Raw genomic sequence first — 68,972 nt, 5'->3', positions numbered from 1 at the left:
CTCCGAGCGGGCCGTGGCACCTGCGCGCTCCCTGGTGATGCTGGGACCGAGGTCGTGCCCCTCCTGCCGGCCTCGCTGGGCCCTAAACCATGCAAGGACCGGGCTCCTTCTCAGTCGTCTGGTTCTCCCCGGCGCCCAGCGTAGCACCTGATGCGTTGAAGATGCTCGGTAAATATTTGTTGGCCTGACCGCCTCTGACCAGGCGGTTTCTTGTCTTTCTTAACTCCGATTTACCAGCCTTCAGTGATAAGTCAGACTGAGGTGGAGGTTTTCCTTTGGAGCCTAAAATTGGCACATTTGTCATTGTACACTTAACCAAAAAAGAAAAAAAATCAGCTTTGATGTTTTTGGAGGCTACGTTTGAAGTTGAAAGGTTGACGTATGCATCGTGATATAAAGTAGTGGTCTTTTCAAATGATTTTGCTTCAACCTTCCCAATAAAACAAATGAACTGTGTTCATGGGATTTCGATGTGCTGGTTTTCCTTTGACACTAAAATGAAATGAATGTGCAAAGGCACAAAAACAGTATGTATCCTCAATTGGATAAAAGCTCACCTTTATCTCCCTTTGACCCTTTTATTTTCACAATACTAAAGAAATATTAAAAATGGTTGGGGCTGGCGAATTTTAGAAAAGCCATCAGTTCCCACTCACTTTGCACCTGGTCGCCCTCGGGTAACCTTGAGCTCCTCTTCCTTTCCCCTCTGCAAACACTTCCCAGAATTGGCTTCCTTGTGCTCTCTGAAGCCCACAGTCGACATCCACACAATGGAAAGCCCTCTGCTACATGATCTTTTCTTGGAATCCAGTCCCCTGGGGCTTGTGTGGGCTTGATCTAATCATCGATCAATGTCTCTGGGGGAGAGCGGCCACAGAAAGGTCTGCAGGAACCCTGGCTTGCCTCCCTGCCGGACCAGACAAGAGGGGCTTTGAGCAGAGGCACGTCCAGGGTTCTAACGCCAGGGAGGCGGCCCTGGGGGACGAGGCGGGGGTGCCATTCGGTGGTGTGCAAGGAGGCACAGAGAAAGCACCCCTCTTTGACTATATTCTCTTCACTGCATTTCTTTCACACTGTTTTATCTCAGGATCACAGTCAATAAGCACCATGGCCACCTAATACCTAAAAATTGTTGAAAAGGTACTACTTTTGGAGAATAAGCTCAAGGGAAACCACTGACCCCCTTGCTTCCCTCTCGATTTGCAAAGGGCCTGTGGGAATAAGCTCTGGGTACGCATCTGCGTGTGCGTGTATGAAAGCAGGTGTGGTTTGCAAAGTGTGTGTTTGTGAACATTGGTAAAGACATAGGTTCATGTGAATGTATGCGTGAGCGTGTGGTCGTGTGTGTGTGTGTGTGTGTGTGTGTGTGTGTTTGGAGATGCGCTGTCTTGAGAAGGACCCCCCTCCCTTGGCCTCCAGTTGTTTTCCCATCACGGAGCCCTATGGAGCGGCCCCACCTGGCTAACTCCTTGTGGTCTCCATCACGTCCCGCCCCATCATCCAGGTCAGCCTACACCTGGGTACAGGCCACATGCTGCGGACTTCTACGTCCAACCGTGTTTGCGGCCTCCAAGTTCTCACAGACACGTGCTAGAGCGGCCTCAGGGCTTGCGACGTGTTATCAATGACAGGAGCCAGGAAGAAAGAAGTAGCCAGCTCAAGACCTGGAAAGCCACTCTAAAGAGTAAGAAGGTTTAAAATACTAGGTAGGCTGTGGGCTTGAAGACAGACTCTGGAGCAAGAGATGGTGGCTGTAATTTTTTCATAAATGCCCTGTAGCCATAGGTGTGAGTGTGTGTGCATGCAGGTCTTTGAGGCACCGACCGGGGCAAGAGGCACTTGCTAAGCAGGTGGGATGGTGTGTTTCCAAATGATATTCCACGGCAATATCTTCCCTCCTATGTTTTTTGTTTTGTTTTGTTTTGCATATGATCTTGTCATTTGTCCATTTATCCTCCCTTTGAATCTGGGCTGATCTCTGATCTCTTTTGAACAAAGTAATGTGACAAAAGCGACATCATATAGCTTTTGAGGCAGGGCCTTAAGAAACCTGCCGTTGACATCTCCACCTCTCAGAGCCCAGCCTCTCTGCTGTGAGAAGCTCAAGTCAGGTGGCAAGGCCCACGTGGAGGAGAATGGAGGTGCTCCGCCAACAGGTGACAAGGGTTCCAGATAACATCGGCACCCCTTGGCCACCACAGAGTTAGCCACTTTGAAGCCTCAGCCCAGCTGAATCTCTGCAAGACTGTGGCCACAACCACAGTCCAGAGTCTACCACCCGGAGCAGAAGAATAGCTCAGCTGAGCCCTGTCAACCCACAAAATTACGAGCAGTGCTCAATGGTTGTTGATGCTTGAAGACGTTAATTTTGGGGGTGGTTTGTTATGCAGCAGCAGATAAACAGCTTATTAGGTGAGTTGCTGCTGTAGATTGAGCTGAATGAGGACACGCTATCGTCACAGCTGCCAGGGAGGGAGCGACAGTAGGTTATGCAAAAGGCAAATGATGGAAGATGCATTTCATTCACGTTTTTCTTTATGGGAAGGAGTCTTCAACTCTTTAACCTTCATATGATATAGAATAGCTAAAGGAAAACGTTAATAGTGGTCATTTTTGAGTAATGGCTGCTTACCTACAGTAAGCGTTTGTACAATGAACATTTATTATCTCTCTAACAAGATAACTTCTTATTAAAAACAGCTAATGGGCTTCTTATTTAGCTTTTCTGAAAATGGAATAGTACCTTAAGGCATGCTGCACCTCACACTGTGAGGAAGGCAGGGGGATTTTTTTTCTCTGACAGCATTAGCTTTTACTTAATTATTAGAAGGTTCTAATGAGGATCTCATTTGCCTGGTTCTCACTACTCAAAAATCCTTTTTATTTAGAGTAGATAGATTTAAATCATACTTTGTCAGCTTGAAATGTGAAATCCTCCTTTTGAGTCTGTCTTAGTTAAGTGAGATCATAGATTTAGATGGGTTCAGAGAGAACACTCATGGGCTGGCAGGGCATGAGGCACAGCACATTATTTTTGTTCTACGTTCAGTCATCTGCTGCCAACACCCGTGTCAATGAATGCCCATGTGGATGCTCCTCCTCTCCTCCTGGAACACGCCTACACTGCTTGGGCAGCCCCTGGCAGGTATGCTGGGCCTGTGTGTCTGTGCTCCAGCTAATCGGATGGCTCCTTGAGACTTCCTTCCATCCTCCTTCTCTTTTGCAGTTCCACAGAGCCGGGGAAGTCACAGGATGAAGGCGAAGGTACCACCGATGGCCTGAAGGGCCTCGCGGGGCTCGCCAACAAGACCATTCACCTCAGCAATCTGCGATGGCCTTGAGGGTAAAATAGCTCTTTGTTATGTCAAACCACTGAGATTTTCTTGTTATCCTCTGCGTAATCCATATTCACAATTGTAAAGTGCTTTACCTTCCCAGGTGAGTTTTCACAGACATCATCTCACTTAATACCCTCAATGGCTCTGTGATCTGGGAAGGGTGAATTTTGTGCCCCTTTTACAGAAGAGAAAACCGAAACACAGAGAGGCAGATTCCTTGCTCAGACAATGCTGTCTGGTCAGTAAATGGCAGAGCAGGGACTTGTCTTCATGTTTCATATTCTTTCGTCTTCCCCTGCTGCCTTTCTCTAACTCAGGTCTGATTTCCTTGATGAGTTTCATTTTGTCTCTAGAGTTAAAGAGCACAGAGCAGTTCTTTACCTCCCTCTCTTCCCACAAAGGAAGTCTCACTAAAGTGATTCCTCTCTGTAAAGTCCAGTAAATTGGACAGTCATTTCCACGTGCTCCTCAAGTAACGCAAACAATGAAATGGATGGTTCATGCCGGCATTTCACAAAACGTGGTCTGGTAACCCTAATCCTGAGAGACGGCTGCCTTCTGCTCAGGGCGTGATCCCAGAGTTGCATCAGGCTCCTCATGGGGAGCCTGCTTCTCCCTCTGCCCCTGTCTCTGCCTTTCTCTGTGTCTCTCATGAATAAGTAAATAAATAAATAGATAGATAGATAGATAGATAGATAAATAAATAAATAAATAAATCTTAAAAACAAAAGGATGTCTGATCAAGCCCTTCTATTCAATTCTTTCTGCTCTATCCATTTCGGAGATAAACTGTATTAGCATGAAAATGCTCTGAGAAGTCCTGCAGTTAAAGCATCTATTCTATAGTATGACACTTCTAAAAATTGTTCTGCAGAGCTATAGTTTTGGTGACTCTGGTTTAGATATTTAATTCACTGAATATAGGAAGTGGAATTAAAAAATATTTTGCAGTTCTCATTTGTTCCATGACTGCATTATATTATGTTTCTCCATTCTCTTTTTCTTAACTATTCTCTAACCAAACTATTTTTAACCAAATTCTTATGCTCTCTCTTGTCCTCTTTCTCCTTTTTTACCCTCCTTTTCTCCTCCCCTTTCCCCTGTTCTCTTCCTATTCCGCTTTTCTACTGCTTGAGATTTGTCACTGTTATCTTGGTTTTCTAAAATGTTTGGCTCCTCTCTTAGTCTGTTTGGGTGGCTATAACAAAAAAATCATAGGCTGGGTGATTTATAAACAGCAGAAATTTATTTATCACAGTTTTGGGAGCTGGAAGTTTGAGATCAGGGTGTCAGCATGATTGAGTGAGGGCCCTCTTCCTGGTCTCTGACTTCCTGTTGTAGTCTCGCATGAAGGAAAGGGCTAGGTCACTGTGTCAGGCCTCTTTTATAAGGGCACTAATCCCATTCATGAAGGCTCTGGATTTCAACAAATGAGTTGGGGAAGGGGGAGGGGTGCTGGGGAGGAGGTAGTAGACACATTCAGAGCAGAGCCTTCCCTATTCTAGTTGATCGGAGAATGCTGCAGGCAAGAACCGTCTGTCTTTCAGTAACCATTTGACAAAATGTGTCACATCCTTGGACACAGAATGGATAAATGTAAGTCAAGTGGATCATGGTAATGACCATGGGGGAGGTGGGAATGGTGGCCGTTAGCCCCACGCGATTCAACAATTTTAGCAGTGATTGGATGAGCACATTAACAGTAACTTGATTGGATTTGTGAATGATGTGAAGATGGAAGGGCTGGATAAATATACCGCATGCCAGGATCAGGATCCTTTAAAATCTCAGACAAGGCTGAATTTAACAAGACATCATTTAACAGGGATAAATTTAGAGTTAGGCTCTTAAATCTAGAAACTCGACTGTATAACTATAGTATCAGATGACATGACTGAGTAGAACCAAATATAAAAAAGTCCTGGGCTTTCTAATTTGGTTGTACATTCAATATATAATCTTGTGGCTTCCACTTAAAAATGGCAAAGTAAAACATTTTAACCCTCAAAACCCACCAAAACTTAAAAGAAAAAGAAAGAGAAAAAAAATCTTTTTATTCATTGAAACCAAAAAGGAATGGGAAAACCCAAGCCACAGAGCAAGAAGTACACATGGCAAATGCTGTGGCTTCCAGGCTGAGATGTGGCAGCTTGCTGAGAGTAGAAATATGGATCCCTGGATTATTTTTGGATTAGGATCTAGGATTAATGTGCTACAAGTCTGACAGATGTGGACAATAAAGCTTCTGGGAGCAAAGACGGGCGAAAGGAGCAGTTGCAAATGCTTCTAGAAAGACTTCATTCCACCCAATGAAAGATGGGGAAGGCAGATTTGAAGGAGAAACTTTGCTGACACGCTATTCCTAATGTCTATCTTGATGCAGTTTGCTGTGAGAGAGAATGCTGTGAGAATTTATTTTATTTTTTATTTATTTTTTTTTAAAGACTTTTTTTTAAATTTATGATAGTCACAGAGAGAGAGAGAGAGAGGCAGAGACATAGGCAGAGGGAGAAGCAGGCTCCATGCACCGGGAGCCTGATGTGGGATTCAATCCCGGGTTTCCAGGATCGCGCCCTGGGCCAAAGGCAGGCGCCAAACTGCTGTGCCACCCAGGGATCCCTGCTGTGAGAATTTAAAGGAGATTCAACAAATATAAAATTGGTATTCCTACAAATGATAGAAAAGATATTGAAAGATATTTTAGAAAAAAAATTCTCCTTAACTCAAGGCAGACATGAATCAGTAAATCAAAGAGCACACACAATATGTTCCAGGAAAAAAATCAATACAGAACATTCATACCAAAAAATTACAGCGATTTTACCACAATTCAGAGATAAAGAGTCATATGGAGAATGAGGCTTAAAAAACAAAAGAGAAATATACAAAAGGCATCAAATAAGGGCTGGCTAGAGCATTGTGATAATTCTGCTAAATCCTTTGCTTCATTTTTGAGCTTGGAAGGTTAAATTGCTATCTAATAAAATATAAGCCAATTGTAATAAAAATCCCGTTGGAAGGGGTAAAAATAATTTTAGTGCTCATTAGGCAAAAATAAATGTGGAAAAATAGGGAAGCATTCGAAAAGGACGTACGCAAAGGAAAATTTACCTTGCTGGATATTAAAATATAAAATTACAGTACTAAAAACAGTGAGGTTCTGGTGTCAGGAGAGGTGGACAGACATCCCGTATAGACAAGGAATACCTGGCATTCCATCCCTACTCTTAACTGCTTAAAGATAACCCCGTCATCCTTTAAGTTTAAGAAGCTCCAAGATCATCTGCCCTGGAAAGTATTCTTTTTCCCCTGCCCTTTCATTGCACCTTGTGTACACATTCATGTTTACTTTAGTCGTCGGTCTAGATTGTAAGGTTCCTGAGGGAAGGAACCATGGTTTTTAACTTGTAATACCGATGCATGTACCGTTGATACCTCAGCAATCCGGGCTGGAGCTGCACAGGTCTACCTTTATGCAAATTTCTCAACACATACAGTACTGTACTGTAAGTGCATTTTTCTTCCTTATGATTTTCTTCATAACATCTTCTTTTCTCTGGCTCACTTCATTGTAAGAATATTGCATACACTACCTGTAACATACGAAATATGTGATTGTTTATGTTATTGGTAAGGCTCCTGGTCCACAGTAGACTGTCAATAGTTCAGTTTTGGGGCAAAGTTAGACGTGGATCGTTGACTGCATGGGGGTCAGTCATCCATCCAATGCCCGTGTGGTTCAAGAGTCAACTGTATTAGTGTAATGCCTGGCAAATGGTAGATGTCCAATATGTATGGGATGAGTGAAAGAAGACCTAGTAGATGGAAGAAAGTGATCTTGGATTATGTGGACCTACTTAGAAGATGACGAGTGGAATTAATACCTGTAAAGCTGCAATTTGACATGGATTTTACAACCATGTGAAGGTTCCTGAAAGGGAAAAGTTAATCTAATAATGGGTTTCCTGTGAAGTTCGCTGGATTGTCGGTTGGAAACCGCTCCATTTTCCCCTTCCCGTGTTCTCTCTTGAACTGCAGGGGCTGGAGACCCCAAAACTACTTTTCCCGGGGTCAGGGCTGCAGGTTCCAGGTCAGAGTTCGGCAGGGAGAGGCGTGGGGTGGGAAGGCCAAGACCTGCAGGAGCCACTGCTGCTCCTGTGGTGGAAGGCCAGAGCCGTCATTGCCCCTATTAACACCACTTTGTTCTCTTATGAGAGCCAACGTTCCTATACTGTGTGTGGTCTTGTTCGGATGGTAACTTTGGGGTCCTGTTGGCCTCTAAGCTGCAGAAAGCTCAGGAGGTTTCCCTCTGGGACCTACGCACGTCGTGTGGGCAGGTGGCCTGAGCTCAGCAACCAGCAGTCGAGTTTATTCTTTGGACGTAGACCCCTGCAGGGTCACAGGGGGCCCAGGGCTCTGCCCGATTGCATTTCTTTGAGCGCAAGTGCCCCGTAAGGCCGCCTGGCCGTTCTTTTTGCCAAGCAGGCCCTGCAGAGCTGCTGACTGCTGTACGTTTTCCGCTGTGTTATTCAGCCTTCTTTCAGACCCCGCGAGCTTCTCCGCATCATCACAGTAACACACGCGTCTGTTTGTTATCCAGAGACGGGCTCTTGCAATCACAGAACCTTGACATCTGCATAACCCGGGAATGGCACAACATGGGCATTTGGATTTTGTTTCTCGAACATTGAACATTCTAGGAAAATACATCTTTAGGTCATTTTATCGGTGAGGGAAATAACATATTTATTCATTAACAACATTCTTTCTTCCCATCCCATACTTATGATATTGGTAAAATGTTAACCAAGTTAGTGATCTTAATTAGATTTAAACCCAATAATCTAAATTTAATAAAATGTGGCATCACTGCTATTAGAAATGGCAAGGGATTTCGCAAACACAAGAGAATGCATTTTATCTTCACAATTAGTGGTCTCACTATTAGTGAGATCCTGATCCTGATAATTAATGTCTGCTAATGCCACAGGTGAATTATGAAGGACCCATTTCACACACAGGAATAAATGAATAATCCCACTATAAAGCCATTAAAAATGCACAGGCTGCAAAGAGTATAGGTTAATAAAGTGCCCAATAAATAAATTAACATACTGGCCATAAATTATTGTGTTCTGTCAACATCAAATTTGTTAACCATAGTACAGCAGAGAAGATTTTTAGATTGAATTAGTGCTGTGGCTGAATTAATAGGAGGGAAGAGAGAGGGTGTGAGAAGGAACAGTGCTTCTGAATGAGGGAAGTTACCTCAGTGACTGAGAGCTGGTGCAGTTATGAAAAGTCAAGTGTATCAATCAGGATGGGTTAAGTTGTGCTGCTGTAACAAAACCCCCAAACTCCAGTGACCCGAAACAATGAAAGTTAATTTCTCACATATATCATACGTCCGTTGCCAGTTGGCGAGATGCTCCTTGTCACGGACCCAGGATGACACGGCCGTCACCTGGGGTATTGCCAGTTGTCATAGCAGAGGTAAACATGAAATCCCCGCAGAATGATTCCAGGAATGAAGTGCACAACTCAGACGTGACATGGGTCATTTCTGCTCCCAGGTTGTTGGCTAGAACTAGTCCTTGGCTCCACCCAACACAAGGGGCCGGGAAGTACAACCCTCCCATGTACTCAGAAGTTAGGTCAAAATATTTGATAAATGAATGACTATGGTTTAATTTGAAAGAAAATGGCAGATGGCTTAATCTGAAGTGACTTGGAAAGTTTCTGGTTGGAATTTAGATGCTTCAGAAGGTTAGCTCCTGGCAGCAAGGAGGGTAACTTAGAGTTTGTACACAGTAGATAAAGTACGAGAAGACTCTTCTTACAATTTTTTCCTTTCTATAGTCTTTTTAAAAAAGGATTTTATTCACTTATTTGAGAGAGAGAGAGCAAGCACGAGTGGGTAGGGGCGGGCAGAGGGAGAGGGAGGGACAGACTCTCCACTGATGCAGGGGGACCCCAGGACCCCAGGACCATGACCTGAGCTGAAGGCAGATGCTTCACTCACCGAGCCACCCAGGTGTCCCTTCCTTTCTATATTCTTTTTTTAAAAATATTTATTTATTTATTTATTTATTTATTTATTTATTTATTTATTCATGATAGACAGAGAGAGAGAGAGGCAGACACACAGGCAGAGGGAGAAGCAGGCTCCATGCCAGGAGCCCAACACGGGACTCGATCCCAGGACTCCAGGATCGCGCCGTGGGCCAAAGGCAGGCGCCAACCACTGAGCCACCCAGGGATCCCCTCCTTTCTATATTCTAATCAACATTCAGGCCCCAACCTTTTCACCAAAAACATAACCCCTTTCCACACAGAAACTTAAAAAAGAAGTCCAATAGTGTTAGGCGGTAGAATTGAGCATTTTTATATTTTGGGGAATGGGGTAATAAGGAAACTGTAATATGAAGCTGAAACCCATTAGCAAATAAGTCCTTCTGTGTCTTCTTTAGGTTTTTGGTCACGTGGGTATTAATTTCTATTTTTTTCCCTACATCGAATGCTTTACACCGTTTGAATAACAGTTTTATTTCAGGTGTCTGATTTTATTTTTACCCACTCATGCCTCTGTTCATTCCCTTTTAATTTTATCTATTTTTACTCACAGGAAGGAAAATGTTGACAAACCCTGAGGCATTCTTCTGGTGACTAGGCTGTAGATGGTCTCTAGCAAGAAGCTACTTGAAAAGAGCTCTTGGTACCTTTCCTTGAAACGACGGCAACAGAAAGATTTGCTTGGTGATATTACATTTCCTCCTTGGTTCTTTGAGTGCCAGAGAAGCCAGCTTGCTGGAGTTGTCGTTAAAGTTCATGAAAGGCGTGTTGCCGCGTGTTAGATGCCCAGTCCGAGGTAAGCATTAAGAAATATACTGGATTTTAACCTTAAAGGCTGTACACTTAAGAAAAAGATATGGGGTACATTACAGACCAGGGTAATAAACAGAATAATTCATGACTCCCTGAGGGGGTTGGGCTTTTTTTTCCAGGGGGCAAGTGAACAGGAACAAAATGCCTCTCAAGCCCTTGAGGGAAGAATGTATTGTGCAGCTAATTCTCATGGGCACAACTACTACTTTATTCAATGGGAAATTGTATTTTTTCATTCGACATCTGTTTTATCACTCTTCTCTCCTTAATCATCTCTTTTTTCAACATTGCAGACCATTTAATCATATTCCAAGCATGGAAAAACAATTGCTGGCGATCAATGATTTGTATCCTCCCTGTCTTGATCAGCAGTGGGGAATTAATAATAAACTAGTTTACGGAGCATGAGGACATTGTTCCAACTGGTTACTGGGCGACGGGATAGTGTAGATGCATCACAATGCAGCTCAAAGCGAGATTTTGGTATTTTGAGACCCTTTTTTTAGTGTAGACAGGGAAAAATTTTAGCAGATTTCTTGAAAATGCTTCAGTCTTATCCTTCAGAGCAACGGGTGCAAATTGGGGCAGAATGATGGTCATACGTATGGTAGTGACTTAATACCTGCCCCGTGCTAGGGGCTCTGCCAAAATGCTGCTCCTCTGTTACATTTATTTATTTATTTATTTATTTATTTATTTATTTATTTATTTATTTGTTTGTTTAGGAATACTTTATTATTCTCAATTTACAGATGAGAAAACTGAGACTTTCAGGCATGAGGTAACTTGCCTAAGGTCACGTAGCTAGTGAATTTTCTGGGTTTTGAGTTCTGGCATTTATGACTGACTCTAAAACTGCTTTCTTTCCTATATTTCTCTTGTATTGCTCTGGAATTCCCAAAAAACAATTTTGCGTGAGGATCTAGGTTTCTGAAATCAGACAGAATGATTAAGCCAACACTGTCAGGACTTCTGTTCGTAAGTCACATGCTTCAGACTTTCAGCTGCTGACACTGGAGGGTGTCTGGATCTGGGTCAGAAGGCAGGATTCTAGGGGCGCTTAGCTGGCTCTGTTGGTTGAGTGTTTGACTCTTGGTTTTGGGTTTGGGTCATGGTCTCAGAGTCCTGGGACTGTGCCTAGCTTGCAGTCTGCTTGTCCTTCTCCCTCTGCAAATCTTCATGGCTCTCACACTCTCACGCTCTCATTCTCTTGCTCTCTCAAATTAATAGATAAAAAAAATCTTAAAAAAAAAGGAAGGCGGGATTCTAACACTTTCTCTACCCCCCATGGATTGGCTGGATGACCTAAACAAATCAACTTTTCTGGAGAGGACCTTTGGTGTTTTTACCTGAAAAATGACAGGAATGATCTTCATCTATCTCCCTTACAAGCAAATGAGGGAACGTTCATGAAAATGTTTGAGAAGAACACACACACACGCACATATATGCATATATAATGGAGGCATTAAATTTACAAGTATTTATTTGTTGAGGTGCAGAAGTGGTGTCCAAGCAGAAATTTCAGAATGATCCTCTATCCTAATTCAAAGCCAACCAACCAAGAGCAAACCAGCAGACATCAGCAACTCCCTGCAGAGGAAGGAAGACGATGTTGAGCGGCTGGCTATGACGCCCTGGCTCAGTCTACCCACCATTTTCTACTACTCAGACCAATTACAATCACCCAAATTTCATCTTCCAGTTTCAGTCTTCCCCTGTGGCATCATATGCTATCTCAGGCCGTTTGGGCTCTGGGACTCTTACATACACTTTGGGCTGTTGCTACCTCTAAGTGGGAAAGATGATCAGCACAGTCCCTGCTATCTTTGCTGGTAGAAGATGGAACCTCCTGGAGTCTTCTAGACTTCCCAAATAACAGTGATGTTTAGCCCTTTGTGTGGTGAACGGACTTCTCTCAGAGAAGCTATGCCTCTCCTTTCGCATGGCACATCAGTTCCCCCCTCATCTGTTTCTTCCGGAGTCATCGTCTGCCGTTTCCCACCTCTGACTTTCTGCTCCAGAAACACTGCACCACCTTTGGTTCTGTCTGTGCCTTTGCTGCTTCCCTTGCCTGGAGACCCCCTTTCTTGGCTTGGCCCCTTTCTCCCCCTGGTGTGCTCCAGGTTACTCTTCTGGATTTAATTTCAGTATCACTTGTCCCAGGAAGTTGTTCTTGACTCCCTACTTCGTCTCCTGCTGCTCTCCAAGCAGAAGTTTCCCTCATCTATCTCCACAGTGCATTGAAATGATCTCTTCATATTCTCTGTCTTCCTAAGTCATATATTCCTTCAAAGAGGATAACGTCTTTCTCACCCTATGTCCTTGATGTATAAGAAGTGCTGAAAATGTTGGTCACATGAATTTCTTTATTTAATTTGATATATTGAAATTAGAAAAATCTTTTCTTAAGCAATAGTTTCGGGTGCCTCTATGTCCAGCCAGTCAAAAGATTTCTGTGAAAGCAGTTATTTTCAGTAATTTTTTTTTCCTCTCCAGGGTGCATGCCACCCCCACCTGCCGAAGACAGGATTGTTATAAACCTCTTTCTGATTGGGAAAAGATGAAAGAAGACGATTTTGAAATTATTTAACTGAAAAATCCTATAAGCATAGAAATCTACCTGGATTAAGTCTGAAATGAGGCATATGCCTTGAGACTGAGAACACGGGACCTGGTTATGACTTGAATTTGTATATTAAGGGACAGAGGATGAGGAGCACAGATACTCGAAGACCTCAAGTAGTCTTCCTCCTGCGGGTCCCCGGGCGACGTCGATAGCGCGGGGCCCTTGGTCTGTCTGTGTTAGGACAGCCGTGTCGGAGCCGAACCCCTGTGTCTATGGATCTGTCCTATTTCCGTCTGAATACATCAACATCTCTTCCTCTGATACTTGGGTTCGGAAGTTCTCCTTTCGGTTTCCTGGGTTTAAGACCATATCTACATAGAAAAAAACATATTAAAATGATTATTTGGGTATAAGTAAGTCCCTAAGCCTCTTTTCATCAGTTAGAACGAAAGTGCTGGGTTGCAAGATGGGCCGGAATGAGCCAGCTAATCGCCTGGACTCTTCGCCATGCTGTGTGCGGAAAGGACGGCCTAAAGTTTTTGCACTAAGACGTTCATCCCTCCTTCTTCTTGCTCTTTGATTTTTCTTCTTGTTCTGTGCTAAAGCTGCCTGCCTTCCCCCTTCTCCAAAACCGTATTTCACACTTGAATACACTTTCTTCTCTGCTTTTAAAATTTTTGGTAATCAGATGATGATTTTATAGTCCTGATTTATGTTTTAGAAGTTACTTTTCCTAAGTATCCCAAATGAGATCTATTTGGCCCCTGCTGCAGACCAGATGCTGGTCAGGTCTGGCTGAGCTATTGATTTAATCCTGTACATTTTCATAATTGGTAGGAATCAGTTTTCCCTTTTATTCTAACATTACAGATTTGTAACAATATGTGAAACAGGCTTCATTCTTTCATGTATGGTATGGCCTTAATAAACATTTAGTAGTTTCCTGCAAGAGCATCACATACATTAAGATGCAGGCCTTTCATTTTGTTTTCTGTTTTTAGTAAACGAATTGGGTTAATAAGAGAGATTTTTTTTTTTTTTAAGAGAGATTGTTAAAAAAAAAAAAAAAGTGGGGGAGGAGGGCATGGGGAACCAAGAATGTATATTTTCCTTATTGAGTCTTTTCATTCTTGGTATGCATCCGACTTTTTTCCCATCTTTGAAATTCTCTTTAAGATGGCATTCTCTTGGGAAGCTCATCATGAGCTTTATTAGGAATTTCCTAGGTTGAGGCAACCCCAACTTGTGTCTAATTTTAAAACGGATAGTTTCAACCTTCAAGTTTACTTGGACTGGCTAGACTTGGCAATGAGTTTGGAGATGGGCTTTTCTTATGGCAAATTTTCTCCTGGGTGGGTGTTAGAGCCATGAACTTGTAGAGAGAAGACCTAGATTGAATCATTGCTCTACTACTCATTTGGGACATGAACTTGGACAAATACCCGAATGGTGTTGAACTTCAATTTTCTATCTGTAAAATGAAAATCATCATTTTTACCTCTGGCTTATTCTGCAGATTAAAATGAGGCTGAGGCAATTCATATATATGGCAGTCCCACACCCGGTGCTAATTTCATGGGCATTAAAAATATTAATTTCCCCCTATCTCATTTGTTTCCCTCACTGATGCTGTGCCTCTCCTGCATGGGAACAGGTTGGCCCATCGCTTACTGTACATACTGAATGAGAAAGGCATGATGCCACAGAAACATGATCATGTCTAGGAGGTAAAAAATCACACTTTGAAACGTGGGGTGCGTCTCTTCTTCACATTGCGAGACCTTAGAACCCCGGCCTGTGCATTGACCTGAAAGCTTACCCTGAAAAATCAGCTTGTTGTATGAGATTAATACAGATTTTTAGGATTGTAAAGCAGTCTCAAGGTGGTTTAGACAGAAGCCCTCATTTTTAGCTAAGGAAATTCAGGGCCATAGAAGTGAATGAGTTGCCCAAGGTTGGTTATATGAGCATTAGATAGTTTACATAGGAAAGAATTTTTGAAAATAACAGTGGGTGGTAGATAGAGCCTCTGTAAGACCAGGAGCAATTTCCATATTGCACTGGTGGAGGAATCCTCTGGAGACCCAGCTGTTGCTACCTGGGGCCCAGGTGTTAGAGCTGACTGCTCGGGACCCCAGCACTGAGCCTGTCCTATTGCCTTGTCTGGAAGCTGGATGACTTCCTACCAGGCTCCATCCCCTGTCTGTATGAGTTTCACATGGAGAATTCTTTTTTCTTATCTGTATCTTGTCATTTGAAATATATCTCATTGGATCCAGAGTAACTAAAAGCCCCAAGCCTAGGCCATGGGCCTGGGCCTAGCACCAAGGGAGGCCAGGAGAATCAGTTTCTGGCTTCTATCTTGGCAAGTGATCCTCCTACGGTGGGAAATTCCCCAACTGGAAACCATACTGGTCAGTTCAAATGGGCATGAAATGTTCATCACATTAGAAGGTCCAGAACTGGGGCCAGGTGGCCATCTGGTGCTTCCTTTACTATTCTAAAGTGGTTCTTCATCAATATAGGGCCAACCCTGGTTTCAAATGTGACACTCACATTTCGGTAAAAAATATTAAATGTGTCAGGGCTCTGCAGTCCTCCTCTGGGGGCATCACTGAATATCTGTGGAATCTCAGTAGAGAACATATTAATCTCCTCCAATTGTATGTGTCTTTCTAGGATATTAAAATGCAAATAGATTTAGATAAATGATCAATGTTGCATATGAAAATATGCTTGGGCTTTTCTGCAAGCTTGTCTATACAATAGCTTTCTCATTGCCCAATCTTTTGATTTGTGTGGGTCAGAGGTAGGATTTACTTGCACAGGTTGCCCATCTTAAGGTGCCCTGCAGTTTTGGGAAATCAAGGAGAAAGGGAGGAGCCAATGACCTCTGAGCCATCAAATCTGATGTTGATCCAAGGTGGGTTACTAAATGCATAGTTTGCTAGCACATAGAGGACGGAAACTGATCCCTAGGACCTGCGTGAATTTGCGAAGTGGGAACTTTGTGTGTTTAGACTTACCGGGAACGGCCTTGAGGTGCAGGTGAGATACAGGATACGTGCGTTATTTGTATTCTACTTCAGTTTCCATGGTGACTTAAGCTTGAGAGTGAATAAGGATAAAGAGAGAGAAAAGGGAATGTAGAGGAAGAGAGAGGCAAGTAGACACTCTGGAGTATTACTGGCCTCTCCTATTCATTTGGAATATGAGTATAAAAAACATTAGAGCTGTGTTCTGGGTACAGATGGGAATTTCTTCATTCTGTAATCTTTGCATATTTCTTTTGTGCCGGGCATAAGAAACTACACATTTATTGATACCGTTCTGTGTACTGGGAACTATGCTGGTTCTTCATACCATTTTCTATTTAACCATCGCAATCTTCCCAGGTGAAAATCGTTATACCTTTTCATAAGCCAGGTTGTACTTTTTTTCTAGATCACTAAATTATAGCAAATGGATTCTCAGGAAGGTTAATGATTTGCCCAAGTTAAATTGCAGAGCTGTCCTTGCTTTTTATTTCCTCCACCCGCCCCCCGCCCCCCGCATGTCACACTATCTCTCATGAGTCCCACAGAAAGAAGCTTGTTTAAATGGGGACCGGGAGAAGGGGCCACATTGAAGATGGCATTTAATCTGGATCTTGAAAAAAGAGTAAGAGGTCACCAAGGAAAACAAGAGGGGAAAACTACTTGGAGCACAGAGAACATGAGGCATGAAGCCAGGGCCTTATGTGTTAGGCTAAAGAGCTAAAGCTCTGCCCTGGGTAATGAGATTAATAAGCAGGCAAAGGATATGATCACATGTTTTAAGCTGCTATTTTGCCTAATAGCCAAATGAAATAATTAGAATCCTATCTGGATCATGAATTAGAAATTCTGGAACTCTGATGCAAAGTGATAGCCTGATATGCCATTGGCTGGGATGAGCTCTGCTACCTTGGCCAGTGGAGGAAGGCCACGTTGTCCTGCTGCTGTTCGTCAGCCTCCCTCTGGTGCTTTTCAACACCTTCCCTGTGTGCAAGATAGAAGCCAAGGAACAGAACAGACTTAGTTCACTTGTGAACTAGTGATTATTAGTTAATACATTTTGTGAACATGGGCATAATAAAAAAAAAATCTCCAAATACTTCATTTTCCCCGAGTTTGACATATTAACATCCCTAAAAATAACATGGGATCGTTAAGGGGGAAAATATGAACTCAGCCCGCTCCTGGCTCTTGGCCAGTACAACACTCGCATGAAGTGCGGGGAGACTGGCTTGCACCAGCGGGACTCTCTTGTCCAAGTCGGCCTGGCACTGACATTAGGCTCCTCTCATCACTCTTGGGAGCGAAGTCCGCATCCACGTCCACCTCACGGTCTGGGTTAGAAGAAGGTGGATTTACTTTTAAAAGGTGTCAGCTTTTCACTGGCTTCTCAGGGCTTTGTGGCAATATTGCAAGATTCCCGGGCTAGCCGTAGACTCACAATACCTTGATTCCTCCTCTGTGGTTTGTAACTTCTTTTTCTCCCTTCAAAAAGTAGAAGAGACGGATACTTGGAAATAAAAATAAAAAGACTCATCAGAATACTTGGAATTGCCTTGACCATTCTGACCCCTGCTATGGTGCGTTTTTTTTCACGTGGCTATCTTGGACGTCATCTCTGAGAAGGCACAATGACCAAGTCCCCAGCTCCTAGACCAGCCTCCCCCACAGGGGCCCCTCTCCCCTGGCTGGGCCCCTCTGCGTGCAGGCAGCAGCTGGTGCACGGCTGCATTTTCCCCTCCTGGGTCATGCTGTAGTAGAAAAAGGCAGGAACCTTCTTGTTCCACTGCGATGGCTCTTGGTTTCTCATCAGGAGACTTGAAACTCAGACTTCTGAGAACGACAGGCTTCTGTAGAGACTTGCAGCAAAGTGTCTTCCTCAAGAGATAGTACGACCATACTAGTCTGGGTGAAGTATTTCAGTTGGGCCACTTGCCAGAAAATTCCATGCCCAGTGGCAAGTGGTGAGAAGTCTTGGCTGGGAGTTAGGGAACTTTGGTCTAGGTCTAGCTTTGCCGTTCATTAACTCTGTGAAGCGGGTTGTTCTCACTTCTGGCCCTTATTTTTTTCCTTTATATTGACAATACTTAATGTATGTCTGAATCTTTATGTGGAAATGATTTGGAAACACTACAATAGTACCCCCTTATCCATGGTTTTGCTTTCCAGGGCTTCAGGTACTTATGGTCAACCACGGTCCAGAAGCAGATGATCCTTCTTCTGATATAATATCAGAAGCTAAAATAAATAAATAAATAAATAAATAAATAAATAAATACCATCAGAAGCTCCGTAGTCCTACACCACTGGCCTCACTTTAATTCATCATATCGGCATTCTGTCGTCTCACACCAGCATTAGAAGAAGGAGGATGAATGTAGCACAATAAGATATTTCAAGAAAAGGAGCGAGAGACACACACACTTTTTAGTACAGTATATTGTTATAATTGTTCTATTTTATCATTAGTTTTTGCTATTCATCTCTTACTGTGCCTAATTTATAAATTTTAAATGTAAATTATAAATTTTATAAATTTATAATTTAATATAATTCATTAATTTTATAAATCTAAAATTTATAAAATTTATAAATTTAAATTTTATCATTTAAGTACGTATGTATAGGAAAAAAACAACACACATAGGGCTCAGTACTGATGTGCAACTTCAGGCATCCGCTGAAGTCTTGGAACATATCCTCTGTGGATTATGGGGGGGCTACTGTATTTTATCTAATCCCTGTGAAGATACGTCTTGTTATGTTCATTTAATAGATGAAGAAACAAACTCTTCAGTCTTACCCAAGTTTATGAGAACCGTTGAGAGGCCAGATTAAAAAAAACAGAAATTTTCAGTTTTTCCGTTATTCCATTCATTTACTCAAAATTATGTATTGAGTGCCTACTGTGTACATGAGGCTCTGAGGACAATACCATGGTGCGTCAGGAGTAACTCCACTTCTCAGGAGCTTATCATTAGGAATCACATCAGATTGCCCTATAAAATGAGGAGGCACATTAAATTAGGGTTTCACAAATTAGCCGGCTCAAAAAAGTCCTGTGGGGTGTGTGCAAACACATACAGATTCCAGGGTTCTGCCCTCGTCCTACTGAGTCAGACTCTCCAGGGGAAGGCGTCCCATAGTCTGTATATGTGACATGAGTCGCCCAATGACAGTAATGAACAGACCAGCTTGAGAAGCCCTGGACTAAATAAGACCCAAGTTCTCTTCGTTCAGTGCAATGTTCCTCGTCCCCGTTTTCACGGAATCATCAAGGGGATCTTTGCAAATGGGATTGCCGGGACCCCATCTGTAGAGACTAGGATGTGTGTAACCGGTCATGCTAGTGTGCATCCAGAGTTGAGGGCCGTTGTTTGTAGCCCTTCATCCAGGGTCTCAGGCCTATTTGGGGAGAGCTGTTCCCTCTAGATGAAGGGGCGCACTCAACCCCACATTACCAGGCTGTGAACGTTGGAAGATACTTGGAAGTGTTGTGGCATCTAAGGTATACCTGATTCTTATTCTTTATTAGGATAACTTTCTAACGCAGTGGGAACCAGCCTCTGAATGCTTCTTTTCGGTGTCTTTTGGCCTGTAATAATCACTGCTTGGTTTTATTTGATCAAGCTATTTAATCATTTAGCATCTGTCTAACCTAGCGTCACAGTAGTTGATCCTGAGAACCCTCAGCCTACTTCTGAATAGGTCTCACTGCAGCGGGGATATGGCTATTCGGGAAAATGGTGTTGTGCCTTTCCTCCTTTCAAATCCAGAAGGAGTCTGCGAGAGAGTGGGGAATTTAATATTTCACTTTAGTGTGTTTTGAAGGTAATTTGTAAACCCAATTCCATCAATAAAATGGCCTGCTCCAGTGACTGCTGCTTCCACCTGTTGATATCTGATCTGCAAGCGACTCCCTGAGGTCACGGGGACCAACCTGCACCTGGCTCAGTGGCCAGGTGCTCCTGGAAGTGGCCTTTCTTGCGGGTAACACATTTGCTCTGGAATGTTAATCGCTTTTCACAGGGCTCAACATTTGGATCGCCTGGCCCCAGTCAGGTACCTGGAAGTCACACTACAGCCCCCTCAGGTTGGAACAGGAAGCAGGTCGGGAGCTTTGAGATGCTCTTGGGCTGTGGTTGACATGCGGCCGTCTGACTGAGCACTGTTCCTCCAAGTCCCCCAAGGTTCTGAGGTCCCTCCTTCCCAGTTCTCTGGGAAATGAAGAAAACTGCCCATCTCCCTCTTTTCTTCCTGTTCATGTGTTCATGGGTAGGTCAAGCTGGATCCGAAGTGACTTGTCCCCTTTTTTCTCTCCATTGACATTAAGGGCCATTAGGTTGTAAACCAATAATGACCGTGGTAACCATTGGTCCCAAAAGATTTAAAAAACCTTTAGCCTGGCGGGGAACTGAGGTAGCCACACCGACAAGCCCCCCGGTAGACTTAGGTCACGCGAATGCTTATGGGTTGGTAAGCGAGGAGGTTAGGGGGCTGCAAACCTCGAAGCTCGTCAAGGTTAAGCAGCACCGGGCTCCAGCTAGTGCGCCGGGCCCAACCCCACGCAGGTGGAATGACATCGCCCGGCTGGAGTTTCATTTGTGGGCCTGTGAGTGAAGGGTGCGAGGCAGATGCGGTGATTAGGATTTCATTTCTGGTTGAAGCCACCGCAGCGATCACGGACCAGCAGGGGAAGCTCAGGCTTGCTGGCGGGGTTAAGTAGGGTGTGGCTCCGAATTTAATACAAAGATTTGAAACAAAAGAAACCACCACCACCGCCGCCGGGGCAGAAACTCACTCAAGGCCCGTAAGGAAGCCTCGTTCACGTTGGTTCGGCTGGTACGTGCCTTCCCACCTTGCTTAAGGTCACCGGTTCCCTCCCGTCCATTCTTTTGTTCATACATTTATTGAGTTTTAGATGCTGGGAGTCAGCAGCGAACAGAGCAGCAAAACCCCTGCTGTTGAGGGGGCAGGTAACCAACTGCTAAGAAAGCAGCGGGTGTGTGGGGCTGCGACAAGCAAGGAGGACCGGGGTAGGGAAGGAGGAAGTGATGGAGGGCGCCACCGGACAGAGGTCGGGGAGGTCCCCCTGGACGGGTGACATGTAAGCAGGGCCTTGAAGGACGGAAGGAAATGCATCCTTGGATACGTGGGGAAGAGCTTCCCAGGCAGAGGACACGGCGAGATTCAGGGGCGTCAGGGAGGGAGCACCCGCCGAGGAAGAGCGCGAGAGCCCGAGTGGGGGGCCCGGAGGGGGCCCGGAGGGAAAGCAGTGGAGGGTGCGCCTGGGTGGGGGGGGGTGCCTGGGGGAGGCTTGGACAGGCAGTGGGGGGCGTAATCTTTGTGATGTCTTAAAATGTTCCTTCCGGCTGTTGTGTGGGGTCAGCGTGGAAGGTTAGGGATGCAGCAGAGAGGACGCTGCGGCAGTAACGTTCGCGACACGTGGCGCTGGCTGGGATGCCGTGGTCGGGTCGAGGTGCCCGAGCGCCTGGATTCCGGGCACACTTTGGGGGTGCAGCCGACGGGGCTCGCTGACGGGTGCGTGAGAAGGAAGGAGCCAGGCACGTCTCCAGGCGGGTAGCGTGAGCATCTGGCCAGATGTAAATGCCATTTACGGAGATGCGAACGACGAAGAGCAGCTGTGCGTGTGCGTGTGCGTGTGTGTGTGTGTGTGTGTGTGTTGTCTGGTCTTAGACACGGGAAGTGTGGATCCTCAGCGGCCTTCCAGGTGAAGATGTTGAACAGGAAGTCGGGAAAAGGAGCCTGGAATTCAAGGGAGAGCTTGAGGCTCGAGGTGTCGATTTGGGGACGGGCGGTGTAAAGAGGGACGTTCTCAAGTTAGGGGACCAGAAGGGGTCCCATGGGGGCAGGCGTGGAGGAGCCTGAGGCTGCTGCAGGGGCGGCCTGCACTTCGCTGGCATCTGCAGGTTGTGGGGCGACGGGAGGGGGGCCCTCAGGAGAGGCGCCCAGCGTGGTCAGAGGGCCGGGGCAGGTGTGCAGAGGCCGGGAACAGGTCAGGGGCAGGACATGGCCACGTGTCACCCGAGTAAGGGAAACCGGGTAGAGCCCCGCCGCCCTCGGGGCGTGCAAGTCAGCGCGGAGGCCACTTGCGAGCGTGGGGACAGGGTTCCAGCGAGCCGGCCTGCCGGGCCACAGGCCCTTCCCGGGAGCTGTGGGTGGAGCAGAGGACAGTGCTGAGCCGGGGGGCTGCGGCCGTCACCACGCCTGCCCTCCCGGTGCCCGCGGCCCGCCCCGCCTGTCCTGGGATCCACGGTCCCCGCCGCACCCAGCTGCTGCCCGGCCAGCCCCAGCCCCCCGGGCGCCTGCCGTCAAGGGGGCGCGGGTCCTGCTGAGGGGCCACATGCACTTAATTGAGGCTTCTGGGGCTTTGGCCACGATTAGGTTGTAATTCTTGTTTACGGGACAGTGTTTGCCCCCTTTTGCTCTGTGCCGCTGAGGCCTGAAGCTTCCCCCTTACCAAAAACGTGGCGTGTGCAGGACTCCCTAGCCGCTCCCTTTGTCACTTCCGCTTGGTATTTTGACACTTGAGACTTTCCGACAGTGCAAGACTGCGCCCTCGCAGTTGCCCACGCGCCATCACCGTTTCCCGCGGCGCCTCCCCGGGGCTGTCGGTCGGGAACACGTGCTTTTGCCCCGTCTTCTTATCCTCTTCCGTACGCCAGGTGAGCACAAGCGGAAAGTCTTATCCAACTGACCTGAGGATATTTGCACATTATTATTATTATTAGCAACTCATTCTATTTATTGAGCACCCACGAGCACGAGTTATCCTGCCACATACATCCCCCCGCCACTGCCTTTTGTAAGAGCCTTCCTCCAAATTCCTGTGCTGTTAAGGCAGAGGAGTGGGTGAGTTGACTTTGCAAGGAGGCCAAGTCTGGAAACATCTCTGTTCTCTCTTCCTTCCCTTCTTCCCCCTTCCCTTCCCACTCAGACCGTGAGTCTTTGGAGCAGGGCGCATGGGTCAGGCTTCACTGTGCACCACTCACCCCAGAGTCCTCCTCTCCCCTACCTCCCATCAGGTCTCCCTCTCGTCTGTACCTCGGGGTACTGGGTGGTAGGTGGGGACCCAGTGAGAAAATACATCTACCTGATGTACTTGCAACCGGGTGGATTGGTTGCGGCAAATGCAGGCCTGGGTGGAGCCCCCATCGGGAAGTTGAGGAGACTCCAGAGGGGGAAGCTAAGTCTAAGAGGAAAGGCCCGTTAGTGGGAAGGGAACAGACTGGAACGCAGCAGCCACCCTGGAGACAGTTTCCCAAACCCTGGTGGAGCGTTTGCAATGCCCCATGGATGGTTCCAGGGGGTGTTGAGTGGTTGAGCAAAAGGCATCAGATGAATCCCCCCCCCCCCCCCGCCCCCAGGAGAATCTCCAAGCTCGTTGTGGCTAACTCCATGCGCTCTCCTAGAGTGATCTTTTAAAGGAGAGTGTCCCGAGAGGGAGAAGGGCTCATAGGGGTGGAGTCCGGGCAGCGGGCCGATGGCCTGGGGGAAGGACACCTTGAGGCCCCCGCAGGACCCCGCCGCCCGCAATGAGACCGGATAGACAGCTGCAGTAGCAGGTGCACGGGGAGAGCCGTGAGGGTGAGGCTTCCGTTGAGTTTCCGGCTCTGACGTCGCAGAAGGCCACAGAGGGGTGCTGGGGCGGGAGCCCGCATGCCCAGTACCGGGGTGCGCATACATCTCAGCTCTGCGGCTGCCTCCATGGACGCCCACCCTACGTGGGAGGGAAACAGATTCCCTGGGCTTGGGACGGGCACTGATGCAGGGCGTGGGCTCTGGGAATCAGCGCAGTGGGGCTTGGGTTCCCGTCCCTGCCCCAGAGGGGGCGGCCACCAAGGAGACAGCGTTAGAGCGCTCCCGAAGCCTACAGCGCATTAGAGCCTTCCCTGAAACCTACAGTGCGTTAGAACCCCCCCTAAAGCCTACAGCATGTTAGAGCCCTCCCAAGGCCTACAGCACTTTAGAGCCCTCCCAAGGCCTACAGCACATTAGAGCCCTCCTGAAGCCTGGACCTCCATCTCTGTGCGCAGGTGCCATGGCTGAAGCTGAGCTGCTGGGGCAGCAGCCCCACCTGGTTCTTGACCGATGCCTGGGCTGCCGCCTCCTGCAGGGCCACCTGGTCTGCGCTGCCCAGGCTTGCCTGCCCGCCCCCCCATCCCGCCCCCCCAGCGCCTGGTCCCCGCGGTGCAGGCCTTTCTGGAGCCCATCGCCTCCCAGGGTCCAGAGGGCAACATAGCTTGCGGCGACCCCTGCCCTGCCCCCGACCCTGTGGGCCGCTGGGAGGTGCCCCAGGCGCCCCAGAGCTCCCAGGGCCGCATTTCCCTGCGTCGGGCCTACCTGGGCAGAGGAGAAAGGGAGCCAGCGGGAACCTGCTTACTGTCCTGCGACCTGGCGCCCCAGCCGTCAGGGTTGGGCCGGGCTGCTTCCCCAGGTTCAAGTATCAGGAGGGAGGCGTCGCAGGCCAGGTGGGAGGGAGACAAGCAGAGAAACCCTGGCTGTGGTTTTTAAAAAAAAAAAAAAAAAGAAAGAAAGAAAGCAAAGTTCCTGCCTTTCTTTCCTGCGTGAGAAAAACTATTTAAACTGGCACAAAATATATTTAAGAAGCATATTCTTAGAGTTCCTTAGAAAAATACCCTGTGTTTTCTGGCAGCAGCAAAATGTATCCTTAATAGAATTCATATGGGGCCTTCAGTGATCGCACTGTTTGGAGAGGAGCCAGATAGTAAGTAATTTAAACATCACAGGAAATTAAATTTTAGAATTCAATTTTGCATAAAGTTTTCTGTAATGAAAATGTCACACATAAATTATGAAGTCTGATTATATTCTTTTTTGACTTTTTAATAAAATAATAGAGGTACTTGACAGTCAAGAACAAATGCATATTTTATGTGAATAGTATTGCGTTCAACCAACGTCCTCTGGAAATAATGGAACAGATGTTAACACTGCTCTATCAGCTATCAGGTGCTCTGTTAAACAGCTCCAAACACAAGTATTTATTAAAAAATGCTAACGGGGTTGTCTTTTAGGGTTATCTAATTGTAGGCTTAAAATGTAGATGGTTAATGTAATTAATTATACATGTAGAATTATATAGTCAGGCTGTAATTTATTATATGTATGCATATATAAATTATATAATATTCTGTTGTAAATTAATTTAATATGGGCACAGGGAATGACTTCTTGAAAATATTAAATAGTTCATAATGTGGTTATAAATCAAAACTAATCTGAATTTCCACTTAATTTTGAATTTTGAGAAGGAGGATGCTTTAACTCACTGTAGGGGACTTTGGGGGTGCTGATTGTGTTTTAGATTAAATCCACAGCCTGTAATTATTTTTAATAATATTCAACTAAAAAAAATGCCCCAAATAAAAAGCCTGAGCACTCTTAATTTGTTTAAGGCCAAGCAGCATTTTTCTTCAAAGGGTAAAAATATAATGAACGTTTATTTTGAAAATTGACCTCCTCCATCATAACCCCAAGGCCCCAAGCGGGTCCTTCTCCGGGGGCTTACGGTGAGCTCTTGCTGAATGCGGCAGGGATGACCCTGCTCTCGCGGAGGGGAGAGAAGTTCTGCCCTACGGACGTCCGCCTAAGTATTTCCTTCTTTGAATCCTGTTACGACTTTCCCTATAAGCTCTGTGTTGCGGGGAGGGGTCTGCACACATTTTAAATTCTAAAAGCCCAACGAGGCTTTCTTACTTAATCAGAGTGGCACAAAAATGTGGGCCAGGCCGTTTGTCCAGGAGCTCGTGTCTTCTTTTGGAAAGTAGGCCATGTCAGTTCACAGTGGAAGGAAGATGAAGACGGTGCCTTCTATGACTTCCAAGGCGGGTTCTTCAGACATGGGCACCTTTTTGTTTTTATCTGCCTTTTTAAGAGAACAATGGCTAAGGTGACCAACTTGTCCCCGTTTGCCTGGGACTCTCCTAGTTTTAGCACAGAAAGTTTCATGTCCTGGGAACCCTCCCGGTCCTGTGTACACTGAGATAGTTGGTCACTCTGTCCATGACCCACAAAAGCTTACAAACCAAGACTTTAAACAGATTGAGGTACAAAGGCATGTGTTGCCTCCACAAAGGTGGCACGAAGAGACACGGGCCTGTGTTCACTGAGGCTGGGCTCCTGCCTCCTGGTTGTCCCCGCGTGCCAGGGAGCTGCCCCACCTTCACGGGTCCAGCCCTCAGATGCTGCACTCGGGCCCACGCGGACCAGGCTCCAGTCAAACACGGAAGGGAGCCCCTGCCTGTTTCGTCTGGGACGAGGTGTAAACAGGTGGGAATGTCCCTGGAGCGAAAGTCACCGGGATTTGGGGGGTGGCCTGTTGTGGCGCCTCGTGCCAGTGCAGGGACTACTGCCGTGAAGCGGGGTGCTGCCATGGGAGAAACCTGAAAGGCACGGCATTGGCTCAGTCGTCAAGGGCGGGTCTGGGAAAGTAGCCCCGGGAGCTGGCAGGATGACGACCCCTTAGGGGGTGGCCCGATGTTTAGGTAACCGGCTGCTCCGATAGGGGGGCAGGGGGAGGACCTCGCTGATGACCTTGCAGGGCCCCGGGACCCAGTGGGGACGCGGGCCTGAGCACTGCTGGGCAGGGAATGTTGAGACAGAGATGAACGAAGGAGAGAGGTAGTTTATGAGGCGGAAAGAAAGGTGGAGGGAGAATTTAACACTCAGGGCCTCGAAATCTGTAGGTTGGTTGTTTCTAGAACCCCGGCAATGAGAGATGGTGTTTCCAAAGGACTTGGAGGGGGAAAATGCCTCTTGGTGGGCTGATATGCCTCAGGGCGAGCACCGGTCAGTCCCTACCTCCCAGGGGGTCGCAGGCCTGATGGCAGGCGCGGCCGGTCGGGGTCGAGGGAGGGAGGCCTGCAGGGGAGGTCTGAGAACCACCTGCCGCGAAGTCCTCTGAGGGTGACTCGGGTCAAATGAAGTGACAGGCAAAGAGGGTCTCCAGAGAACTAGGGAAGTAAAGCCACCGGGAAAGGGGGTCTGGATATTCAGAACGTGGAGCACCCCGGGGGCGGGGGCGGGCAGTCAGGGCGCCGGAAGGGAGACGAGAAAGCCCAGAAGTCCCCCCCGGGGCCGAGCCCTTAGGGCCCACTTCAGATGTGGCCCAAGAATAAGGGAAAGAAGGAATCTTCTGGAGGAGGAATTTCAGAGCCCTGGAGGCAACGGAAGCCGCAGCTCTCCTGCAGGGGCCGAGTCCGCGTCTCCCCGTGCGGGGCCCCCGGGGGGGGGGGGGTGGTCCCCAGGCTGGACTCCAGAACCGCCGCAGCCCAGGGCTGCCGGGCGCCCCCATGCATCTCTTGCAGACGGCAGCATTTGCACCCACTGGGAGCAGCCCTGTGCACGTGCGCGGACGCCCAGGGGACCCGGGGGCCGTCTCTGTCTCGATCAAGACTTCAGGCCCCGAGAAGTCACATCCAACGGAATCTGACGGACAGACAACCGGACACCACCCAGAAAGATGAACTGTGAGTTGGACGCAGCAGCCGGGAGAGGTGTTGGCTCGTGTCCCTGGTGGAGGAGTTAACTGTCCCGTGGGGAGAAGCAAACAAAGACCTACTTGGCGACGAGCAGGGCGGGTTGGGGCCGGTGCGGGAAATGCCGAGCTGCTGCCCCAATGCCCGTTCCCGCTCCCCAGGGTCTGTGGGGGGGACGCGCCGGGCACAGGCCCCCTCCGGCAGGTGGCCGCCTCCTGCTTGGCACCTAGGTTCTCATTTATTCGCTCTCCCTTCAGACGGTGTTTCCTGACTTGCCTCGACATTCTAGAACCTGTCCCGCTCGGAACCTGCATCACTGCTTTCTCTGCCAGCAGACGCCACTTTGTTCTCCTCGTGGCGCTGCTGCCCGGCGTTTCGGGACCCAGACTTGGTTCCCATACATGCAACATCGAGCAGGCTTCTCCCCAGATCTGCGTGTCCTGCAAACACACTCTTGCTTTTGCATCCTTGCCCGTTTTGGAATTGAGTAGGCGAGCTCCATAGGAGTGTGAGAGGTTTCATTACCTCCAGAGCACTGTCTATTTTAAGCCTCCCCCATATTCATCAAGTGGGAAACTTGGTCTCAGTGAGCCTTGCAGCGAACGTGATGGGCCGGAATCACAAGTTTTCGGTTTTGAACCGCTTCCCCATAGCGTTACCCCTAAGGATTTCAGAAATTTCATTTCTTGGCCTAGAAAGAAGATGACTCATTCAACCAGAATCTTTCCTTGGGTAAAAAAGAGTCACAGGAGACACTGTTGCTGAGGCGGTGGCCAAAAGGAAGACCCGCATCCAAGTAATTGCTTCCTGACCTCAAAGCTGGAGCTCTAACGCTACGGCGTCTCCGGTGGTCGTGAATACCAGCGGCATTGCTCAGACGACGGCCTTCCCTCAGGATGTGCGTGCCTGGCCTCGAAACCGCTTCCGTAGACGCACATGTCACACTGCCTCTATGGATCGTGGCGGATGGGTCTAGTGGTTTTCCCTCCTTTGACCTGCTAAGTCCTGTGAGCTTCCCTCTTCACTCTTTGCTCCGCTGCCAAGAGAGGCCAGGTTCTGTGTCCTCACGGGACGGCTCTGGGAGGAGAGGCAACTAGAGCAGGCCCAGTGGTAGAGACTGGCCTGAAGACTTCAGGTCAACACTGTAGTGTTTCTCACGTGATTTGGGGTGTCAGGGGTTTCCTCACTGAGGTTTTGGAGCGTACCTGCAGTGACGTCACCTGCGGTGCTGGCCCAGGTGATGGGCATCATGACTCCCTGTGGAAAGGGCCTTTGGGCATAGATAGCTTAGATACTCCACACATGGGCTACATCATTCCACATTAACCATGGGAATGTGAGAAGAAGTCGTTACTTTCATCTGAGTTTTGAATATCTAAGCTTCTTTAGTAGTTTTGAGTGGAAGTTATTATATCATAAAACATTAATAAAGTGACCTCCCATAAAATGAGCCTGCGCTCAGTATCGGTGTCTATCTCTGCTCATGGCATCGCGTATCCTTGCCTACGGGCTCCTGCTGGGTCTCTGAGGTGGCAAATATTGGACACCAAAATAAAATGCAAACCCAAGGGAAATCGATCGCAGGAGGGAAATGGGAAATTATGCCAAAGGTGCACGATTTCATGAAGTCGATGAAAGTGATGTTGGAGAACTATTTCAATCACACGTAAAATCATTGACAGATGAAGCTTTGCCAGGGTTGACAGTGGAGAAGTGGAGAGGGATGGCCTCGCTGAGTACCCTCCAAAGAGAATCACTGAAATATCAATTTCTTTTTTTCTGTTGAAAACATTTAGGAAACTCTTAGGTCTGTTTGTGAAAATGACATTTCCTAGGGTCTTCTGGGCATGCAGAGAGTGAATCCCACTGTTATTCTGCTGTCAGCTTGATTTAAAAATTCACATGAAGTCCAAACAAACCAATAAACACTTGATCCATTCTTTGTTCCTGCTAAGAATTAACAACTCATTGCAATTACGACCTACGCTTTGTTAAGTATAAGACTTATTCTCATAGTTTTAGTTTCACAGTGTAATCAGGTTAGAGTTATAATAGAAGCTTCTGTCCCTTTATTCCCTTTCACTATTTTTTATAGTCCCCAAATGAATGAGACCATAATAAAGGGGAAAGGAGAAAAAAACGAGTGGGAAAAATCAGAAAGGGAGACAGAACATGAGAGACTCCTGACTCTGGGAAATGAACAAGGGGTTGTAGAAAGGGAGGTGGGCGGGGGGTGGGGGTGACTGGGTGACGGGCACTGAGGGGGGCAACTTGATGGGATGAGCACTGGGTGTTATGCTATATGTTGGCGAATTGAACACCAATTTAAAAAAAAAAAGAAGCTTCTGTCCCCCTCTGTGTTAAGGGGACTTAAAACCTTCAATTAAAAAAAAAAAAAAAGAAGCTTCTGTCCCCCTCTGTGCTAAGGGGACTTAAAACCTTTTCAGGTACCGCTTAACTTCAGAGAAGGAGGCCTTCCATACTTGTAGTGATGGCACAGAAATGATGCGATTTCATTTTCATTACAAACAATTCAAATAAAGAACAGGGGCAATGCAATACCAAATATATTTAAATAAAATGTTATATAAATATCAATTATCTGCGTTCAAAAATGTGCTCTTCTTAAAGAATTTAATTATAGGGGTGCCTGGGTGGTGCAGCATCCGACTCTTGGTTTTGACTCAGGTTATGATCTCGGGGTCTTGAGATTGAGCCCCGACTCCGGCTCTGTGCTCAGCGAGGAGTCTGCTTAAGACTCTCTCTCCCTCTCCCTCTGCACCTCTCTCATTCTCAAATAAATAAATAAATCTTAAAAAAAAAGAATTATATTTACCAGATTGTTTCCCCTTTGATTGATCCCTTTTCAGGGCTCACCCTCAGGTTTGTCGTCAGCTGACAAGCAGTGTCAGTGACAAGCAGTGTCAGTGTTTAAAGAAGCGGCTGTTCACTTACTTACGCACCTGGGGCTGCTTATTTGAGTTTACCTGCTCTGATTCTTTCCTATTTCTCAGGAACTGATCCCTGGTGCTCTGGTCCTGAATGTTAGAGAAAACTCCCTTTGTTGGTTTTCCAAAAGGTGAGGCAGTAGGAGATGCAAGGTATGAGCCAAAACTAATTACTTAATTGGGTGAGGACTTTACTTTCATACTTTCTAAAATGGAGTTAACACCGTCCTTTCTTGTCCCTTTCATGGTTGTTGTGACTTTAATGGGACAATGTCTATGTTTGGGAAAACACTCCGTACAATGTAAATGGAACTGACGTTGAGGGAAGGTCGATTAGTGTATTTGCAGACCTTATCTCATGTGCTCAAGGGCAGGGTTTGGACATGACGATGACGATGACGATGACGTGACCGTCCCAATAGTCTTTGATTAGCATGAAGCAAACTCCCTTCTCTAGTTCTTTGACCCTCACCGTGGAAACCTCCAATCCCATTATGTCTTCCTGAGTGGTTTCTAATAGACTCACTCAGGCTATCTCTGGGTGAGCAACTCAGTGTAACCCCGTGACCTTGGAGCACAGACGGCCCAAGGGAAGACCACCCAGTAACCGAGACTCTAGATTGCAGGGCCGGTTCTCCGTGCTCCCGCTCTCTAGCCACCTCCCAACATCCAGCGCGTTGAAAGGATCCGTGTTCCACCTTTGCCGTACCTGTTGAATCCATTTCTACCACTTCTCTCCTCTGTGCTTGGTCCATCCAAGGTGGTTGTCAGGGACACCCCCTGTGGGTGTTGGCCGCAGGCCTTCTCCGAGGCTGAGGGCCCCTGCCTCCGACAGGCAGCTGGTGAAGTGGGAGGGCGGGAGTGAGGGTGCTCCCCGGGCCTGGCTCTCGGTCCTCTCTCTGATTGGCTTCTTCTTCCTTACTCCTACACCCAAGTACCACGAGGGTGACTTGGTGGTGTGGGTTGTGGGGGCTTTAGCTTCCCCATAACTTCTATCAGAACCCACTGGACCCACCCCCAAGGGGTGCACTCCAAGTTTACCACGTGACTATATAGCGTTATGCCCCTATCAGCCCTTCCAATGAGCTTGCCATTCTGAGCTCCCTGTGACGGAGGGATTCCAGAGCCGTGGAGCACGCCTGCAGGTGCAGTTGCCCGCGTCATCGGTGCCTGCTTTGACCCACCCTACTTGCTGCATCCAGCTTTGCTACTTGTTTTCTCTCCCCACTGCTTAAATCTCAGCCTGGGAAGGGGGTCTTGGGTCTTCCTGGTGGCCTTACAGTGAAAGCTGACAGGGTTGAGGATCCAGGAGAAGAGGCTACTCACAAAGAACTCCCGGGGTCCTTAACACGGTGCGCTGTGACACTGCCCACAAAGATTTTATATTGATTAATTGTTTTTCACTTTTTATCATGTAAACTTTCAAACCATCTATGAAAGTAGAAAGGAAAACACAGTGAACCCCCGTGTACCCACCACTTGGCTTCAACTGTTATCAACCCATGGCCGATCTTGTTTCTTCTATACCTTACCCACTCCCGGGACCTGCTCCGTTATTTTGAAGTAAACCCCAGACACAATAGCATTTCCCCTATAAATATTTCATTTTGTATCTCTAAAAGACGAAGGCTCCACTTCTTAAACAAAACTACGATACTGTCAACCACACGGGGAGCTTTGGGAGAATTCCAAATGCCTGGACCCCGGACCAATTAAATCAGAACGTCTGGGGGAGGGACCCAGGCTTTGGTCGTTTCACGAAGCTCCCAGGTGATTTAATGTGGTTATACTGGGTTTCTAGGCAGAAACTGAAGAGTCAAGGCCGAGGCTCTTCCGCAGGATGGTCGTAGATAGGGAACAAGCGCAGCAGATGCGTCTGTTAACATGAGGTCGTGTCTGCCGTTTCTCTGACCCTTCTCATCCTTAGCAAACCCTCCCATTTCAGTCCTCAGCGCTCTGCAGGTAACTCCCAGCACCAACGTCTTCTGCCCCTGACTCCCTTCTGAATTCCGGTCTCAGACATCTCCCTTGCTGTAGGCCATTTCCATGAGCGTGCCCTACCATTGCCCAAACCTTAGTATGCTTTATATGGCCTTTCCCCTCTGTCTCCCAAACCAGCCCCCTCCCTGGATGGTTCCGTTTCTGCCATCAGGATGGTTCTCTTTTTACTTTTCCCTTGTCACTCATAGACCAGCCAAAGCCTAAATCTGTTCATTTTGCACATCCATCCCATTCTTTATGTTCACATATTCACCCCCTTCCTTCAGTCCTCTGTCCTTCCAGGCCGTACTACTGCAATCACTTCCTAATTAGCTCCTTCTCTTTTTCTCTTTTATTTCCGACCTACTCCATATTCTGAAGTCGTAAGTATCTTCTCCAAACGCAGTTGTGGGTAGACCCTAAATGAATCTCTATCACTTATGAGGCATTTAAAATTCCCATATTTCGTCATCTCTTACAAGATCTTCCACTTTAACCACATTGCTCACTATTCTTAAATCTGGCACATACATTTCCACCTCCTCACCTCTGTCTATACCATTCCCTCTTCCCTTCCTGCTCTATCCTTTTCTATTCTATCCTTTTTTAAAAATTTTTGTTTATTTATGATAGTCACAGAGAGAGAGAGAGAGAGGCAGAGACACAGGAAGAGGGAGAAGCAGGCTCCATGCACCGGGAGCCCGACGTGGGATTCGATCCCGGGTCTCCAGGATTGCGCCCTGGGCCAAAGGCAGGAGCTAAACCACTGCGCCACCCAGGGATCCCTCTATTCTATCCTAATAGAGGTTTTCCTTCTTTCAGAAATGCCCTCATAGCCCACAATAACATCTTTGTCTCTTGATTTCCTCTAGCACTTATCATAGCTTTTATTGTTCATTATCATCTCATATATATGAATATATACACACATATGTATGTATTTATCCAATTTCTGCCCTGCAAGAGCAGAGATCTTGTTTTATGTTGCTATGTTTCCATCACATCAGCCCACATCATGTTTTGTATATAGTAGATGATAAAACAGCAGATCAATACATATTGGTTGGATTTTGAATTTACCCTCTAGAGTATAGCACCGGGTCTTCAGAGACTCATCGTTGGCAGGGGAAGGGTCTTTTAGGCGAATATATAAGAATATATCACAGGGCACTTCAACAGTAGCTCGATTTTCTTTTTGTTTTCTCAATTGATGGTGATCATCCCGAATTTGAAAATTATTTGTAATCTACTGTAGACCCCCACAGGGCGGAGTCGAAGACTGGTCTCCTATAAATTAAATGCAAAATGCTTCCTTCTCTCAAATGCAGCAGTGGTACCAGAGGCTAAAATTCCATCCCAGTTCTGTAAGCAGGACCTTGGGCAAGACACTTCCTTGACTTTCATGTCTTCCTCTCTGAAGCCAAGAGATTAAGTCCAGACCACGCGGTCTCTAAATATTTTTCTAACTAGAAAAGAGTCGTTAAGAGTTGACGCCACTTTCTGCTCCTTGGTGCACTGTGATCAATCACAACTTGACTTTGGATAGAAAATAATGGAGGCACCACTCAAGGAGGATTTAAATTTGAGCAGTTGATAAGGCAAGGGTTGTGTATGGTCAAAATTGTTCCCCCGGATTCTTTTAGGTAGTGTTTCCCTCTGCTTGCTCATCAGGTGAAGAACTGAGATTGGCTCACATTTGAGAGGCATAAAAAATGACTTTAAGCCCTAGAGATCCAGTCGGTGTGAGGAGATACTCCCGTAATCAGAAGCTCACAAGGCCTGGGAACAGCTGAGGGAAGAGCACATCCAGTTTCCCCATCTATCCTCCCTTGGGTCCAGGTGCATTGAATGAGATGACAGTTGGAATGGCCTTCACTATTGAATGTCCCCTCTCTTTCTGCTGTGTGTTTGAATTTGCTCAGCTTAAGTGACCATGTGTATCAAATCAGGGCAGAGCTACCACTCACAGAGCAGACTATGCTTCTGAAAGAATGAAGGGAGGAGCCTAAAATGCCATAGACAAAAAGATTCACTGTCTTAAAAATTCTTCGCTAAAGGAGCATCCACCCCGCCCCCCTTCTCCTGCTCCTAGGTCTCTTTTGGAAAGCAGCCAACCCTCTCTCTGATCCCTTCCCAAGGCCAAAGAAATGCCAATTCAGCATCGAGAGTCATCAGGAAGTGATTGAGAGGCTGGCAAAATCCCAGATCTCATATTTAGGGCAGCATAGTGTGAGGGAGGTCTCTTTATTTCTCACAGAGAGATGTCAAGACATTGTATTCCTCAAATAGCAAACATCGAAAAGGAATGGGCATGTGGATTTGGATATAGCTCCTGGACTAATTTAATTTGGTTATCACTGCCTGTTTTTTGATACAGGAGATTCATTCCTGAGCATCTTCTCTAAATTTCTTAGACAAGAGAATCCCAACAATTTCCAGCTTTACCACAACCATTCTCACATTTCAAACTAATGGATTTGAGTATGAGAAGAGCATATAATTGTGAAGAAAAAGAGTAAAAGCCTTTAGACTAATCAAAATGTTTCTTTTTTTATAAAAGAGTGAAGACCATTAAGTATGTCCACAGACTCTCAGTTTTATTTGGGATTTACTTGGAGTCCATGTAAGCCCAGATAAAAGTGGAAGCTAAGATTACTTAGGTTATGGAGCATGTTTATAAAGAGGAATTGTTGGGATCCCTGGGTGGTTCAGCGGTTTAGAGCCTGCCTTCAGCCCAGGGTGTGATCCTGGAGTCCCGGGATCGAGTCCCACGTTGGGCTCCCTGCATGGAGCCTGCTTCTCCCTCTGCCTGGGTCTCTGCCTCTCTCTCTGTGTGTCTCTTGTGAATAAATAAATAAAATCTTTAAAAAAAATAGGAATCGTGGACAATTTAGGATCCTGGGCCATATAGTCAACATTTACCTCCTTTTTTTTTTTTTTTTTAAAGATTTTATTTATTTATTCATGAGAGACACAGAGAGAGGCAGAGACACAGGCAGAGGGAGAAGCAGGCTCCATGCAGGGAGCCCGATGGGGGACTTGATCCTGGGACTCCAGGATCACACCCTGAGTCAAAGGCAGATGCTCAACCACTGAGCCACCCAGGCATCCCAACACTTCCCTCTTGAGGAAAGTTCTAGAATCCAAAGATGTCTTCTAGACCTTGGCCCACATAAGGTGGTCATTAAGTGAGTATTGAGGGGACGGGAGTCCATCCTAGTGCAAATATTACCGGTGTGGAGTCTGATATTTGGTGTACTTCATCTTTTCCTTCCTACTTCTGCCATTATTCTATGCACGCCTTCCTCTACCCCTCATTCCCTTCCAGCTCTTACCTCCTGGCTAACTAATCTCTTCAAAGCATTAGCCAAGCATAGCTTAATATATTTTCTCTCCTATTCAATAATTCAAACTTCAAAAAATTGATTTTCAAATACAGAATCTTTAGGTGTTAAGGGAGACATTTGGAGAGAGGGAACCTCGACCAGCTATTTTACTCCTCACCTAAAGGCTCCTGTTGGGCACCTCAGTCCCCTCGCTGCTGCTCATACATGATTGCTGTCAAAGTGCATCCTTGCTGGAATAATAAGCTTCTTGGGGGCAAGGAAAGGGCTCCCCATCACATCTCCAAGACGGAGCACAGTGCATGGCACCTAAAATGTGGTCAAAGAGGGAAATCGAAGAAGGTTTCAGAGTCAAAGAAAAGTGGAGCTAGGAGGTCACTTAGAGCTCATCTAAGACTGCTTCATACCATAGAGGAGAAGACCGAAGACCAGAAGGGGAAATGCCACATCTTGGCTCTCCCCCATGTGCACTGTTCCAGGCACACAGTTCTCATATTATTTCATACCCCTAACATGCTTTTATAGTTAACATTTTTATGCTCAGTGCAGATCCGGAGACTAGGCCTCATGGAGGATAAATAGCTTACCCAAGGCCACACAGCTGAGATTTGAACCCAGACTCTTTTATTCTAAAACACATGCTCACTTGGCCTCACCCACCTGTCTCCCAGGAAGATGCTCGGGGCAAGTCTGACATCTCTTGACTCCAATGCAGTCTGGGGACACTGGTTAGTTGTAAATGGAACAGTGCTTTAGGATTCCATACTTGTCTCCACTGTACTAGTCTATTTGGAACACGGTCCGATAGTAACAGCATGTTGGTACAAGAGTTAACCAAAGGAGGCCTAGGCGGGTCCCAGCCCCCGTCCTCTGCTGCCATGAGAATGGGCCCCCGCTTCCGACCGCCTGAGGTTTTCTTCTGTTTAGGGGACTTTCCCATTGGCTAGTACATCTTCACTCATTCTTTGGCCTCTTTCTTCTTTTGAGTTGGCAACTATTCTGGAAGAACGACTTTGCTGTCGAGAAGCCTTTGCAAAATCCTTGACAGGATTTAGAATGGTTTCCAAAAGATGCTGGTCGTCTTGGTGGTGCTTTTTATGTGTCCCGTATACACCTGGCCTGGCTTCTTGAGGAATTAGCAATTTGATCATGTTACCATTCAGCTTGGTGGTCACTGTTGGAGGCTGTCATTGTGGACAGAAGAAGCCCAAGGCTGTAGCAGGGTACACTTGCACAGGTCCTCCACTGTTTCCCTGCTTTTATCCCCTTTTGCTTTCTGCCATTTGTCCCTTGCTTTGTCCCTAGGAATTTCCCCAGCTCTCATGCCCTTCCATGACTCTATATACAGCATTACCCCTTCTCTCACAGGCGATTTCCAGGCTATATTTTATTTTTTTATTATTTTTTAAATAATAAATTTATTTTTTATTGGTGTTCAATTTGCCAACATACAGAATAACACCCAGTTCTCATCCCGCCAAGTGCCCCCCTCAGTGTCCGTCACCTATTCACCCCCACCCCCCGCCCTCCTCCCCTTCCACCACCCCTAGTTCGTTTCCCAGAGTTAGGAGTCTTCATGTTCTGTCTCCCTTTCTGATATTTCCTCCAGCTATATTTTAAAACCTAGCCTGTATTCATCATTTTGGGATGCCTTCCTTCACTCCTGTAGGATAGCACTCCTGACCTCTAGATCCTTTATAGAGACTTTGCACCAATCTCTCTGACAAGGGGAGGCAGGAGGGTTCCAGGCTTGGGAACATCTATTTTGCATTCAAATTCTGACTCTGCCTTTTTAAAGCTTACACAACCTTGAGGAGTTACTTAACTTCTTAAGCCTCAGTTTCATTGTTTAAAAAACAGGGATAATAATGCCACCGCCTCTCACCATAATGGTCATTGTGAGAACTGTATTGATGATGCACTAAGATGTCCCGCAGAATGCCCGGCACACACAAAAGGTGCTCAGGAAACCACACTCTCACTGCGATGTAGCTACTTTTTTTTTTTTTTTGACCTGCTTGTGTCCTCTGCTAGACAGCGAGGTCTCAGAGGCTAAGGGGTTGAATCTTAGAGCTCTTTGGGTCTTCTCCAGGTACGTTATGGGAAGGCTGGCTACAGGGGCGAGTGACTAGTGCAACTGAACAGGACCCCTTGCTCAGAAAGGTCCTGTGCTTGGGCGTTAACGCTCTACAACCACCGTCTGGAAATCCTTAGTAGTTTTATCTTTGAATTTGTGTTTAAGTTTTTATAAGTTAAGGGTGATGGGACCGCAGAGTGCGTGTCAGAGGGCTCGGAGCCTGGGCTCGTGTCCTCCCCACATCTCCAGGAGGAGTTCCCGGCGGCCTGCTCTCTGCCCTGCGGGGCCCTGCCCCCCCCCCCCCCCCCCGCCTGCCCTCCCCTTCCCGCCCCAGGCCTGCTGCCCTCCCGGGTTCACGACCAGCTGGCATCGCCGAGGCGGGACGATGCTCGCGTTGCACTGGCACTGTGAGTTGGCAGCGGGGACGTGGCTGTGGCGTGCCCGGGCCCAAGCGGGCTGTATCGCGTCTCAGTGGGGCCAGGTAGCCGCAGGCGCCCTGGGGTTGGCGTCTCAGCAGTGGCCTCCTGAGGTCTCGCTTCGGGCCCGTTTCCGAGGGCATCAGCCGGAGCAAAGGCCGCAGTCTCTGAGGGTGGAGCCAGGGTGCTGTGCGTTGGGGTGCTGCCGTGGGGAGACGGGCTGCACAGTCCTGGGCGGGGGCCCACCTTTCCATGTCGCCCGGGGCCCTCAGATTGTGCGGCCGGTCCTGCGTGGGCATTCCCAGCAGGAAAGCACTTAGTTGCAGGAGGGCCAGGTAGGGACCGGGCGGGCTAGCTTGGAGCCGGAGGGACAGCGTGTTTGCGAAGGCCAGGCCCTTCCGCAAGCCTCCCAAGGTGGAAAGACAGGAGGGCGGCTGGCAGGCAGCTGGGAGCCCCGAGGGCACCGCGCGACCTGGGCCACACGTGCGTCTCCACGCTCAGCTCACGCGCGCCGCTCACTTTCTCCTCCTTAATTCAGTTTTGCTCCCTTTCTCCCCTCTCCTCAGATCTCTCCCAAGACCCCCAAACCATGTCCTGTTTTTCTTTTGCCAGGATGAAGTCAGGATCTACATCTGGGAGACGGTGAAGTAGTGATAAAATCTCATTAGCAGGAGTTCCTTATCGGGACTATAGTCGCTGCGGGCGCTCAGACCCGGGAAGGGCCTCCTCTTTCGCAGTCACTGCTCATAATGAAAAAGCAACGGGTGATAAATTCTCGGCAGCTTTCAACACGGTCTTTGCAGAGATCATCTCGCAGGGAGAGAGCGGGGCCTGGGCTGGGCCCGAAGCTCTTCCCTGGGCTTGCAGCGGCTCTCCCCGCTCGTCCGCCACCTCCCCAAACACCCATAAACATCCCCATCCCTAACTACCAGGCCAGCAAAGTCCACTTGAGCTGCTGCGATTCCTTCCCGTAAGTCACACGACTTGGGGGGATAAAAAGAGGATTGAGGTAAACTTGGCCGTATAATATCAACAAATAGTTTTTGAGATCCAGTGCCCTGCAGACTTCTCTTCATTTGCTAATTCAGTTCTGGAAAGGGAGAGAGGAGGGTGCGTCCGCGGGTGGGGGTGGGGCAGTGGGTAGGGAGAGACCAGACGTCAATTTGATATCATCTCCAGCGTATACAGACTGAGAATATGATTTATAGCAAAACACTAATTAAAATGAAATCATTGAAAAATATTTGGGAGCCCAGTGGAATTCTTCATAACGGCGTGTGATCTATGGCAGACAATTAGAGGCATACATCAAGTCGGCCAACTTGCGCGGTAGGGGGAGGCAGGGAGAGAAAGGTCAAAACGGGAGAGGAAGGGGCTCGGCGGAGGCCTGCGCAAGCTGGAGCCTCAAGTTTCCTACCCGACGGCCCGGCCGCCGTGGGGCTGAGCGCGGCCAGTTCCATCGCCAAGATTCTCGGGCTCGGTTTTCAGCCTTGCTCCCCTGCTGTCCGCCAGCCCCAGCCCTGGGCCCGGCTCTCAGCCACCCCCAGCCCCTTCCCCCTCCCCACCCTCCCCACCCTCCTCCCCACCCTCCTCCCCACGTCCTCCTCTAAAGCCCGGGACAACCAACGTGTGAAATGCTAAGTGTGCGCGTCCCTCCAGGCACCAGGGCGGTTCAGCGTCCGCCTGGTTTTACACTAATTTATCAAAACGAATAATAAGACTGCAGCACTAACGTACCTATTGTGTCAGTTTAAAAAAAAGAAGAAGAAGAAGAAAGAAAGAAAAGGAAAGGGGGAAAAAAAAAGCACCCGGTGAAAATGCACAAAACAAACCCGGTCAGTGTTCAAACTGCTTTGAAAATAAAGTGGGATTTGTTTGCAAGGATTTAAATTGGTAAATGATTTGAATTTCTCCACCCCTAGGTGAATGATTTAGATGGCCTTGACCCCGGTCTGACTGCAGGGATTAATGTGGGATAATGATTGCTGAGGCTATCATTGCAGCCGGCATCATTAATTATCCTTATTGATTGTAGCTTTCAAAGATAAAGCATTATGCTGACTGGAAACTACCCTCTTCCTGCAAGGTCAAGGCTAAAATAGGGAAGCTAAATAATTGCATTAACAAACAAAGAAATAAAAATAACCTCTCAGAGCATTGTGTAATTAAGATCCAATTACAACGTTTGTTCTTGTTTACGAAATGACAGGGTTCTTCTTGTCAAGTCATTTTCCCGAAAATTGCTTCAGTCCCTGATAAGTGCATTAGGGCAGGTGGCCAGCAGGGAGCACGGAGAGGGGACCCGTTCCCTTGGGTGGCTGCCGGGCTCTGGCGGCTGGACTCGCCCCGGGGAGGGGCCCCAGGACAGGCTGAGACACTGTGATGGGCCCAAGGGGGGGCAGCGGGGGGAGCAGGCCCCGGGTCCTACTGCATTCCTCCTGGAGAGTGTGGGGGGCTCGGGGTGCCCCCCGATGCTGCCCCCGCCCAGCTCCCTGCCGGCCTGGCCGCCCTGAGGATCCCGCGTGGGCCTCACCGCCCCTGCTGCTCCTCATAAGTGTGCAACTCACGCTACACGGGATCTTCGTGTGCAAATATTTCGAACAAATGCTTCGCCTTTTCCCTTGGGAGAGATGTTGCGATGCTGCCCCAGGAAGGCGGGGAGAGGCAGGGGGGGCCTCGAGGGGGGGCCGGGCCTGCGGGGACCTCGTTCCTCTGTTCCTCTGCCCAGGACGTGGGGTCACTGCAAACCTCCCTGGTCACGGCCGTTAGGAGCCGGGGACGGGACCACAGCCCGATCCTCCGTGTACAGGTGTCGCGTGGGGGAGCCTCACGTGCAAGGTGTTGTCAGCGGACAAGTGGCGCTTTGCAGGATCCTCATGGCACCGAGGGAGAGCGAGCGACCCCCGTCATCTCCCGGCACGCCACGGGCCGGCCCGGGTCGGGACACTGTGATCACACAACCGGCACGCGCACCCTGTGCAAGACCCCGAGCACCTGCTTCACCAACACGCGGGACGCGGACGCTCAGGGCGGCTGTTTGCCCCCAACGTGCACCTGCCGGGCGAGGGCGAGGCCTGCAGCCTTGAGCTCAGGCCCTGCCGCCGAGCCTCCAGCCGAGCCCACACTCTGTCCCGGGAGGACGCTCCACGCACCTTCGCTTCTCCACGCGACCTCCGTGCCTTAGCTTCGGCCCACGGCCTGCGTCCCCTCAGCGCAGAGTGGAAGAGGGACGTATCCCTGCTGCACAGGCTCGTGCAATACAGAAGCTCGGCAGTGAGATGGGGCGGCCTCCGGTCCTGCCAGCCCCCAACCCCGAGACCTCTGTCTGTGGCCAGCGTCAATTTGCTATTTTTTTACACCCTCCTTTTTTTGCATACGTGGGTGCACACACAGTGTTTTTTGTTTCACATACGACGGGTTATGGATTTTATCCTCCATACGAGTATAGTTAAGGGAGACTGCACACAGCATGTACAAACCCATTTATGATGACTTTGTAGACTCCCAGGATAGGAGTATATCCTAATTCCTTTAACCTGCCTCTTTGGGCATTTACATGGTTCTCAGTTGTACTATTGCAGTCGATGCTGCAGTGAACGTCTCTGTACATCGATCTTCGGGGACGTATGTGAATGTTTCTCTGGGTTGTGTTTCTCGAAGTCAAATTTCTGAGGCAGAGGATATGCACGTTGTAAATTTTGATGGATAATGAAAAATCCCCCCATCAAAAAGACTACCAATCTACCCCAGTATAGAATGTGCCCGTTTTCTTCCACGTTCACAAACACAGGGTGTCATTAGTCTTTTAATTTTTCAGTTTTTCAGTTTTGTGATGAGAAAGTATTTCTTATTATGCTTATGATTTGCATTTTCATAGTAAGGTAAAATAGTTTTTATACGTCTAGTTGCCCACTTGTTTATGTTTCTGTAAATGTCCGTACACTGTGATTGCGTTTCTTTTGCGTTAATAGACACTGACCTTTTTTTGTCGTCGGAACGTCTGAGCACCCTGGCCTGGCCAATTGGTGGCTCTTGTCTGAGGCACCTGAACCTTGAGGAAACAAAGCAGAACCACAGGGTTGGCTGATGGGTTATCCAACCTCCCTTTGGTCCTGCTGAACCCCAGACTTTTCTACTGATGTGATGACGTACCCGATGACCTTCCCAGGAATTCTTTTCTCAAGTGAGTCAGAGATGCCTTCTACAGGTGACAACAAAAGGATCCAAAAGTTACAGTGATCGACAAAAGACCTTCAAGGAGATGAGAAGCATCTGGAACTGGCGGTAGAGCGTAAGCGGGGCTGAAAACAATGAAAATCCTATTGGTATCCAAAGATCTGAACTTGGCAGTGCCTGGCGAGAGACGGCGACACAATGATTATTTTGTAAAATTATCTAGATTATTGCTTGTGGTGACCTGGAATCAGGTGTCTGGTGAGAATAGACAGTCCGTATCGAGGGGCTTTTGGCCCTTCTGTAAATATCGCCCCTAAAATCCAGTTGTATGTAACGGACAGCTGGCTGAACGGCAGAATCGCCGCAATATCGGCAGGAGAGCACTGTGACTACCGTTGTGTTTTTTTGTTGTCTTGTCTCAGATTTGTATATCTTGCATAAAATAGGAATGGCCAAGTTTTTAAGGCGTTTGTTTACATTTTTATTCCAGTAGCGTTAACGTACAGTGTTATATCGATGTCAGGTGGAGTCAACAGTCCCATACATCATGCAGTGCTCATCTTCACTTACTTCACTCATCCCCCACTCCCTCCCCTCCGGTAACCGTCTGTTTATTCTCTATAGTTAAGAGTCTGTTTCTTGATTTGTTTCTCTTTCCATTTTTCCTTCACTGTTTCGTTCTGTTTCTTAAACTCTACGTATGAGTGAAATCATATGGGGTTTGTCTTTCTTTGACTGACTTATTTCCCTTAGCAGTATGCTCGCTAGATCCATCCATGTTGGTGCAAGTAGCAAGCTTTCGTTCTTTTTCACGGCCAAATAATATTCCACTGTTTGCACCACTTCTTTATCCATTCATCTATCAGTGGACACTTGGTCTGTTGCCATAATCTGGCTTTTGTAAATGATGCTGCTACAAACATCGGGGTGCGTGTATCTCTTTGAATTAGTGTTTTTGTGTTTTTTGAGTAAATACCTAGTAGTGATGACTGGATCATAAGGTAGTTCTACTTTTAATTTTTGAGCAACCTCCGTACTGTTTTCCATAGTGACTGTACTAGTTGGCCTTCCCACCGACAGTGCAAAAGTTTCCTTTTTCCCTTTTTCTCCACGTCCTCACCAACACTTGTTTCTTGTGTTTTTAATTTTAGTCATTCTGACAGGTAGGTGGTGTTATCTCATTGTAGTTTTGATTTGCATCTCCCTGATGATAAGTCATGTTCTGCACCTTTTCATGTGTCTGTTGGCCCTTTTTTAATTGGCTTATTTGCTTTTTTGGGTGTTAAGTTGTAAAAGTTCTTTATATAATATGGATACTAACCCTTTATTGGACAAGTCTTTTGCAAGTCTCTTCTCCCATTCAGTAGATTGCCTTTAGTTTTTTTGATTATTTCTTTTGCTGTGCAGAAGTTTTTTTATTTTGTAGTCCCTATAGTTTACATTTGCCTTTATTGCCCTTGCCTCAGGAGATGTATCTAGAAAAATGCTATAGTGATGCCAGAGAAATTACTTCCCATGTTCTCTTCTAATATTTTTATGGTTTCAAGTCTCACATTTACATCTTTAATCCACATTTATTTATTTATTTAAAAATTTTTTTACTTGGAGTTCAATTTGCCAACATTTAGCATAACACCCAGTGCTCATCCTGCCAAGTGCCCCCCATTAGTGCCCATCACCGAGTCACCCCAACCCCCCACCCACCTCCCTTTCCATTACTCCCTGTTCATTTCCCAGAATTAGGTGTCTCTCATGTTCCGTCACCCTCACTGATATTTTCACTCATTTTCTCTCCTTTCCCTTTATTCCTTTTCACTATTTTTTATATTCCCCAAATGAATGAGACCATATAATGTTTGTCCTTTTCCGATGGACTTATTTCATTCAGCATCATACCCTCCAGTTCCATCCACTTCGAAGCAAATGGTGGATATTTGTCATTTCTAATGGCTGAATAATATTCCACTGGATACAGAGACCACAGCTTCTTTATCCATCTATCTTTCGATGGACACTGAGGCTTCTTCTACAGTGTGGCTATTGTGGCCATTGTTGCTAGAAACATCGGGGTGCAGGTGTCCTGGTGTTTCACTGCATCTGTATCTTTGGGGTAAATCCCCAGCAGTGCAATTGCTGGGTCGTAGGGCAGGTCTATTTTTAACTCTTTGAGGAACCTCCACACAGTTTTCCAGAGTGGCTGCACCAGTTCACATTCCCACCAACAGTGTAGGAGGGTTCCCTTTTCTCCACATCCTCTCCAACATTTGTGGTTTCCTGTCTTGTTAATTTGCCCCATTCTCACTGGTGTGAGGTGGGATCTCATTGTGGTTTGGATTTGTGTTTCCCTGATGGCAAGTGATGCGGAGCATTTTCTCATGTGCTTGTTGGCCATGTCTAGGTCTTCCTCTGTGAAGTGTCTGTTCATGTCTTTTGCCCATTTCATGATTGGATTGTTTGTTTCTTTGCTGTTGAGTTTAATAAGTTCTTTACAGATCTGGGAAACTAGCCCTTTATCTGATATGTCATTTGCAAATATCTTCTCCCATCCTGTAGGTTGTCTTTTAGTTTTGTTGACTGTATCCTTTGCTGTGCAAAAGCTTCTTATCTTGATGAAGTCCCAATAGTTCATTTTTGCTTTTGTTTCTCTTGCCTTCATGGATGTATCTTGCAAGAAGTGGCCAAGTTTAAAAAGGGTGTTGCCTGTGTTCTCCTCTAGGATTTTGATGGATTCTTGTCTCACATTTAGATCTTTCATCCATTTTGAGTTTATCTTTGTGTCTGGTGTAAGAGAATGGTCTAGTTTCATTTCTCTTCTGCGGGTGGCTGTCCAATTTTCCCAGCACCATTTATTGAAGAGACTGTCTTTAATCCACTTTTAGTTTGTTTTGTGTGTGGTGTGAGAAAGTGGAGGAATGACTAAATTTTTAACAAAAAGGATTGAAATCAGAGGACTTACTAGAATTAGGCTAAAAGACTCTTTTATCTCTTAGAACCCAGGACTGATAGAGCTCAATATCAAAGCAAAGAAAGTTTAATCCTATGAGCTGCCAAAATTGCACTATTCATTGAATTTATAGTTTTTTGGGGTCTTTTATGTAAAAATTAAGTAACTGATGAAGTAAAAGTAAAAGGGAACTGGAATAGTCCTATACAGTAGGAAACTTGGACAATGTTGAGCCCCCAACTCCCATAGAGCTCCCTTGTTCTCCATATCAAATAGCTCCTCCTGCATGGTCAGATGATGTTATTATAACACGTTCACCTGAAGAAGGCAATTTGTAAAAGGATGCCAGTATTCATCATACCCTTCTCCATCCATTGTCTCTAATACATAATTAGGCTACATGCCAGCTTGTTGCTTGGGGCCAATCACAAAGTCAGACAGAGGAGTAGAGGAATTTAGACACACACACACACACACACACACACACACAATCTCACTGCTGTACAGTTTATACAAATTGCATTTTTGTAGAAAACATACCAGAGAGAGTGTATATGTTTATAAAGTGAGTATGTTTAGTATCAGTAGATAACAGTTTGCCAAGGAGATGTATCGATCTTAAATTCATAGCAGGAGTACATGGTAGTTTCATCTGTTGGACTTCCTCACAGACACTTAGTATTGTCAGTCTTTTTCATTTCAGCCAAATCCAGCGATTTCAATGTGGCTTTAGTTTGAATTTCTCTGATGACTAATGAGATGAAACATTATTTCATGTGTCTAATGACCATTTAGATATTCTCTGGCAAAATATCTCATGTGAGGTACATGGTCTAAATGTCTTGATCATTTTTTCAATTGGATTATTTGTTTTTTTAAAATAAACTTATTTTTTATTGGTGTTCAATTTGCCAACATATAAAATAACACCCAGTGCTCATCCCATCAAGTGCCCCCCTCAGTGCCCGTCACCCAGTCACCCCAACCCCCCGCCCACCTCCCCTTCCACCACCCCTAGTTCATTTCCCAGAGTTAGGAGTCTTCCATGTTCTGTCTCCCTTTCTGATATTTCCCACTCATTTTTTCTCCTTTCCCCTTTATTTCCTTTCACTATTTTTTATATTCCCCAGATGAATGAGACCATATAATGTTTGTCCTTCTCTGATTGACTTATTTCACTCAGCATCATACCCTCCAGCCACATCAAAGCACATGGTGGGTATTTGTCATTTCTAATGGCTGAGGAATATTCCATTGTATACACAGAGCACATCTTTATCCATTCATCTTTCGATGGACACCGAGGCTCCTTCCACAGTTTGGCCATTGTGGACATTGCTGCTATAAACATCGGGGTGCAGGTGTTTTAAAAATATTGATATGTAGGAACTATTTACATAGTCTGGATATGAATTCTTTGTGACTACATGTGCTGCAAATATCTTCTTCCACTTTGTGACTTTTTACTCTTTACTCACTTGGTGTTGTCTTTTGATGAAAGTTGCTTATCTTTCAACTTCGTGACATTTTTCCTTATACAAATATTAAAAGTTTTTGTACACTCAAAACTAATATTTTTAGTTTGTAATTATGTATGTGTAGAAAGGCCTTTATTGCTTTAAGATGTAAAAGGTCTTCTTTCATACTTCTAATTCTTAAATAGCAGTAAAAGTGGTAGCTTTGTCTCCATACTCCCTTTTGCACTTATAATGCTCTATACATAATCAAACAAATTCTTATGAATCCCCTGGTCTGTTTTGAGACTCTCTTCCACTGAACTATGTTTATTTCTGCATCAGTATAATAGTCTTTGAATTATTATAGTCCCCCAATATATTTTGATATCTGGTAGACAAGTGCCACTATATTGGTTTTTTTCAAACGTTCTTGATATTTTCTCTATTATGTTAATTTAGAATCAGGTTGTCAAGTTCCATACAATATCACTATTGGGATTGAGATTGCATTAAGTATATAGATTAATTTGAGGAAAGAATTATAGGTTTAAAATATTGGATGATTCTATTTGGGAACTAGATATGCTTCTCCAATTTAATTAAATATTCTTTTACATCCTTAAACAAAGTTTGCAGGTTTTCTCCATATTGTATTTTAGTTTTTAGACATTTTATGCCAAGATACCCTATGGCATACAACTAGTTGCTATTATTAGTGGTATCCTACCTTCCATTGTATTTTTGAAAGCATATTTAACCACTATGTAGGAATGATTTCTATCTGTTAATCTTGTGTCTGGCCACCTTAATTACCTCTCTTACTAATACTAATAACTTACAGTTGATCTTATTTGATTTATTATATATTGTTTGAATTTGTTGTAGGATCAGTTTTCATATTTTTGATAATGTATGATATGTCAATATTTGACTTAATAAATTTGAGTTAAGAACAACTATTGCTGTCTGAGCTTCAGATTTGCCCTGAAGGGCAGTGCTACATTTGTAGTAGATGCTGAATACAAACTTCATGAATTCTTGATTGAATGTGGTGCATGTTCACACATCACCAATTATCTGCAATCCACATTTAGGGACTATCAGATAAGAGGGGACGCTGGAAGATACAAACTTTGTACCTATTTTGCAATAATAGTTTGTTCTGGAAAAAAAAATTGCTTCACATTATTTATTGCTGCCCTTCTTTTCTTAAATTAGCACAGGTTTACTGTGATTACCTGTATTTTCTATAGATCCCTAAGCTCCCACTTATTCATTGAGCTAGTATGTATGAAACTTGAACTGTGTGGATATAGAATTAAATAACACTCCATCCCTTTCTTCGAGGAGCTTATGGTCTAGTTAGGAAGTCCCACAAGTAATGAATGATTGTAATTCAGAGTTCCTCCGTGTGAACCGTAATTAAACAGCATGATTATACTGGTAATGGGAAATTCAAGTCAGGGTTTGGATTGTTGAGAGTCTGAAATATATCCAGAAAAGGTTAGCTATTCCTCATAGCTTCGGACTTGTGAATATTGATTGGATCACAGAATTTTAAATTTGAAATGGATTATTAGATCACCTAGCTCATTCTGCAGATGAAGAAAGAGAGGCCTAGAGAGGCCTTGGGCCTTTGCCAAGTCAGTAACCTGTATAAATGTTGCAATGTGAAATTTCAACCTTCCAGATCCTTTATCTAAGACACCTTTCATTGTAACACATATAAGTTATTCTTCCTCAAATGATGTTCAAATCAGGGATACATTTTTTTTTGGATTGGTATTTTTTTGGGAGAACCTCAGTTTTAGGACATCATAAGATGTTTTTGTTGGGTTTTCAAGAACTATCTATCTGTCTATCTATCATCTATCTAACTTCTAGGCAGGAGGCTGTTATGAAATAAAATTAGAGGGAAAGGTTGATCTTTGCTAAATACAAACTGAACCGTACCTAATATATACTCCAAGTGGTTGTAGTTGAGTGACATGGGTCATGTAAGGGTTAAAATCTTTGGCTTTCGATTCCACAGGTGCTGGGCTATCAACCTAGCTATTCCATTTACAGATTCTGTGACTTTGGACAAGTCATTTATCATCTCTAAACCTTGTTCTTTCTTCATTGATAAAATGGGGTAATCATATCTACATTACAGGATTATTTAACAGATTAAGTGAGATAATATGATAAAGGGATTAGCTGGAATACAGTAAATTCCCTAAAATTGATGGCCATTAAATTATAAGATGAAGATCATTGCCATTGGCTTGCACTAGTCCCATTTTATCATATAAATGGCCTATATCTTTAGATGTTTCTGTGCGTCTGCACTTGTTAAATGCATTGAAGTCACCTGTTAGTATCAGCATATTATATTATGATGTGACTGAAGTAGTTTTCTTTTTCATATTTCTTACTTTATTATACTGAAATATTACCCTAAAGGTTTACAGTGCTGAGGTATATATAAGATAATCACTAAAACATCTAAGCATATTTAAGAAAATACTTGAAACTGGTAGCTATTTCATTTTAAAGCTGATGCCTAATATTATCTCTTTTCTATCAATCAGCTAACTACTCAACAAAATGCTTATTGAAACATGTGAGCAATGGATGGTCCCTGCCTTTAAGGAGTTTAAAGGGTAGTTAAGATAGAAGTTTTAACCATGCGAAAGAGGCAGCACATCCTGAACTCTATGGAAGTGTGGCCGAGTACATTATTATAATAGGAAAAAAAAGGCTATGAGTATAAAGGAGGGGAGAACTTTTTGACTGGCAAAGCCTGATCTGGGAAAGGCTCTTGGATGAAGATAGATGAGAGCTGGATCTTATTGGATAGGGAAGATTTGGGGATAGAATGGAGGAAAGCCAAGGTGAGGGGCCAAGTTATGTTTAGGGAACCTTAGTCGATCAGTTGTCTTAGAAGACAGAGTTCATGAAAATGTAAGTTAAAACAAAGAGTTTTCAACTACTGTAAGTATATGATATTAAGGACTTCAAACTTTGTTCTTTGGAGAGTGAGAAGCCAGTGAAGTTTTCAAGTAGGCGAGTTAAATAAGCAAGACAGTATTTCAAAAAGATTTGTCTGTTGGCCAAATACAGTTGGAATCAGAGGGAAAGCTCGAGAGACACAGATCATTTAATAGGCACAATGATGAGGTGGCAAAGGGCTGAGTGGTGGAAATGCAAAAGATGGGAGGGGGGGGATGCAAAAAGCCAGAAAGTTGGTTATTGACAGGAAATGTGACAAAGTAGTTTCTAGTTCAGAACCAGTTACAGAAATGAGGAAACCAGCAGCAGGGAGTGAATTCTGGTTAAATTTTCATCAAACTGAGTTTGAAATGGTGGAGAGATATCCAAATGGGATTATCTGATAACTACTCAAGATCAAGGCTGAAAATGTAGATTTGATCATTAGCACCAAGAAGTTAAGGAGAGTGTTGGACATAGGGAGTGAAGAGTTAGTGAGATGAAGCTTTAGAAATACAGAAGTGGGGGATCCCTGGGTGGCGCAGCGGTTTGGCGCCTGCCTTTGGCCCAGGGCGCGATCCTGGAGACCCGGGATCGAATCCCACATCGGGCTCCCGGTGCATGGAGCCTGCTTCTCCCTCTGCCTATGTCTCTGCCTCTCTCTCTCTCTCTGTGACTATCATAAATAAATAAATAAATAATTAAAAAAAAAAAGAAATTCAGAAGTGGAAAGAAGGAATGATGTAGGGAGATGGCTAGAGGGAGGAGGCAACTGGGTCAAGTGTTTCTTTCTCTTTTTCCCAAAGATGGGGTAGCCCTGTAGAAGTTTGAAGTTAGAGATGCCATGGAGGCTCGGGAGCATATACAGAGAGGGTCTTAATGTGACCTATGAAATCAGGAGAAGGATGAAATGGGGCCCATGATGTGATGAGTGTTTTCCTTGCAAGTCCTATCCTGGGTGCTTCCTATCAGCTTTGCATGACCTTCATAAGACCCCTTTGTCAGGATAACTAAGTTTGGTTGAAAGGGGAAGAATCCTGTACATATTTTCTAACCTTTCCTTGGGTAAGGCTATCTAAGTCTAACAGAGCAGCAAACTGGTGCTGTTCTTTTTGCAAAAACAATAAAACCCCAAATCTGAATTCTATGTGGTATTGTGCTCATAGGTGAGATATTTGCTTCTTAGGTCATGCAGGCAAAATAAAGAAAACGACAACCATTTCCCAACAGAAAATTAGGAAAATGAACTTGTCAACTGCTGAAGTATTGTTAGAGTGCTAAGGTTTGGATTTGCAGCGTTTGATGTCACAATTAATTTATCAGTGTCAAAGTATGACTTCCTGCTTTTGACCCCACACCAAAAAGGCGTAAAAGAGTTTGTGAAGAAAAGCTTCTTGGAAGTTAAATGGCTCATCCAAAACAGCATTTTAATGATTTAAGTAAAAATGAATCAGAAACATGTGGATCTAATTTCCCTTAAAATTCACATGGGTTTGAGACTTAAAGGAAAATAGTACTTGGCACAATGTGTTTAGGATTTGGTTAAACTCAAAACATTCTAAAAACTTTGGAGCACTGGATGACTTCGAAATACATCTGGGTTTGCCCATCCACGTGGGCATGGTGACAAAGCCCTCATCCTTCATGGCATTATTCAAACATTCTATCAACATGCTTCAGCTTTCTAATGGTTTAATTAGGATAAAATCAACAAATTTTATTGCCTACTATGTGCAATCAATAGAGAGCCACGGTTTCCCCCATTTCACAGTTAGGAAGGAATGTGGTTAAGAGAAATGTCCACACAAAGTCAGAGGGGGCCACTGGCCTGGTCCTTTGGGAATCCGAATTCTATTCCATCAGCCGTGCCTACTCACAGCCTCTGCCATTGTAGAATTCCGTTAATTTCAGGAGCATGAAAAAGAGAAGAGCTGTGTTATATGGTGCTGAGTCGGTAATCAAGCAGTGCTTTGGGGTTTTAAACCGTTACCTAAAAAGGTCATTCTGGCGTGTGTTGAAAACACAGTTCATGTTTAAAATGTTACATTGGGGACATTAATTAAAATATGTAAAGAAGACCATGAAAATGAGGAAAACCAGAGGTTGGCGAAGTCACCTCTTTGCAGTTGCAACCCCAGCTAACCCACATGGCAAGCCCCATGGTTGGCAAGGGGGCTGTGATGAAACCCGCCGAGGTTCTGCCTAAAAGGTACTCGTATTGTTTATGGCCAATTATATTAATCCCAACGTTGAGTGACACCTAGGGAGATAATTGAATTTCTTAGATTTCTCTCTTTACACTCACTGCCATGATCAGATAAACACAACTTTGAGTGCTCTTCTCTCTTAGGGTAAGACCATGCTGTCCGTGTAATTGGATAAGTCTCCAGGGAAAACTGGCTTCTCCGTGGCATTTTATAAAAAGCTTTATGGTAAGTTGGCCTTGATTTTTTGGGGTGACTTTTTAAAGAGACGAAAAGGATGCAAGTTGAAATCATCTCTTTTCATCTTTACCCAAGGAAGTTTATGAACCTTGATCATACAAAAAACACCACGTCAGCACGTTTTCTCACAAGGTCTAGGCTACATGAACCAAACAGTCTTTAGAAAAGGACACATCGGGGTTCCTGGGCGGTTTAGTTGGTTAAGCATCTGCCTTTGGCTCAGGTCATGATCTCAGGGCCATGGGATCGAGTTCCACATTATCGGGCTCCGTGCTCAGCGGGGAGTCTGCTTCTCCCTCTCTTCCACCCTCTATGCTCATTTTCTCTCTCAAATAAATAAATAAAATCTAAAAAAACTAAAAAAAGGACAGCTTTAGTTGTTTGAATAAACGGTAAAGTGCAACTGCCCCCCCACCCCCAAATCCCAAATGATCATAGTTGGTAAACAAACCTTGGAAGAGGCCGTCATATACAAAGCTCCAAGTAATTTTGATCAACTTCGATAAGCAGTCCACAGGCTATACAAAGACAAAAATGACATGTTGGCCTGCGTGAGATACTAGGAAATATCCGTCTACATTCATAGAAAAGCTTCCAGAGAGCTTCTAATCTTTCATATTTGTGCTCCTCGATGACCATCTGACATTCTTGGCAAACTTAGGAGGAAATCAACTGTAGATATAATATCCATCACTTTAATTCAGCAAATTTGAGATCCTGAGATCTGAGACTATTGGAGGAAGCAAAGCAGTATGTCTTTCATTAGAGGAGGCAGAGAGGTTAATGGGGACTTCTGCGTTACTCAGAGCCAGGTCTCTTACGACCCCGTAGCCGAAGCTCTGGTATTCCCATGTGCCCCGCTGGGGAGCGATGAAAATATCCCTCACGAACTGGACTACATAGAAGACAAGACCTTCCTTGGTGCTGCTAGAAGCCTCATGGAATCTCTTTGCTTGTTTTCCTGTGGCTGCTGCCGAGGAATCGCTGAGGGAGGGACCCCGGTCTTTTCTTCGTGAAGGACCAAAGAAATAGCTGATGAATACATCACAGGCAATATGCCTACATAACATTCAAGGGAAACAGTTCATTTCTTCAATTAATTACATAATGAGGCCAGTTGTTCATGGCACTGATTAGGCCCATGAAAAGCCCTTCTTTCCTTTTATTTCTTTTTTTTTTAGATGGTTAGAATAAATAGAGGGTATATATATATATATATATATATATATATATATATATATATAATGTGTATATATGTATGTATTCTTTTGGTATGAATTAAAGCCTCCTTTCTCCCTCCTCTCTTATTTCCACATAAATTAATTCTACAATTTAATAAAATAACAGGTGGTTCCACTTCAGGCTGAGCAGATGTTAGACTGAATGAATGGAGACCCCTCTTGTGTTCAATATATCCCTGAGCTCTTTCTTTCTTTATCTCTTCACTTCTCCCTTTTCTCCCCACCCCTCCGCCCCCGATTTCTGCCAGATTTATGAGCAGCTACAGTATGAGCTGTTTTGTTTGAGCAATATGAATATTGATGACTGACACGTGCTGATTTTAGATGTATTAGTGACATTCATAATCCTGAATATGTAGACATTTTTCACCAGATAATGAGGTACCAGATTGCCGTACCAGGAAATTCCCTTCTCTTGGTTCCTATAAGTAGATAATTTCTATTACTTTACAGATGGAACTCGAAATTGGAAGCTTATTCCAGAAGAAGTTAAGGGAAAATGTAAAATTAGATCTGTAATTCAGAAAATCCCTATGTTGCTCAGAAGTCTTATGTATTACTTTAGTGACATTTTTTGACTCCCCTCTTGGTTATTTCTGAGAGTGACCCCCCAGTTTAAAAAAAAGAAGAGCTTTCCGTGCCTTCTCTCTCATCAGGTCTAACATAGAAATGATCCCATGTTCTTTCTCAGTTTCACAGACTTTGTAAACAATGGGACACAAGAAGTGAATCAAGAGAGTAGTTTTTTTCCAATGGATCTTCTTATAATTGTTCACCAGGAAATGCCCTTCTGATGAGATTCAAAATAGTGGTCTTCAGGTGCAAACTGTTTTTCGTTTTTCCTATTCAAATCATATGTTTATGCTTCTGACTGTATTTCAGATTGTAATTAATAAAGACATTTTTTGGATCCTAATTCTGACTTCTTCCTAAAAATATACCTGGAAGCTTATGGCACATTCCTGGCTCTCCCAAAGCTTTCATGAAAGTCCTTTTCTCCCCTTGGGATAAGATAGAGCTGAGACCTTGCTGATGAAAGGAAAAAGTCACACTCAACCATCAGGACTGGGATGAGATTGAGACTATCCATCCCATTCTTGGCTATTCCCACTCTTTCTTTCTTTCTTTCTTTCTTTCTTTCTTTCTTTCTTTCTTTCTTTCTTTCTTCCTTCCTTCCTTCCTTCCTTCCTTCCTTCCTTCCTTCCTTCCTTCTTTTCTTTTCTTTCTTTTTTCTTTTCTTTTCTTTTCTTTTTTCCTTTCTTTTTTTTCTTTTTTCTTTTCTTTTTTTTTCTTTTCTTTTCTTTTCTTTTTTCTCTCTTTCTCTTTCTTGGCTTACCCTACAATAAAAAGGGAAAATATAAAACAAAATCATAGGAGATGTGATTTCTCTTAGTGTTGGGATAGTTTCTTCAATCATCCTAGATTTTTCTTGGAAAAGAACTTAAGTTCCATTTCCATCACTGATTATAAGTAACATCTCTGGAAAATTACTGACATTATCTACATACAGAAATGAGTTTCTCCCATTATAAAATGGAGTTCTCAGGATCTGTGGGGATGCAGAGGGTTCTGAGAATACGGGGTTAGTGTGTGAACCAACTGTGGGTGTAAAGGCCCATGGTTCCTCTATTGCCTCTTTGCTTCCATTGGTACCAGCAGCTTCCTTTATCATCCACATTCTGATTTCTGCTGTTTCTGACCTTCCTTAACTTTACCTATTAGGCTTATAATATACCTAATGTTGATTTGACAACATGATTGTCATTTCTTAGATTCCTTACCTGATTTCCTGTTTGCTGCTTCAATTGCTCCCTACATCTTGACCTCTGAGTTCTTGACTCTAGGCTGATAACCTGACTTCAGATCTGGAAATTCTTCCCAACAACCTCCGGATCAAGCTGCTGAGGCTGCCTCTGGTAGGGGCTGGTGTCCTCTGAATCTCCTTTTCTCAGTTGATGTAGAACTAAAATGTTGCTAAGGACACTATCAAGTACCTCTGATGTTCTAGACTTTGTGATAAGAATTCTCTATATATAATTTCTACTGTCATGTGATGTCTCTAACCTAGTGAAGCAATATAATGCAATGGAAACAGTGCTAACTCTGAAGTTTAGATCCTTGGATGTAGACTCTGGTCACATTTTTTAACTGTATGATGTATTGGGCAAGTAACATGACCTCTCTGTGCTTCAGGTTTTTATTTTCTTAATTTAATTTTATTATTATCTTCATTTTATGAAGTTAATAATAGTGCCCATTATATGGAGTTTTTGTGATGACTGTAAGATTTAAAACAAGGGATGTGCTTATGACAGTTCCTGGCACAGAGAAAAGCTTAATAAATGTTAGCTATTATTACTATTTTAGGTCAATGTGCTTTGGAAGTGTAAGTACATTAAAATATTCTTTATTTGTTAAAATTACTTTGTCTAGATTTGTTTTCAATTACTTATTTAATTATAGAAATTGTAGATTCCAGGCAGCCTGGGTGGCTCAGCGGTTTAGTGCTGCCTTTGGCCCAGGGCATGATCCTGGAGACCCGGGATCGAATCCCATATCAGGCTCCCTGCATGGAGCCTGCTTCTCCCTCTGCTGTGTCTCTGCCTCTCTCTGTGTGTTTTTCATGAATAAATAAATAAAATCTTAAAAAAAAACGAAATTGTAGATACCATTTTTTTTGGAATAGCTATGCACAATTATTTTCCCTTTGTTTGCAATGAAAAGTAAAACCATGGGGATATCTGGATGATGTGCTATTTTACATGGACTTCCTATTTCTCAGAGACTTTTTTGGCCAAACAAAAATAGTTTTTGTCCTAGTGGGAAAGAAATTAGAAAATAGAAGCAAACCTGAAAAAAACAGCACATTACCTAAACCTACAACAAATTCAGTCCTCTGAGTGGATGTAATTAGGTAAGGGCCAAGATCCCATTCAGTGTTTTCAGAATTTTTTTTTTTTAAGATTTTATTTATTTATTCATGATAGTCACACAGAGAGAGAGACAAAGACAATTTTTTAAAAGAGTTTATTATTTGAAAGAGAGTGAGTGAGTGAGAGAGAGAGAGAGAGAGAGCATGAGATGAGAAGGGTCAGAGGGAGAAGCAAACTCCCCACTGAGCAGGGATCCTGACATGAGGTTGTATCCTGGGACTTTGAGATCATGACCTGAGCTGAAGGCAGGTGCTTAACCGAGCTACCCAGGTGCCCCTCATTCCGTGTTTTCGAGAATCTTGCTTCTGTTCTACTGTCAAGAATCTACTTCTAAAGTAACATAATTTGATCTTGACCAAATCTCACCTAAATTGGTGAGTTATGAAATCTATACAATTGATTCATTTGTCTAATATTTATTGAGTACCTACTCTATTCTAGGTACTGCCTGGCTCTAGAGGTTGAACCATAAGCAGACAGGCAAGGTCGGCCTCTTCTTGTCACTTACATTCTAAAGAGAGAAAATGGTGCAGTGAAGACTGTAAAAGTGGTGATGTGACGGTGAGTGGTGGGGTGTAGTGGTTGGGCATTCCTTTAGTTGGGGCCATGGAGGAGATGATAAAAAGGAACCAGCCCTGGGAAGATTCCGGGGCCACTGGGGCTCAAGCAGAGAGCATACCACGCTCAAGCCAATGCCCTGAAGTGGGAATGAGCATGATCTATTGGAGGAAACCAAAGATGCTGGTGTGGCTGGAGGGACATGAGAGATGGGCCATGAGCTTATTAGATTCTTAATCAAATAGAAATTCACTGGAGAATTTTAAGCAGAAGAGTTCACATCCAATGTTTACTTTTTTTAAAAAAGATTTATTTGTTCATGAGAGAGAGGGAGAGAGAGAGAGAGAGAGGCAGAGACACAGGCAGAGGGAGAAGCAGGCTCCACGCAGGGAACCCGAAGTGGGACTCGATCCCGGGTCTCCAGGACCACACCTTGGGCTGAAGGCAGTGGTAAACCGCTGAGCCACCAGCCCAATGTTTACTTTTTACCAAACTCACTTGGCTGTGAGGAAAATGGATGGAAGTGGGGCAGGTGTGGGACCGATATGACCAAAGACAAGACTCTGTGGCAGTGGTCCCACAGAGGCACTGGGGGCTAGACTAGAGCCGGTGTAGGAGAGACACAAGAAGCAGAGACTCAGAATATGTGTTAGAGACAGGACTTGGCAATGGACTGGAATGTGGGAAATGAGAGAAAAGGACCCAGAAATAATTCCTAAATGTTTGGCTTGATTGGCTAGGTGGATGATGGTACCGTTCTTTAGATGGGGAGGACCAAGGAGGAACAAGTTTGGAGGTAAAATCAAACGCTTTGTTTTGATCTAGGTATTTTTGGAATGCTGTGGGCCTAACATACCAGTGAGTACCAACAGTACTTTTGCCAAATCTATCTGTAGTAGAAGGCGAGTATACGAATAACCAAACTACTGAGCTATCAAAAACCCCATTTTAAGACACGATATAGACTTGTCGAATAGAGCATGCAATTAAAAATCTCTCTGATTTTTTTGTGGATATAAGGAAATCTCAAGATCAAAACCAAACTACCATGTTACCACCCGTAGTTCTTTGGAAGGCAAATATGTCTTCTTTTAGAAGCGGGGGCCATTGAGCCTTTCAGTGTTTTCCCCTCCCACTTTCACATACCTATTGTTCTTTGAGACTTTGTTGATGTCAGATTTTATTAACAAATTTAATCCTGAATATTTTCATCTTATTTTGAGTCGATGTAGGTTCCTGCTGCTTAGATGACAAATGGCTACTAGCAGCGTTAGGATGTGGCTGCTAACTGACAGGTGAAAATTGTGTAATAGTTCTATCTTCATTAGTCTTCGGGGTGAGGGTCCCCACTGGATACCCTGGTAAGTAATAAGCTCGGGAAGATTTGAGCCCAACTCGTACGTTCCATATCTCTATGAACTAACCTCATCTGTAGTTCAGCTGCCTTCATTATGTACATTTTATAAATATTCTCTCCAATACTGTATTATCTTGCGTTAACATTAGACACTAACAACTCCTTTAAGTGTGTTAAAACAGAAACAATGAGCGCCTATCATTTAGACATAATGAAATACTAAACTTTTCTTATTTAGCTAAGGATTAAATTACAAGCTTAATTTACCGATTAAAAAAAAAATCCCCATCTAGTAGACTGTAATGCACGCAAGGATATGTGCTGTTTATATAAATAGCATGGAGGTTAATTCAGACCATTTCATGGGAATGGTTTATGTATTGTAATCATGAGTCAATACACAGTTCTCTCTAAATTTAAAACAATGTAAATTAGCCAAGCCAATTTAATTCTTGCCAAGAAAGAATATTCCTTAAAGCCATGTTTTTAAGTTTATTAGGTTAAATGCAACTATATTCTGTAACTAATAAGTGGGAGGATTTATTGAATTTTGAAACTCACTGATTGTAAGTTATGTTTTTAAAGTTACTTAAACAAGTTAAATATGTTTATAATAATTTCATTTCCTATATGACATCTAACTAATAAGAAAAAAAATAAAGCTAGGAGAGAACCGGAGTTGGTTTCATCTTTTTCATGACCAAAGCCAAGTTTAAATCCCGTCCAAATGCCACTTCTCAATCACAGCTTTAAAGGATTAAATGTGATTATAATGGCATTTCCCTACTTTTCTGATACACAAGTTCATGTCAAAGCTATCTTGGAACCTGCCATTGAGTTTCACCCTTGAGGTGAGAAAGTAGCCTGCTGAGTGAGTACTTATTTCTAGGAAGAAGATACATTGGCTTAATATAAATTGGGGAGCATGCACAGCTCTCCCATCTGCCCTTCTTTATGTGGAAGTCGTGTGAATACTGGACTGGAAGAAGAGAACGTATATCAGCGTTTTTCTCTTTCAGATTCTATTTTGCAGATTTGAGGAGGTTTTCCTGTGCTCAAGAAAGTTTGGTTTAATAAGTCTGGCTTTCTGCTTGTTTCATTTCGGAGAAAAGTCTAATTTAGTTACAATGATTTTTAAACTGATCAGACCAAACATATAATATGCAGTAATTTCTTCCTTTACATGTTTTGGTAACGTGGGGACTCTGAGATGGAAACATACTGAGTTTAGGATTTTCCCTCCTTGTTTGGTTCAGAGTATAGTCTAATTTGAATATGGTTTTTCTTCTATAATCCTTTCTCATTTTTCTTTTTCTTGGGAACAGAATCATCTTGCCAAGGACAATTTTCATCTTATTTATTTCTAAGCTCTCTGTATCATGTTGCCCATTTTTCCTGATTAAAATATTTGGTCTGATTATCTCCCAATGTACATTTCTATTTACATAATAGGTATTTTGAGCATGGACTTGGAAAATACGGGCACTGTCCCGGAAGCTCGCTCTCCCCATCTCAATGTGGGCACAGCAGGGCCTCGGCCAGTTTCCTCTGTGGTTCGTGCCTCACCTCCTGACCTGGTGGGGGGGGGGCAGCACCCCACATGGCAGTGTTGGTGGGGAGGCTCCCTTGCCCCCCCAGGAAACCACTGACGTCCTCTCTGGGCAGGAGCCCCCGGGAGTTGCAGGCTCCCTTAGGGGCGCTGTCTGCTGCCGCCTTCATTGGAAGGACGGGTGTTACTGGAAGTGCTGAGCCAGCCACGGCCTCCTCTGGTATGTAAAGGAGACTCTAGAGACGGTAGCTGCTGGGAAGCTTCCTTCAAGAATTTTCTGAGCTGGCTCTGGTGATAAACCTGCCACCTGATAAGTACTGAGTAGTAACTGTACATTTTCAAGATAATGCCACAACAAAAGGGTGGTCATTATATGCCACCCAAGGAAATGCATTTGGCTGGGGGTTTAGATACGACGGGCACACTGTGGGGGTGTTAGGGGCGTTCCCAGTTGGCCGGTCCTACCGAGAAGCTCCCTTAGCGTGCCCGGTACTTGGAGTCCATAACAGACTCATATGGCAGAGTGTCCTGTTCGCTCAACAGCTGTGGACTAGACATTGTCTAGGTGCCATTAACGTGCTCGGTAGAGGGGACATAATGAGGAGTCCGTCACGGCCTCCGCTCACAAGGGTTCCCACACAAGGAGGGAAGGACATGTAAGCGAATAAGTGTGATAAAAATGACCAGATGTTGGGTTAGAAGTGTGCATGGGAAGTGGCCATATAATGAAGAGGGCTCAGTCTATGTATTTGGAGCAGGAAAGGAGCTGGGAAAGATTTTCGGGGGTGTCAGCCTGGAGCTGAGCCCTGACAAACACGGAGTGGGACAGGGTAGGAAGGGCGGCTTGTGGGCTGCTGCAATCTGGGGTCCCTTCCAGGAGAAGCTGGTGGGAGGCGAAGCTGGAGACAGAGGCGGGAGCAGATTACAGAGGACCTGGCAAGCCACAGTAAAACGCGGTAGGTACTTCATCTAAGTGGTGACAGATTTCAAGCACAGGAGTATTTGCATTTTTTTTTTTTTTAAGAGGAATAACTGACAGCGACATAAAGGATCATTAGAAAGGATTCGGCTTGACACTTGGGAAATCAGTTAGGAGCCCAATGCAGCAGCCCAGGAGAGAGACCCTGAGAGCGGACACTCAGGCAGATACAGAGTGCGAGGAGACGGGGAGGACGTAGGATGGAGAGATATCACCGCATGGAACGGGTCGGTCTTGTCTCGGTGACCGACGGGCTGCAGGAGGAGATGCCAAGGCCCGGATCTCTGCTTGGGGAGCTAATGAGGCCACTTCCCAAGACAGAAACACAGTAGGGCAGGCCTGGCCGTGCTGAACCTACTGGGTAAACTCACAGCAAGGGTACAATGGATTCAATATAGGATCAACAGTGCATTCCGTTTTCTTCAAGAATATCTAACAACTTGATTCAAGTCCTCTCAGCACCTCCTTGCCTCTTCCTCTGCCAAGCTGCGCAGGTAGTTGAAAACGGGTGTGTGTTGATCTTGAATGTTTTGATGGATTTCTTTAGTTCTCCACATACCAATGTACGTGGTACAGCACAAATATTAGCTCTGAAAATACTGCTGTCTGCTTTCACAGTGACTTTTTCTAGCGACTTCAGGCAGCTGTCAAAGCCCCAGTGAAGCATACTGATATAAGTTGGAGGATTTATGAGGGGATGAGAATGTTTGGGTGAGTCACAATGCCTTTCTTTCTTTTTTATTTTTTTAGAACCTCTGATTTTATAAATAAATAAAACTGAATCAGAGTAATTTTTAATGTGTTTTATGTGTATGTGTCTCTTTAAGCTTTAAAAAATACATGAAAGGATGTGAATTGTCCCCCAGGATCCCAACAATAGAAAGCAATAGTAATTAAGCAAAAAATAAAAAAAAATTGACGTGGATGTATTGGAGCTAATATAAATCCCGTGCAATTGGCATAAAGGAATTTGTTATTTTCAAAACAGAACTAAATCTCTTTTCCATTATAGATTTAATTTAAGTAACATGATAAATAGTGGTAAATTGAACTTTATTATGTATTCATGAAATGCAGTTTAATACAATTGTTATTTCTGGCATTTGTGGTTTAAAGATATTCCCTTATGGGTAGATGTTATTTTTAATGTGCAAATTCAGAAATAATGACCTCCAGTTCCACTGGTGAATTAGGGCTGATATATACACATGGACAATAAGGGGGAAATAGTCTCTGAGTTCCCGGCTTTATGAAAATTTCTAGTGTAATCTCTGATCCTTTAAAAACTGACATTACACAAATTATTTTAAGGTTACAACTGTATTGCTGGTGAAGAAAAAAGTAATAAAGTAAATATTTTCCCAAGGTTTTTAAAAGAATGGTATTTGACAAGGACATACCTGAGAGCAGAAAACTCACTTACCAAGAACAGGTTATTGAAAAATCTCTGCACAATTTAGAAAAAAAATAGATTAAAAAATTCACATGAAATGATGCCTTACTGGCATGTCCAGAATACAAAATTGGGAACCCAAAGGGAACGGCTGAACAAATAAACAGCATACGCCAAATAATTTCTACAAGCCCCTCTTGCAGATAATCAGGAGGAGCCTGTTCAAGAAAAGACGCACTGGCTCTTTGTCATGACTTTGCATTTAGCTCAGTTCTTTCCAGGGCTGGGGAGTTGGTTGAATGGGCAAACCAACAGGAAAAACAGTGTGAGGACGGAGGCAGGACTCCAGGGGACCCTCCGCTCATAACTAATGGTGCGTGGTGTGACGTCCCACCAACTTCCCCTCGTCGGACCAAGAGGGACTTCCATCCCGAAGCTTTGTTCTAACGATCACTTAATCCACCTGTTTAAAAAGATCTTTTCGGGGGGTGTTGGATGGTGGAGCTTGGCTTCCATCTGATCGGTCGTTACCATCGATAAAGAGTAGGTCAGGCCTGTGTGTAGACTGAGAGCTCCAGCAGCTCTTCCGGAGCGTGTAGCCCGCGGTTGGGAGGATGGAGATGCTTCGGGGTTATTACCCGCTTGTGACAAATGTGTGTGGAATGTGAGGCCTATTTTGGGCGCTGGGCCCTGGCTTGTTCAGCATAGTTGTGGTCATCTCTGGAGGCAGGCAGTTGTCTGGATGAGATGCTTTGAAGGTTCACGAAGGTTTCTGTAGGTCTCGGTTATTATATGCGGGCTGGGTGACCTCGGAGATGGCCCGTCTGGTGGGAAGGCTGGTTGCGAGGAGGAAACCTTCAGCTCCCGGAATCATCAGTGTCATCCTCAAAGGGGTCCTTTGAGCGATGACCTCAGATTCACTGACCAGAGCAGCTCTTTGTTGTGTGAAGACATAATCCAGCACAGGCTGGGCCTACGTTCCCAACCTGGACACCCCAGAACCCTGGGAAGTGGACATCATTCCCCTGACTTATTTATTGGCAAAACCTGACCCCATCTGAACTTACGTGACAGAGGGTGACCGGAAGTTATGTGAGGCTACGTATAGCCTTTACCTTATTCAGTGTAAATATTCATGCATTTTGATTTACTGGGTACTCCCTCAGACTCAGGGTGTAATACAATATATGACACGCACACTTTATTAACTTCCTAAAACGTGAAAAACTCTGAGTTCTGAATCCCATCTGTAACCAAGGGTTTTAGATAAGGGAAGAAACTGTGGAGCTCTAACCACAAATGAGTCTTAATTTTCCTTTTTCTGCATGCAAATACCTACTAATAATGTCCTTAGGGATAATTTGTTTGGGGAAGTTAAATACTCTTTCTAAAATTTGATTTAAACTATTAATTTGCTTAGCAAAATCATATATTGCACGTTGGCAAATTTAGCTCCGTTGCGGTAAAATTATCACAAATTATAAATTAGTTGCATCTGGATTAATGAGGTTTTATTATAAACACAAAGCAGCATTACTCCCAATGCCTAATTTTCATTAGTACAGAAAAAGGCCAAATAAAGCCAAAGGTGGGGGGGAGAAAGAATTGCCTGTGGTCCGTACCCTGGAAGCGTCTAAAACGTGGCTGAATTATTTTTTTTTAATTTTCTATGCAAAGAAAAGATGGTTATATCGCCTGCCCCCGTTTGACTGGGATCAAGGCTGCCATAAAATCCTTTCAGTTCCAGGGGCCTGTGTATTATTCTCTTATTTTTAATGTACCAAGGCTAAGGGTTTTCTCAAGGCAGCAAAGAAGAGACGTGGTTTTTTTGTTTTAAATGAGCGGACAGGCGGGGCGCCCGGGGTGCCAAGGGCCTCGTGTGAACGGGCGAAGCAGGCCGGGCTCGCGGGCGTTCGGGTGGCAGCGCGGGGTGGTGGAGGGGTGGGAGGATGCGGTGGCGGGACCCGTGGGTGCTGGGCTGCCGCGGTGGGCGCAGCGGGGCTGAGGCCTGGGCTGCCGGGCCGGGACCCACTTGTGCTCCCCTCTGTTTGCAGAGAGGAGCTGAGGTTTGGTTCCTACTCAGCAGAAGGAGGTTTCCTGTCTTTTAGCCATAAATCCGCGCATAAATACTACACAATAATCCTTTTATTAGACAAGCATGGCTTTCGTCTCGGAGCCTGGAGGTGACTTCCAGAGCGGAGGCTCTTTTCAAGTCTTGGCCCGCTCGCCCCTCTGTGTTGTGGCTGCTCCGGACTCGGCTTCTGGTCTCTCTCAAGGGGGGGCCCTAGCGGGGCGCCCACAGCAGGCCGGGGTTGCAGGCTCTGGCGGGGGTCGGCGCGGGGGACCAAGGCTGGAGCGGGGGGCCCAGGGCCGCGGACCGTGGCGGGGCAGGTCCCCACGGGGCGCTGCGGGCGCTGGAGCCGGACTGCGGCAGGGCCCGGGGCGCGGGGGCCTGGGGTGCGCCAGGGCCTTGCATGCAGCTGCCCCGGGCCCGGCTGCTCCCGAGGAGGGGACACAGCCGCGGTCGCCGTCCCGGGCGGGGTCCTCCTCCCAGGCCTGGGCAGAGCAGAGGCGGGGCCCGCGCCTGTGGCACCAAAACTGGCCGCGGCCGCCTAAGGCCCAGCAAGTTCACCAGAAAATGTAAAATATTCGGGGGGGGGGGATTAAAGAGAGAGCAAAGGTTGGGTTTAAAGCCTGGGAAAACGTAAAACAGGCTTCCCACAGGAATCAGCGAGTTCCCTGTGGCCCCAGGGAAAGTCCCGGTGGGGGGGCCTGGCGCTGGGCCGCTCTCCCCCCCGGCGTCCCACGGGGCCTCTGCCCAGAGCCCGGGGTGGCCGCCTGCCCTCCAGGTGCCCTGGGTGGGCTTCCTGTGACCCCGGGGTGGCCACCTGCCCTCCAGGTGCCCTGGGTGGGCTTCCTGTGACCCCGGGTGGGCCACCTGCCCTCCGCAGGCCCTGGGCAGGCTTCCTGTGACCCCGGGTGGGCCACCTGCCCTCCGCAGGCCCCGGGTGGGCTTGCTGTGACCCCGGGTGGGCCACCTGCCCTCCAGGTGCCCTGGCCGGGCTTGCTGTGACCCCGGGTGGGCTACCTGCCCTCCGCAGGCCCCGGGTGGGCTTCCTGTGACCCCGGGGTGGCCACCTGCCCTCCTCAGGCCCTGGGCGGGCTTCCTGTTGCCTGGTCCCATGTCGTCCTCCCGGCGGCCTCCTTGTCACCCTCCAGGCCTTGGGTACACGCTGCCTCCTCATGGTTTTCTCTCGCCGGCTCAGCAGGCAGCGGCTGGGCTGTGTCAGGCCCGGCCCTGGGCCCCGGGTTGGGGGGTGGTCAATGGAGAACAAACGGCCCGGGTCGTATCCCTCAGGGGCGTCTGTCCTACTGGGCGTCTTGCCATCCGGGAGGCAGGCACCAAACCACTGAGCCACCCAGGGATCCCCTCAATGGTGCTTTTGTTATAGAAAGTTTCGACAAGAATGAAGACCTGGACCAACTCTGGGATAAAGAGTTTTACTGGCCTTACATAGTCCCTGAGGTCTTGGCCTAGACTGTCTTGATTCTGTGACTCCTCTGTAGGCACGGATGGGCTCTCCCATCCACTCTGGCGAGCTTTGCAGGAGTCACCTGCTCCATCACGCAGATTACGTTGCTGGAGAGATCTCCAAGCACACGCTTTGCGATGGTTTCTTTTGACATTTATTTTCTTCAGAAATCACGACGTCTGTGGTACAAGTTGGGTTTCTGCAGGAAAAATACATATTGCTTGGGATTCAGCTCTCTAAACCAGGGGTCAGCAAACTATGGCTGGTGGATCAAATCTGCTCAGCATGTTTGCACTGGAGCTTAGGATGTTTTTTACAGGTTAAAATGGTCGCCTTTTGAAGGGTTGGACAAGCTGCTTACGTAATACCCTTAATTTTGCCTTTTGGCCCACGAACCCTGCAATATTTACTCTCTGGACCTCTACAAGAGGCGTTGACCAACCCCTGCTCTTAAGCCCGACTTTAGTGGTTGTTATCGGAAACAGGGGTTAATGATAATAGCACCCAAAGCCAATCTGTAATGGGCCTAAATCCACTTACTTCTTTATTTTCGACCAGAGCTCCCGAGGCAGAAGCCACCGCTGTTGTGTTCATTTTGTCCCGAGAAAGGGCAGCGCGTTGAGGCAAAGGAAACCCTTCTGAGTAGTCACATGACACTGGGAGGCAGTGGTGAGTGCTCAGGCTTGGGACGAAGATATACTTTGGGGGGGAGGGAGGGTGTCCTCCTAGGATAAACTGGATTACATTTGAAGGGAGAGATCATTTCACAACAATTAGCTGCTTCGTACGGTTTTTCATCATTTCTTGGAGCAGCTTCTGGGTTCAGCCTCCTGCCTCCCCTTCAGGCTCGTAGATCATGGATGAGGTACAGCTGGGACCAATAAAGAGCCTTCTTTTGGAGTAAAAACAAGTCCCCTCGGTGTGGCTCAAAGGCCCGGGCAAGCCAGGCAAGGGGCTGACACATTCTGGTGTGTCTCTCCGCTGGGCCTTCCAAAAATGGGCTCCTTTCTGCTCGGTTCTTGCTTTACCTTTCCTCCCATTCTGTTAGTCCTGAAATCCCCCCCTCTCCCTCCAATACCTTAGTGCTGACACATTTAAAAGCAACATAAAAAGGTATAAAATATCATCAGTGGTTATACCTGCAAAATGAATAGTCAGGAAGCACTGAGATACCCACCTAGCGGCAGAACGGATTCTGAATTCCCCCGGTTCTGAAGTCAGCGTGCAAAAGTGCAATGCTCCGAGGGTGGCTGCGTGGCACGACTTCAGGCACCGTTTATGCTGTGGGCGATGAAGCTGTGCAGTGCAGCTGGCCCTTAATGCTGTACGGTTCGAGTTGCTGTAGTTTTGATCATTTGAGAGAGAAAATTAAGAGAGAACATGCCATTTACTCAATAAGCGTAGAGCTGCTACGAGGGATGAGTCGGGTGGTTCCCGACTCCGGGGACACCAGGCTGAGGAAGGGAGGGACTCACGGCAGAGTGGATGGAAGCATAGGCCCAGTGCCCTGTCGAGGGACAAGTGAAGTGTTCCGGGAGTAAGGGTCATAGGCGTGTTGCTGGCAAGGGCCGCATGGGGATTTCGTGAAGCAGGTGGCGCTCGGGCTAAGCCTCGGGAGGCGGTGGGGTCTCCCCAGGCGGTGGGGGGAGCGCGGCGGTGAGCGGTTGTAGGTGGGGAACGTCGCATTGCCTGCCGTGAATGGCTTGATTTGCTCGAAGGAGGTTTCCCGTCGGAAAAGTGCACAGTACTGAGTTGGGGCAACAGCGAGAGGCACGACGTGGGACCTCCCCTGCGTGGGCGTCAGCTCCAGAGTTAGACTTTCTCTCTGACCGTCAGGGATAAGGGAAAGGAGGCCTGGATGCTTGTCCCCGACACTTCATTTCAGAATAAAGGGCTGCAATCATTCAGGGAGCTGTCTCAGAAGTGATAGATTTTCCATTCCTATTTGAATAGCACTAGTATCTCATTTCTGGATACAAAATGATCATGCATATCCAACAGTCCTCTTTGCCATATTCCCATCCTCGCGGAAAAAAAAAATGCACCCACACCCCATCATCCATCTAGAAATACCCGCGTGCTTAGTATTCTTTCAGTGCAGGGCCATCACCTGTCTGATTGCCACTTCGCTTGAGATAGCCCAGAAATTTCTTTTACTTTCCATAAGCAAAGACCTGATCAATTTAATCTGGCCAACATCAACCTGAAAACCATATGCCGCTTTATAGGAAAAACACATGTGTATGAAACCGCCCGATCCCTCACCTTCTTCATCATCCGCGGCTCTCTTCCCGTAGGTGAGGCAGAGATTTTGCATGCCCCGAAGGAGGCCGAGTGTGTTATTCCACCCAGGGAAATTACTGCTCATCCAGAAAAAGGGCCTATTTATACTGAACAGGGGAAAAGCAAACACTGAGGCCATTTATTTGCTAACTGCGAACCCCTTGGGCAGAATGAACCTGAAGATTTAAAATTCCGCGTGGACAGCCCCGTCACGTTTCAGGCTTGCAAGGTCAATTTCTGCATCGATCTCTCGTCTCTGGAACGTAGGTTTCTTGAACGGTCTACACCGCGGTGCCGTAGACCTACTCAGCGCTCGCCCGCAGAGTAGGGGCTGCCATCGAGCTGTCGCACGGCGCGGCAGGCTGCTCGGGCCACCAGATGCCCGAGACCGGGTGGCTCACATACCAGAGGTTGACTTCCACACTTTGGGGAGCTGGTAAATCCAAGACCCACACAGCAGCCGGTGGAGTCCCCGGCGGGAGCTTTCCTCGCGCTGGTGGACAGGGGGCTCCTCGCTACTTCTACGCAGAGCCCTTCCTCTGTGCCGCCGTGGGTGCCCAGGCCAGGGGCTCCTCCTCGCGTTACAAGGTCACTCCCACCGCTCCCACCATGAGGGGCCCCACCCTCATGACCTGATCTGACCTAATAACCCTCAAGATCTCCAAATCCCGTTACATTGGGAGTCAGGGCTTCAACGTAGGGATTTGGGGGGATCCAAGCGTTCGGCCCGTAACACACGCCATAGGGCCCGTGGCTTCTCACTGGGCATTCTTGGGACGCGAGGCCAGGCCGAGGTCCTGGCGTGGCTCCTTATGTCCCGGCATGCACGGGCGCTAGTGTGTCATGAAGTGCAAAAATGAGGAAATCATGTGAAATCACAGAATCACAGTGGCCTGTTGACACCGACGCACACGATGACGATGACGAATCGTAAAGCTAATGTGTACGAGCACGGATTGTGCCAAGTGCCCGGCCAAGCTCTTTCACATATATCATTTTGATCCTTACGAGAAGATGTGAAGGCGGTTTTTATGTCTT

The 68,972-nt window shown here is 45.9% G+C and overlaps 2 long non-coding RNA genes across 3 annotated transcripts; both read right to left on the bottom strand.

Annotated features, from left to right (window-relative positions):
* Positions 1-11,684: 11,684 nt before the first annotated feature.
* LOC111092020 lies at positions 11,685-16,630 on the bottom strand. Of its 2 annotated transcripts, none has more exons than XR_005377279.1 (3): positions 15,819-16,630; positions 12,847-13,163; positions 11,685-11,816 (listed from the first exon to the last, which is right to left on the bottom strand). It is a non-coding gene; the product is annotated as an uncharacterized LOC111092020 (long non-coding RNA). The 2 variants fall into 2 exon arrangements; XR_005377278.1 differs by having other exon boundaries at positions 11,702-12,740.
* Positions 16,631-21,164: 4,534 nt separating this feature from the next.
* Positions 21,165-27,542, bottom strand: LOC111092021. The gene is made up of 6 exons (XR_005377280.1): positions 27,433-27,542; positions 25,569-25,737; positions 24,192-24,349; positions 22,942-23,040; positions 22,309-22,546; positions 21,165-21,593 (listed from the first exon to the last, which is right to left on the bottom strand). It is a non-coding gene; the product is annotated as an uncharacterized LOC111092021 (long non-coding RNA).
* Between the last annotated feature and the right edge of the window lie 41,430 nt (positions 27,543-68,972).

The sequence above is a fragment of the Canis lupus genome, chromosome 23, assembly GCF_011100685.1.
Source record: "Canis lupus familiaris isolate Mischka breed German Shepherd chromosome 23, alternate assembly UU_Cfam_GSD_1.0, whole genome shotgun sequence".
NCBI lineage: Eukaryota > Metazoa > Chordata > Mammalia > Carnivora > Canidae > Canis > Canis lupus.
Note: the sequence above shows the minus strand (reverse complement) of the source record. Positions and strands in the feature narration are given on the sequence as shown.